Source organism: Biomphalaria glabrata, chromosome 2 (assembly GCF_947242115.1).
Source record: "Biomphalaria glabrata chromosome 2, xgBioGlab47.1, whole genome shotgun sequence".
Classification (NCBI taxonomy): domain Eukaryota; kingdom Metazoa; phylum Mollusca; class Gastropoda; family Planorbidae; genus Biomphalaria; species Biomphalaria glabrata.
The window spans coordinates 18,914,946-18,985,218 of record NC_074712.1 but is presented as its reverse complement, the minus strand read 5'-3'; the positions used below and the strand labels follow the sequence as shown (position 1 = coordinate 18,985,218).

Sequence of the window (70,273 nt, the reverse complement as noted above, 5' to 3'; positions counted from 1 at the left end):
ATGTATGTATATGAACACTGCTTTGATTTTTTTAAAAAATGTTTTAATCGAATCTACTGAATCTGTTGCTAGCACAGTAATATCAGGATGCCAAGCAATAGTTACTGTTTAACAAATGACGTCACTCTTCATGCATAAAATATTATTGAATTCTCACATGTAATTAATGTAAATTTTGTAGAATTGGAAAGTAAATAAGTGGCCATTGAGGTTTCTGAAGAATATGATTTTATTTGATTTTTCTGAAAAAGAAGCTCAAGCCAAGGTGACGGAAATGTTACAATGCGTAAGTCGAATGATATACTTGAATATTTGGGGGAATTTTTCTTCTTGGCTAGTGCCAAGTATGGTTCTGATGCTTCCTAAAGGAACGATTTAGTCACTTAATAAAAAAAAAACTGTATTCTTTGTGCTTTGATCTTTTTTAGCGGCCCCCGTAAGAGGAAAAAGCCGCTATTAGGTTTGTGCAAAATGTCCGTGTGTCCGTCTGTCACACTCAGATCTCGAAAACTAGAAGAGAAATGAAAAATATTATTTCATCATTAAATGCGGCTTGAAAAGTTTAGGTGCAACGGCTACTTTTGGTTTTCTAAAAGCAAACCTTTTAATTTATAAAATTAATTATGCAAGCGATTTTTTCATAAAAATACACCAATTCTAAAACAATTACGTAAATGTAAGGGAGGCAATGTTACAATATGCTAACAAAGATGGACAATATTGGTGTATTTTTAGTATCACTAAGTCAAATATATTTATAAAATGTACAGGAAATGTTTACAACAAATATAAATAATGAAACATTTCTGTTTGTTTATAAAGGCTAATAATGCACTTTGTATGTAAATATCACGCACTTTTTTTTTAAATGGACTTTTTTATGCAGCGACGTTCGTGCAGTAGCGTAACGTCGCAACGTGATGCGGTGCTAAACCAATTCCTTAAACGTTTTAAAAAAATCAGATTTTATTTTTTTTTTGTTTAGTGCCCCCATCCGAATAAAAGAAGATTATTTTTGTGCGTTTTGTCTGTTGGTTGGTCTGTCCGTCACGATTAGATTAACAAATGACACTAGAGGCTAATGTAAATCTGATTTAACCTTTAATTTTTCATTCAGAAATATTGCAATAGTTTTAAGTATCTATAATAGATTGTTCCGGATGTTTTGTGAAAAACAAATCAATGCCAATGAATATTTGTTTTCTCTATTTTATATTAGATTTTATTTCCATGCTTAAACGTTGCAAGAAACACATGATCTTTAATATAATGTTCCGGTTTTTTTATGTAAATAGCATATAAATGCTAAATAAAAATATCTATACTGATTTATATTTCATTAACTATAAATTTGTTCCGGATATTTTTTTATAAAAAATAAATTATGTCAAATAATTGTTAGAAATCGCATAATTGACTAATATTACACTTATATTCTTTGACACTACGTCATAATAGTTTATTTATCAATATCAATTGTTCCGAATTTTTTATTTTAAAAAAATTTATGTCAAATGACTATTTTTTTTTCAAAAATCTCGACAATATTCAGAATTTTAAAATAAGAAAGTAATTTACTAGAAACGATTATTGAAAATCAATTTTTAGACTTATTTTACAGTTAATTTTCTTGCCGAAACATAATAAAAGTTGTTTAATCGGTAAAGAATGTTCCGAATTTTGTTTCGAAAAAGAAATCGACCTACATTACCTTAATTTTCTTAAAAATCGTCGCCAAAAATGATTCGATATGAAAAATCTAATTATATGAAAAATCTAATAACGCTAATAAATGTTTGAAATCCCTTTTCTAATAAATAAAACAAATAATTTTCTCATTTACAAAAATTGGTTGTTCCGGATTTTTAATGAAAAATAGTTTAACTCTATTTATGTAAAATCGCACTTCTCTCTTACACTACATTTAACTTTCTAGCTAAAATGTTAGAAAATCTAATTATAGTTAATATTATGCTCCGATTTTTAAGGAAAACAACTTCCTAACACCAAAGTATGGTTTGAAAAAATCTCCATAAGGCTATAGTGCATCTAATTTTCATAACAGACCAACCCACAAATTTAATTAACGGCATTTGATTAATCTGGAATTCTTATTTTCTCTCACTATAAATATATAAACATCTGGAACAATCTATTATAGAAACTAAAAACTAATGCGATGTTTCGGAAGGGAAATTACATTTTAATCAGATTTTGAATAGCTTTTAGTCTTTTTTTTTTCTTGCTATTAACATGACTGACAGACAAAACAAAACAAAAAGCGTCTTTAATACTTTATATATATATATTAAGTCTAACTAGACCATCAAATGAAATGCTAAAAGAACAAACTCGGTGCACCAATGTCTATGATCCCTCGAGATGCTGCTCGTATAGAAGACATTTTTTAGTCTTACTAGGACGTGTGACGTAATGGAATTTTTTTCCTTTGACGTCATATGGAGTTAATTCTTTAAATGAAATGCTAAAAGATCTCACTCGGTGCAACAATGTCTATGAACCCTCAACAAGCTGCTCGTATAGATGATATATTTTAGTCTAACTAGGCCGTGTGACGTAGTGGATTTTTTTTCCTTTGACGTCATATGGAATAAATTCTTTAAATGCTAAAACAACTCGGTATAGTAATGTTTATTAAACCTCGTAATGTGACTCGCATTTTAAAAAGACATAATAGCTAGATTTAGATCAAATCATGATTTTGTACATTAGATCTAAATTTTTTTTTCTTAAACTGGAACTAGATTTTTAAAACTAGATTTAGATTTAAGTTCTAATTAAAATCATTATAGAATCTAGATCTAGAATTTCTTGGTCTAGTTTAGAATGTTTGTTGTTTTACGTGTTTCGGATGTTCCTTCAGAATTGTAGTCCAAACCTCCCGTAATACGACGGGGGATGGGAGCGGGCAGGGTTTGAATCTTGGACCATCGATGAATCCAAACGACAGTCCAGCGCGCAAACCGCACAACCAAACAGCCAAGATTTAGACTAGATCAAGATCTATAATTTTAATTTCTAGGCTTAAAGTGTAGATTTTTATTTCTAAGGTCTAGATCAGTGATTCCCAAAGTGGTCTATATAGACCCCAGGGGTCTATGAAGACCTCCAAGGGGTCTACGAAAGTGAAAAAACAAATTGGTGGTCTATGAAATGTCCACGGGGGTCTACGATAGTAGATTTCATCTAAGCAGGTCGTGACTTTAATTTTTAAATACCATTAATGTAGTTCTTCACACTAAGATATAATTTGTACCTAAGTTAATTCCTAAAATATCTATCCTGCTATTCAAACGAAAAATTGTTGTATTTAATTTCAATAATTATTTAAATAACTTCATTTTGTCTACATGTAAGTAATGTTAAGCAAATAGAAATGTAAAATGTATAGCGGCTGATTAGTTCAAATTGTTCATTCCTTCTTTGTCAAACTAGCCAATTTCCTTTTGTATGAATATATGAAACTAATTGCGCTGGAGGATCATCTGAGACAAATGTCACACTGATAAAAAGATAAAGATGTGAAACACTTTTGAACATTCAACGATAAAGTTCAAAATCTCTCTTCAACGTCATATAGAGAAGATGATGTTTTGTGGACGTCTTACAATATCTTTTTACTTATAACAAAATAGGGAGCGCGGTGGTAGTGGTTAAGCGCTTGGCTTCCGAACCTGGTTAGACTCTCATTGAATTTTGAATTTCAGGATTTTAAGGGCTACCGAGTCAACCCAACTCTAATGGGAACCTGACTTAAGTTAAGAAAAGTCAAGGCATTTGGTCGTTGTGCTGCCCGCATGACACCCAGCTAGTTAACCGTTGGCCAAAAAAAAAAAAAAAAAAAAACAGATGACCTTAACATCATCACAAGGTGTGAAAGGGAAACTTTACTTTTTTTTAAAAGCAAAATACGGAAAACACCATAGATAGATTTTTACCAGTTGTTGTAGTTTTAAAAACTGTTTTGCACAAACCTACATCTGATATTTTGAAAATAATTTCTTTAAGCAACAATACAGTTCAAGGTCATTTCGGTGGCATGAGTTATCAAATTAAAAGTTTCTAATGTAATTCTTTGCAAACGACACATATACAGTTGGGGATCAGCAAAGCCACAGGCTCTGACAGGGTGTAGTGATGTGTGCTGCAAACTGCATAAGGGTCCTCAGTTTTCCTCAGGGTTGACCAACCTAACATTTCCCATGTTTGAGTATATTTCTAAGGCAGACGAGTTTTGAATTCAGTTTTACTTCTGCTAGGTGGGTAGCCAGCCAAGGCTAATGAGCCCTTCATGTTTGAAGCTTCCTGGTTTAGGCGACAGTTACTCGCGTTTGCCCCTTCTCTTGTTAGTGAGAAAATCTTCGCGGACTCAATATTTGTGCCAGACGTGAAAGATCAAGAAATAAACGAGAAACTGCTCTTTGCAGTGGCGTAGCTACCAATGTGCGGGTGGTGCGGGCCGCACAGGGCACCAAGTGGAGAGGGGCACCAAAATTCCCCCAGTGTGTATTAATTTCCTATTTCCCTGAGCGTTTCAGTAAAAACGACTAATTGTATGGACACGAACAAACATAAACTACTGTATTTTAAATATAACGATTTATAAACTAGTCATGTCGCCATTTTTGTTTCATCTCCTTGACTATTTCTTCAATACAATGTAAGCTATAGAACAGTTTAAATCTAATTTACTAGATTTATTTCGGACACACGGTACATGTTGTTACTACACTGATCAATGCTCTGTAATACAAAAAAGAATAAGATAGGCCATATTTTTTTACTTTATTGTTTAGTCCATTAGTTTAATCTAGATATAGAGTCTAGAGGGTGAAAATCTGTTACATATTGCGCATGCTGTTATTGTGTATGAAATAACTGAACAATTAAAATCAACAAAGAAATATGAGACGGTTATCATTGAATCCAGAAAAAAATGATGAGACCGACATCCTGAATGATGAAAAAGAATACTGCAGGTTCTAGAGACTAAAGGACAGCACACAAGCATGTCTTTAGTAAACTCCTCAAAAATTCATACTGAAGAAGCTGAACCATCAGACAGTGTAAACAATACAGAAAGCAGGATAATAAACTCTAGACTGAACGACATTGGAGATTGGCCTGATGTCATCACAGATAATATCCGCATACACCTTGTCACTCAAGGATCTGAAACAATTCAGCGTATGGACAGTCAATTCAGAGAGGTGTATAGACATCAAGAATCAGCAAATGGAAAGGCTAGAAAGCTTCCAAAGGCTTGTTTTTTTCCGCAAATGTCAAACGGTGAGAAAGTTCTTAGAAAGTGGATGTGTTATTCGCCAAAAAAAGAATCCTTATTTTGCTTCCCCTGCATACTCTTCTCAACAAGATCAAGTACCAAATCTTTATTTAAATCTTTATTTAAATCCAAGGATGAATTCAATGATTGGTGGAGGTTATCCCCGAAAATAGAAAAACATGAGACCAGCAGAGCTCACATTCAGTCATCGCTTGCATGGGGGGAGCTTGAAGTTCACCTGAGAGTAGGGAACAGTATTGACAACAAGGCCCAAGATTTGATTATACAAGAGACGAAAACCTGGAGAGACTACCTGAAGAGAATCTTGGACATCATTCGTTTTCTCTCAAAGCAAAATCTGGAACTTCGTGGGCATCGCGAGCGAGCAGAAGAAGTGTTGGAAGGGCAAAATCAAGGCAATTTCTTGGAGTTAGTAAAATTACTATCAAAGTACGATCCACTCTTGAGGGAGCATGTGCTTCGAACTAAGCTTTGTTCCAGACCGAATACATACATGTCTCCACAAATACAAAATGAATGTATTACAATATTGGAGAATCACGTTAAAAACAAATCATACAGCAAGTAAAACAAGCCAACTATTTCTCTATTATTTTTGACAGTACACCTGACATCTCAAAGCTGGATCAAACTTCCGAATTATTTTACGGTTGTCATGGATAATGACGGGGTGCAGGTTTGTGAGTCTTTTATTGACTTCATCGACACAAAGGACAAGCATGCTGCTGAAATAGCTGAGATGATTCTAGAGAAAATGCGTTCGGATGGCTTAGACATAATGGACTGCAGGGGTCAAGGCTATGATAATGCTGCGGTCATGAAAGGTCAAAACTACGGTGTCCAAAAACGTATTCTAGAAGTCAATCTCAAAGCACTGTTCATTGCCTGCTCAAACCATTCTCTTAATTTAGCAGGAATTCGAGCTGCTGAAGCTGAAGTCAATTCGGTAACATTTTTTGGTACACTGGACCGTTTACACGCCTTTTTCTCAACTTCAACACACTCTGGGATATCCTCATCAAAATAACCGGAACTAGCCTTAAACGTTTAGTTGAGACCCGCTGGTGCGCCAGAGGAGAAGCCGTCAAGATGGTTAGGGATAAATTTTCTAAAATTATAGAAACTCTGGAGACATTAACTAGCAGAGATGAAAATTCATCGGCTAGATCTGAAGCAGGGAGATTATTGGTTGCTATTCAGTCTTTTAATTTTCTCACCTATCTTGGATTTTGGGCTCTTGTATTAACTGAAATTAATGATACGCAAGTCTACCTTCAAAAACAAGGATTGTCTATTCGAGACTGCTCACTCAAACTAAAAACATTAGAGACATTTTTAAGCAGTAATCGAGAGGACATCACTGAAGCCAGCATTACCTTTTCCGAAAGCGTGTGCTCAGATCTGAGAAACAGTACAGAACCTCAAAAACGTATGGGCCATAAGGAAACGATGCCTGGTGAGAAAAGTGACTACTCTGTACTTACACACAAAGAAGAGCTACGAAGGGAAATTTATTCTACCTTGGACAGGATTGTTCAAGAAATAATCACCCGATTCGAGCAACTTCATAATGAAGCAGATAGATATGAATTTTTGTCGCCTTCCCAGCAATTAAATCATCAGGTCAAAATCAATCTCGTTAGTAGGCCTACTCCTAGCGACATTGATAAAAACGAATTTCTGCTGGAGCGAAAGAGGCTTCAACGGTTTGTCACAGTTTCATCAGAAGCCTCCGCACTTCCAAAACAAAGACCTGTTGAGCTTTTGAATTAAAAAAAAAAATATCAGCTAGATGATTCAGTCCCGAATATCGTCATCATGATTCGCATATTTTTTACTATTGCGGTAAGCGTCGCTACATGCAACTTAAACTGATCAAGAATTACTTGCGATCAACGATGACAAATTTACGACTCACTAATTTGGCCATTTTGTCCATTGAACAAGAGCTGGTGGAAAAAATTGATTTCGATATCATTATTGATACTTTTGCTAGCAAGAAAGCGCGTAAAACTCACTAGTAGTATGTTTAAGTAAAAAGTGATGTTTTGAATTAACAATATTTGATTAATGAATACATATTATTTTGAACAAAAAAGTAATGTTATTATTTAGTTATCTTTTTTTTTGGGTGGGGGGGGGGCATCAAGATGAGGTACCGCACCAGGCATCATATACTCTAGCTACGCCACTGGCTCTTTGCAAAAACTTAAACAATGATAATTAAGGCAAATTATTAATTAATTTATATTTAATGTTTGAAGCACTACTTCATAAAGCAACAAATTCCAAAGCAACAATGATAAACCTACAAAAAAAAATTATAGTGTGTTTGAAGATTCCATCAATAAATATTGTTATTTTATTGGCTTAAATTTGAATTTTGTAAATAAAAAAGATAGATCTCTTTAAATGTAGTTTTCAATCACTTTTTCCCTTTTCAACTCAATACAGATAGAATTTGTTTAAATAAAATGTTGATTAATTTGCAAAAATTTGTAAAAAAAATCAGAAGGAAATTCTATCACAAGCAAATGACAGAAGAATGGAGAAAAAAGGTTGACGGATCTTGTGCGATGCCCCAACTGTCCAGCAGACCAAGGGATAGGTGAAAGTGAAGGAGAAGTTCGATGTGAACCTGACCTAACTGATGTCTTATAATGAGTATCTAATTGATCTAATTGTTCTGTAAAGGGTCAATCTCTTATTCAAAGCCTCAGGAAAAAAACAAACATTTCCTTACAAAAAATTATATATATATATAAATTCTCCCCTTCCTTTATTTCAGTGTCCTATTATCGATTCATCACAGTGCAGTGCACGCGATAATATGAAAAATTACTTATTAATGGTTGTTTTAAATGACGTTTTACTTATATGCATACTAAATAGATTTTTTTGTCTTCAAAAATAAAAGTAAACATTTTTTGTTGTAAATCTAGCAGTTAGTTTGTCAGAACTGACATAACTTAGCAATACAATTGTAAAACATGTGTTTAGGACAAGAAATCTAAAACCGGGTTTTAAAAAATGTTCTTTAAGTCTAACGCATTAGTTAAAAGATAAAAATATTCGCTCTATTAGATGTATAGAGGAGGAATAGTTTTAGAAAGCTTATATCAAGTCACTCTGTCTGTCTGTTAGTCTGTCTGTCTGGTAAAACATTTGTACACACTCGATCTTAGATCAAGCTGAATTATTGCAAAATTATTTCTTTTACCAGACAAAAATCCAAATTTTTTTAAAAAACAACAACCATTTAGTTAATTATCTATTTGTAATTAATTATTTATTTAGTATCTCGAACAAGGGAAAGAAAATGTACTTGACTGATAAGGTTGAATTAGTTCTCTGTATACTTTGCTTTGTTTGAAACGAACAATAGATAACTATAGAACATTCTTTTTTCATCTTATGCACTTCCGTGTCTGGTTGGTGTGTCGGCTTGCTGAGGCTATTTTTCTCGTTTTAAAGTTGTTGGTTTTTTATAGTCCAACAATTACGCTGGGCATGACACGTATCCAGTATGTGGAACTAACATATTCTCAAACCAGTCTTTTTTGCTGAATAGTGGTTGGCTTAACTGATGTGTCCCACGGAAACGCTTTGAAGACCATCAAAAGCGCTAACTTGCTTTAACTAACATAAAAGAGAGCACTTGGTTGCAGGTGGCTTCGAAAAGAGACAGCTGGAGATCATTTACAAAGTCTGCGGGCTAAACATTTGAGACAAAAAGAAAACCCACTGCAGAGGACAGACGTAGACGGCGAAAAGAGAATCTAGATCGGTCACAGGCAGACAATGAAAATGTCTGCGCTAGGTAGGTCACAGTTGGGGCTGCGTAGACACGTGAAATACTGCACATCTATTAAATCTTCTGACTAAATACAAGCTTTTTTTAAAAAACTAAATAGGAAAAAGAAAAACTTTGAGTAACACTGATTTAGACACTTTATTATGAAAAACAAAAGTGTTTGGTGGCAATATCGCCCAATATAATTTTTCATTGTAATATACGGTTATCTAATAAGCCTATTTGGTCACTTTCATTTTCATGGTGTCTCTCCTCTGAAACATAAGATTGCCACTCTGTTCGTTCTAATCATGATGGCTGTAACACTTTGGTCTATTTCACTAGAGACGTCCTGCCATTACACGGTCAGTAAAAGAAATAACAGTGAAGATGTGTGCTATTATTTAAACAAATTCTATTACAAGTAAATATATATATATACAAGCTGTTACCCATGCTTTGATACTTGAAAAAAAAGTCGGTTTATGTTTGATTATTTTGTGAGAACATTTCTTTTTTTAAATGCTTAATGTCCTGTCACGATCGAATGCACATCATGGCTACTGAATGTGTATAGCCTGGACAAGTTTAAGGTCAAGCTGTGAATGTTTTGTGGTGTTTTTCAGTTTTCGAAGCGTTATCAAACTATATGTTTTGAAGAGAATTAGGCTTATACACCTATTATATGTCACATGGGCGTAGCCGGGAGGGAGGGGTTCAAATCATCACATGCCTCAGACCTCATTGTCTGATAGATAAACTTTACTTAATTCCCCAGTGCAGCCAACTTAAGCAAACTAAAGTCACCGAATTTCCTAAGCGTAGCCAAAAGGGGGTTTGTGGTTATCCTCCCCATCCAATACAAAAAACAAAAGCAAAACTATATATAGTTACCGTTCTCTACCAGTCGCTGGTCTCCGTTAACTAAGTGCAGTGAATAGTAGATTTGGTTTTTAATTTTTTTTAGTGGAAGAGTAGCAAGCTAATTGCACTGTAGATACATCAGATTATGCATTTTTTAAAGCTGAAAATAACGGAAATAATGCTTGGATCCGGACACAACGCTCCCCCCAGGCTCCCTAGCTGTCCTTGGTGGTATCTACTGTCTTTTCACTAATTAAAAGAAGAACCTGTTCTAGGCTAAAAAAAAACGCCCGAAAGAATGAAAGTTCAGAATGTAATGAAGATTAATTACATACATACATTTCAGAGGGGGTAGCAAAAATCACCCTCCCCCCAACCGAAAAGAATCCTGGATACGCCCATGATATGATATGCCATTCATTTGTGGGCCGGTTCATAAGGTAAATGCCCGGGCCGATTTTGATACCCAGTCCACCCTTGGACATGAGAGCCACAGACATGAACGAAAGTATGAGGGAAGAAATAGCCAAAGACTGTGCGTGCTGGGACGATCCTCGCCGAAACGAAGCGGCCTTAATCAAGAGAAAAAAAAAAGAAAGTTGCCCTGTCAGCTACCCCTGAATCAGATGCATACACAGGCACGAGTTGTGGCAAAGTCTGCCGCTCTAGAATTGGCTTGATTAGCCACACCAGATTCTGATGACGATTATTGTTCACTTGCAAGTCAATGTCATAAAGACAAACTTAACCATTTTCATATTATATTTTTTGTAATTAAATATTACTGTACAATTGATATATGCCAATCATTTTGTTTACTATATTGATCATACCCAGTACACATGAATGTATACAAACTCTCGTAAACTACAGCAAAACTTTTTCAACTGTTGACTTGAATTTTTTTTTTCATGTACTCGTCAATGTAATCGTTGATATATTTTTTGTCTATACTAGTACTACAGTTAATCTTGAATATTTCAAAGCTTGTGTTTACAAACATGAGATACATTTTTTGTCTATACTAGTACTACAGTTAATCTTGAATATTTCAAAGCTTGTGTTTACAAACATGAGATATATTTTTTGTCTATACTAGTACTACAGTTAATCTTGAATATTTCAAAGCTTGTGTTTACAAACATGAGATATATTTTTTTCCTCCCACTACTGTATTACCGAATACTTTTTCATAGTTGTGCTATTAATAACTTGGTAATTTGTAATGTCAACTTTGATATTATTTTTGTTGATATGTCACTATATTTTCACAATGATGATTACACTTTAATCAATCTTGTGATTACTATTTAGTACAAAGATACACAATCATTAGTATTAACAAGAAGATTCATGATACACTTGTAAATAATTATTTGAAATTTTTTGAAGAAATCTGAATTAATATTTCTTTGAACTATATTTGGTTAAGTTCACTCATTGTGTCATATGATTGAATTTTTTCTGCAATTTATATTGATAATGTTATGTTTTCAAATATGTATTTTTTTTTCTCTAAAACTATGATCACTTATGTTATAGGATGTCGAACAGTGTGACTTCAGGAAACATTTTTTTCTTTATTCTCTTCTTGTCAACATTGCATTGCTAATGATGATATACCTCTTGAACACTTCATAATTAAGGTGAACAGTAATGAAACTTATTTTGATTGAAAAGGATTTTAATTATATATTATGATTACTTGATATGACTTGTTATAGGTTATTTGATGTTTTGATACAATGAAGTCTTAATTGGGTGGATATTAGATATAGTCTGCTAAAAGATGACACAGAGACATATCATACGGTATTAAAAAAGATTTTTGCTAAATCTTTTCTTGGGGAAGGGGCGTATGTCACCGCATTGTTTGATAGCCACTGTGACATGCGCTAGTCAAGATTCACTTGGAGTTCTCAATTATCATGTTTCACGTGATAAGCGAAGACTTGCTAGGAATCATGGGCAAGCCTCTTTCTGATCTGGCAACATGGTCAAACGGGCAGTTTTTCTATTCAGTCCTCGGAGAGAACATCTGTCTTGAGGAGTTCTATTTGTATTGAGTGAAGTGTTATTATGTATCATTGGATTATGTGTTTGATATTGCATCATGTAAGTAATTATTGACGTATTGTCTTATGGCTGGATTTGCCAGAGTTTACTACTTTACATTTAATAAATATATTGTCTGCTATATAATGAGTTGATTAGTGAATTCCAATGTCTGTTGTGCTACTGTAGTTATAGTAGACATCCGCAACAAAAGTGCAATAATTCAAGAGAAGACCAGTTTAGTTAATAGACAGCAGACACTTTAATAAGCACCAGAAGAGATGTTACAAGGTTGTCTGCGCATGTGATATGATTGCTCCTCGTTACTACGTTAGCCTACTACTGATACTACGATCATATCTACGATTGCCACTTACACCTGCAGTAGTTATCGTGCACGCGGTAGCCCGCCACCTGCATTACTATGACCCCAGTGACACTTGGATTACTTTAACACAAGCACAGAGTCACCGGCCAACCGCTAGTACAATCTCTAGTAAGATTCATAACAAACGAATATTCACATTTGACTAGAGTAACACCTTTAGTAAAATCACTTCAGGACAGAAGGCTCAAAAGTAAAGTAGCAATCATACATAAAACACTGAGCCATAATCTTCAAATACAAAAACAAAATTTAATAAAATACTCTGAAAGACACAAAGATAAAGGCACATTCCTCGTCCCATATGCTAGGACAAATTTGTACAAATACTCCTTCCCTAGTGATAGTGCTATTAGAGCATGGAATGGGTTGCCTGAGCTAGCCAGGAAAACCAGTGACTTGGCAGAATTTAAATGCATGACGCGTAGGAAGTAATCATCTTTTTTGAAGTAGTGTCTGTATCATATTATTATAGCTTTTATATAGCGCTACTTTCATGCTTATAGCATGCTCAGAGCGCTTTGGTCCAATCTCATTTGTGGACCAGTTGGGGGGGGGGGGGTATCTAGGTGTTGGTTTTCCCGTGCTGCCTTTAGGCGCTCAACTCTTCCCGAGTCGGGTGTCGAACCTTGAGCCCCCTTCTAGGTAGCCAAGACAAGCCACGTTCATTTTAGCCTCTCGACCACGCTTCCCACGATAAGATCTACCGACTAGATTGCTACTCCACCATGTAGCACAGCCAGCTACGACATTAACAGGATCTTCATTTAAAGTCAAAGTGATACACACTCACTCTCTCTATATGTGAAGAGAATGATAACATTTCTCATTAAGAGATATGATACAAAAAGGCTAGAAAGAATGTTAAACATGTTTTAGATATTTTGGGGTTTTTAAAGTACTGTTTTTTTGAAGTGCCTGTCGGAGAGAATTAAGGTCAATCGAATTCTCCCGGGAAACTTCAAAGTGAGAGCATCTACCTACGAAGTGCATCATCACCAGTTCTAACGTAGAACCATTTGTTTCCAATAGGTCTTTAATACTAAAGTTATTTTTATACTAATTATTATCAGACATAGCTAAAATCTCTACTTTTCTAGATCTTGTTTTGAAATGCTATTAATATGCGCGGTTCGCATTATCATCTTAATAATAATTATTATTAGGCCTACCACATTAGGGCCAATTATAATAGGCGGTTCCATCATTACTTTCATGATCTATTTAAGTATGTGACAGTATGTCTAACCTTTTAAACGGACATAGACCTAGATTTGTGGTGTATGGCGTATCTAGGAGGGGTAGCTAGATCTAGATCTACTTAAAAATTTAGATTTCAGATCTAGATCTAGTAGATCTAAATTAGGAATTAAAACTATTAATAATTTGGCCTATCCAGATCTGGCGTAAATATTGACAGAATATATCAATTAAAATTTAGATTTCAGGTCTAGATCCCGATCTAAATATTTTATTAATAAATAATTTTTGTAATTAGTTTCTAGATTATAATTAGTTATTAGTTCTAGGTGTAGATCTGTATAGGCTATCTAAAATAGATTTATACTATAGTCAGTAGAGTAGATTTCTTCATCTAGATTTAGAAATGACCAAAAATGATAAATTGTGCAGTTTACATTTAAACTTTATGTACACATGTTCTAGATTCTATAGATTTTAGTGTCTAATCTTCACATCTGAAAGATCTAGAATCTACTCTAGATCTAGCATATTGACATTATCATCATTATAATTTATCAATTATTTTCTATAGTTTTTTCTAGATCAAGTTCTAGACTTATTAAATTAGACCTTGAATCCCTAGTTTTTTTTTATTTTTGATGTCTATTTTAATATATATATTCTAGATTCTACGTCTATATAATATAGACTACATATTTAGCCAACATTTTTATTTTTTAATTTTCAGCAATGCCAAGTCATAAGAAATTTTGCCAACACAGAGGATAGCATCAAGGAAATACAAGGACAGAAAAAAGAGTGGGAAGAAGGAACTCATACCCAAGCTGAGATTGAGGAGTACATGGCCACAAAGGAAAAAAAAAGGTATCTCGACTTGTAAAATATTTGTAAAAAAAATTTTAATCAGACCTAACTTTGAGACTGTAGTGTAGTAGGTTATATATACTTGCCAGTGGTAATACTTAATCTTATTTATTGATTAAAATATACTGCTTTAACTTACAGGCTGTATGCAAGAGACTATTACTTTAAAAAAAAAGGCATATGCTTCTCGTCAAACACAGAACAGTTTGGTGCCACACCAACCACTTCAAAGCCAGAAAAAAACAAAACTGAAAGAATTTTCGCCAAATGAGCGTTGGAAATATTTTTCCAGTCAGCTATAAGGTACAATCTAAATTTTTAAAATTTATTTGGCCTTAAATTCATTAGTTTTATGTGTAGGCCTACTGTAATAAAATGTATATATATATATTTCCTTCTTATGACCTTTTTTTGGTTGTAAGCAAAAAGAGAGGAAAAGAAAAATGCGCGAGGAAGCTAAGTTGCTTAGGCTGGCTAACAGTCCTGTTAGCACTTGTGATGGGACAAAGCTTCTAAAGTAGTCAACTTACAATTTGAATTATGAAGTAAATATATATTCTCTTTATCCTAGTATAATAAATAATATGATACTTCACCTTAATTCTATTTTACTATTTTTCTTGATGTTCCTTATTTTCAGTTCGAATAAAAAAATAAGCAACTTGGTTTGTCTCCTATGGATTATGCACAGACAACCCTCAATTTACTGAAACCACTAACTCCAGTAAGCAATAGGCAATAAGAGCATTACAAAAAAAAAATAAAACATCCTTGCCGTTCATTTTTAAACACAGAGGAATCAGACAATTTTAATCTGGAGGAAGAACTGGGCATTCAACTTCAGGATGTACTGTTGTATGGACAACAAGAAACAACTGAAGAAGTAGGAAAACCTCTTCACAATAAAGTGCAGGTAATAAAATAATTTTCTCTTTTGTTTTTAAGTATATAATAATTTATCAATGTATTTATACTTTCTTTTCTTATTCACAGCTTTTTTTTTACCAGTGTTTGATATACTACGCATGCACGGTATTCAAACATGCTGAGCAGCACTGGTGATGGTGGTAACCATCAAAAAGGCACATGAAATGTTCTGGGCAAAAAATCCAACAATGCAGATAGACCTGACTTCATTTTAAAACCTGAGATTAGACTTTTGGGGCCAGTTCCTGTGGAAAGCTGCCTGTGCATTTATTGCACAAATGTTTGGTAAATTTAATGCATTTCTTATTCATTGAAAGAAAATCCTCTTGATTTAATAACATGTACTCCCCTAAATACCGTTTTTTTTTAAATTTTCAGTTTAATGATAAATGCCTTCAACAGAAATTTAGGGACATCAGGCCAGCTTCCTGCTGGGACGACTCTTTTGTTGTCTTTACCTATCCCACATTAGAAAAAGAAAAGTTGCCCAACATTAAATGCATTGATTATATCTTTAAATGTTTTTATATGTATCTCATATATATTTATGTATTTTTTTGTCTTTTGTTGGAGCCTGTAAAGTGTGTCTCAACAGAATGAGACCTTTCAATGTCTTCTGTCATGACATTTATGGCTGTCAAGATGTTCTCTGGAAGAAGTGGACCAGAATCGATTGCAAATTTGAACCTATTGAAAGAGAGGTGGCAATAATTTAAGGTGTGTACAGCTTTAATTTGTACACATTATTTATAAATAAATTAAGGTGGCAATAAGGTGTGTACAAATTTACACATTATTTATAAATAAGTTAAAGTTTAAATTAAAGAATTTATATATTTTCTTTATTTTATAATGGAATTACTTATTGATCTTCGAACTTAGGAACCTCTTTATCTAGCAACTTTTTGTGGCATTCTGGCAACAGAGCCCAACAAATCTGGAAGAAAGTAAGTATAAATAATGTTTTAAATGTGCATAGTTGATTAGTGCATTTGATACATACCATATTGTATGCCTCAAGTGTTCTATAGTAAGACTTTTTTTTTTTTCAGATGAGCTTGTTATGGTGCTGGATTTCAAGGAAAATAGGAAGGCTGCCTATGCAGAAGTAAAAAGTGCTCATTTTGGGAAAAACCAAATCAGTCCACTCAGTGGTGCCTTTCTAGAGGTGTGGCAATCAGAGTCTATTATTTCTCTCTGAGGACACTTGCCATGACCATCATGCTGTGAAGTCCTTCACCATACAAGTTCTGGATCTTCTAAAAAAAAAAAAAGACGTCTTTTTCGAAGGTAACAATTTGGAGTGATGGGGCAGCCAGCCAGTACAAGGTAAATTATAATAGTGCAAGATTTCAACTAAATAGTACTTAAACTAGTTATTAGTAATAACTACTATGAATTTGTCTCGACACTTTCTTTCCAACAGGGTAAGGGCACATTCTGTTACCCTAGCAACATGCTGGGTCTGGATGTGCAGTGGTGCTATTTTCGTTAGGAGCATGGCAAGAATGAGTGGGATGGTGAGACATGATTGTCTGTCTAAGCTAAACACAAACCCTCACAGGTAAAGACTGTTTTCACTTCATGTGTACTTTTCATGTTTAGTCTTTAATAAGCAAGTATGATTAATTAAATGCTTGTTTTTCTCTTAAAGCAATACATTGAGAGGGACAATAACAATGACTCACTTGCAGCCGTAAATTGCACCGGTACTAAAGGCTGGCTGCCTATGTCCTAAGAGCTCCACCGGCTGTGCTGTTGTGCCTATAGACAGAACAAATTCAACATGTGTAGTGTATAAATGCTGACATGGTTGGGGAATATGAAGTTCACAAGTTGAAACCAAAGTAGGACGTACATTTTTGTAAGCTTTCTAATTTCAATAGAATTTAGAAATAGTTTCCCATTAACTTGAATATTGTTTTGATTCATATCTTATATTTTCCTTAGCATGAATGTCAGTCTCAACAATGGCTTTTTAGAGGATCCAGATGTTCAGAAGAAAAATTCAGTTTCTGAGCCTGAAAGGTACAAAAATAGAATTGTAGAACAAAACTCTTAATTAATAAAAGTTAGTATGCAGGCAAATATATATATAATCATTTTTTTTTCAGTTCTGTGTATCAGCTAAAAGTTGGAGACAGTCAAAGTGCACTGCAGCATAAATAAAGTCAAGAAGATTTTTTATGCTGTGGTAAGTTCTATTTGTTTGTTTTTTATAACTACAATTTATATTTACCTTGATGGCTTGTCATAGAAAATTAAATTTGTCATTTTTCTTCTTGACCAGGTGATTGTTGCTCCTGAACAAAGTGCTGATATCAGCGTCAAGTTTTTAGAAAAGAGTGGGACATCCTATGTATTCAGTGACCAGTTGGATGTTGGGCTCATTGCTCCTGGCCTTCCTGATTTTTATACATGGGATTTCATTCCACCTGATAAACATTGTATAGATAACCAGGGAAAATTTTTAGTTACATTTTGAAATGAATATTTTGAGACTTGACGTTAACTACATTAAGTGATGGGCTGTGATTAGTGTGAATTGAGAGCTGATCATGTATTGAATTTTTCTGTTTGATCCTTAGTGTATGTAAATGTTAATGAAAAATCAATATTTAATGAATTAATAATTAAAAACAACACAAACTTAAAATAAATTTTGATAAGGAAATATCATCTACTTTTGTTTAATAATTTTGTTTTATTGTTTTTCATCAGATCAGAATTTCCAACTTAGCATTCTTAAAGAAACCTAAAATTTATTTATAGTAATGTCAACACAAAACCATGGTTATAAACTTAGTGAAAGTAAATCTAAGCTAAGCTGGGATCTCTATAAACATTATAGAATACTGGTATAGATTACACAAAATTAAATAATTTTTCATCAAATTGGAGTTTCAATCTTGAGGTCAATAATATTACATGTACTTAAACCAACATAAAACAATAATTAATGAAATAAATAAAAGTATAGTAAATTTTAAAAAACTTTTCATCAGATTAGAAATCCATCTTTATATGTTCTTTAAATTAAGAACTTGTATTTTATACTAATGTGACAACACAAAACACAGTTGTTTCTTTTATCTGGTTTAGTGGAGTACAATTTAAGTGTCTATTTCAGTGATCATTTCCTCTTAGCTGAAAAGCCAGTGTTGTCTCTTTGAAACCTAAGCTTATATTCTTGGTAATTGGAAGTCCGGAAATTTGGATTTTCATATAGGCCTAGTTTCCGAAATGGCGTCCTGGTGGGTGGGATACACCGTCCCGAGCTCCCCAACCTGAACATTGAGTGAATACCAACAGTTGTTCAACCTGAACACTATTAATGATAACATAAGTTAATGTACATTAGTTAACAACAAGATTGTACGTTTATCAATTTAATGAATGTATGAAATATTATGACATGAGTGATGAATAAAGGCCATTAGTATTTAGAAAGGAAACGCAAGGTACCGTATACATATTAGGCAACGAACTATATCACACCTTAAACTCGGTGCCATACTTCAATCATGACACAGCCTACACCCAATGCCTTAGATGCACGGGTCATATCAAACAAAACACTGAATCAGGCATGACTACGACCCTAAATAATAAAAATTAAACATTCCTTGAGATCGCCATTCCCAAGGTCATAGGACCGAGTTTCGAACTACGACATTCAGAAAACAGTAAAATAAACTAACTTACCCAATACTGGGGAAGAAAACATCAACTCAGCAAAGTCAGCACAACCGCAACAAAATAAAAACGTAATGACAAGACGCACCCTTAGGAACAGAAACTCACGAAACCTTATGGTGCTCAAAAGAAAATACCAAGCAAGATGCGCACGACACTGTAGGCAAAACCTTTTTTCTTAGCATGTCATATGTACTTGACAGCACTTTTTAACGTACTTTGTAACTTCTGAAAATGCACGAATAGTTGTCACAAATGACACAAGTCCCTTGTGAATTTTGATGGCTTATGAACATCTTATTTTTTTGACTTATTTAATAATGGTCCACTAAGTGCTTACTTACATTCATTCAAATATCATATCGTATCATGTTATTGCGTAGAAAATCAAAGCGAGGATCGTTGCAACTTATATACAAGTCAGAAGTCATCAATAACACATGCAATTAAAAAAAAAAATTGAATTCTGATAAGTGTAATGTGTTAAACATGGTTTATTTTGGTTTACAAGACACTCAAAACAAGTAGTGATAAAACCTCTAGATCTATATCTTGCTCAGAAGAGTAGGCAGCTGTAGACCTATAGATCTAGACCAGGGGTGGGAAACATGTTTGTGTCGATGGCTGCATTAAAAAAAATGAGAATGGGGGGCCGTATATAGGGCTTGCATATACATTCGAAGAATATTATACTTAATGTGAAGTATTGAACTGTTTACACTCGTGCGTAATGTTGCGGAACTAGCTTACTAGTTGTTGTCCTTGTGACTGCCGTCTGTCACCATCGACCTATGATTACACTTGTCTAGTTTCTACATATGTGTGTGTACACAAATAATGTGAACGTTTAGCAGCACAACTTTGTGGAAGGACAGCTTCTAGCACCCATCAAACTCTCGCGGAAGTACTGAATGGAACTTCTCTTTCAGCTTATAATTTGCTTGGAGTTATATATTATGTCCTCTGGAACTGAATCAGCTTCGGCGCTAAATGGTGAGCTGATGATGAAACTGGCTCATGACATCTTAAACTTTACTTTAATAAATTCCACAATTAAGGAATCTAAATCAGTCTTGTACTTTTAACCAAACCATTTCACTAGAAATTGTTTCATCTTTCAGCAAAGGAAAATGACAAAACCTCTTCAATCGCTTGCCTGGAGAAATGGGAAAGCTTGGTTTGAAAAGATTTTAACATGCACTTACATTTCATGTGCAAACAACCCATTACAATAGTTTTCATCTAGCATGAAAAACATGAAGTCTGTCTTCCACTCTTCATTGTCACAATGTCCTTCAAGGAACATAAACATATACGCCTACATTTCTTCCTTGAGTATTTATATTTTTCTCATTACCATGACACATAAGCCAGCGGATACATTGGAATATTTTGTTTTTAAATCTTGAAGTACTTCTCGGAACTGCCTGTGATTAAGATTCGTAGCTCTAATAAGTTTGATTATTAGAGTAGGCCTATGTGGAATTATAATACGTCGATATTTTATGCAGCTTTGTGCATACTTTCTTGTTAAGAGTTTATGGTAGGGATATTCTTTATTTAAAAAAAAAATGATTTTTTAGCTGATTTTCTCAGTGAAATATCGAGCTCCATCAGTTGTTACACTTGTCATCTTGTTCCAAGTATACGGTGTATACCTAACACTCAATACATTTCTTCAAAGCATTGAATATAGCCTACTGGCCTGAGATTGTATCTTTGACTGAGTGTATTGAAGTATAGCCAATAATAGAATATGCATCCTCCGTTTGGGACCCCTCAACTCAAGAAAACATTAAGAAACTGGAACAGACACAAAATAGAGCAGTGAGATTCATAACAAACAAATATTCACATTTCACTAGAGTAACACCTTTAGTAAAATCACTAAATTTAGAAAGCCTTCAGGACAGAAGGCTCAAAAGTAAAGTAGCAATAATACATAAAACACTGAACCATAATCTTCAAATACAAAACAAAATTTAATAAAATACTCTGAAAGACACAAAGATAAAGGCACATTCCATATATATATGCTAGGACAAATTTGTACAAATACTCCTTCTTCCCTATATAGTGCTATTAGAGCATGGAATGGGTTGCCTGAGCTAGCCAGGAAAACCAGTGACTTGGCAGAATTTAAGTCATTGGTTAATATGCATGACTAAATGCATGACGCGTAGGACGTAATCATCTTCTTTTTTGAAGTAACGTCTGTATTATATAAGATAAGATAGCCAATAAAAAAAAATCTTCGTTTACTTGAACATTTTTATAATGTGAAAGTTTCAATAATTTATTTAGATCTATTTATAATTATTTTTTAAAATAGATTTCCATTTTTATTTGTTTATACTGTGGTCACACCTGATTTATTTTTGTGTCCACGGGCCGCATAAATAATACACTAGCTCCGGCGGGCTGTAATTTGCCCACCCCTTATTCTGACCATGACAAAGACCCATGCTAGAATTAGATTTAGGCTACTTGTCTAGAGATCTAGATCTAAAAAGAATTAAACTAGAAATCTAAAAAAAAAAAAAAAAGTTCGGTATCAGCAACTATACGTAGGTTCAGATACGACGTAGCACTATGAAAAGAGAGGGGATTGAAGTATGAAGTATTCCTCCTTTATTTTGTTGGACGCATTTTTTTTGTACACTTATGAAACCTTTCAATTCATTCAACATTATCAATTATAAAACTACAACTTCCGGATAAGAATAACAGAATTTACTTTCCAAACATAAGAATAGTGAAAGACTAGATCTAGACTACACAGTTTTCTGTAAAGGTCTAGAATACAGTTGACGACAGTTAGATCTATTTAATTCCAGTAATTCCTAGCAGAACTGAACTTATTAAATATATTCTTGATCAAGAGTATTCTAGTCTAATGCACTTTTTATTTAGATTTTAGATTAGAAGTCTAATTCTAATGTCTAATTAAATACTAAAAATAAATAGTATTAAGTCAATTAAGTATAGGACTAGAAGAATGTCATTGTCACTGACTAGTCACTAGATCTAGGTGTAGGAGTACTACTAGGAGGTCTAGATCTAGAAGTTAGAAGCTACTAGAGTTAGAGTCTAGACTTGAGTCTGAGACTTAGTCACTCACATTTAACTCTAGATCTAGACTCTATATTAAATTAATGAAAAAAAATTATTATATATAAATTATAATATATTATAATTATTTACTCATAGATCTAGATCTATAGTACATAATTATAATATATATACTATATTACTATATATTGTATATATATTATATATATATACATAATCATAATTAATATAGATCTACTCATCTAGGATGTCAAAGTACCTTCTCTACTAGATCTATATTAATAATATAGATTATAGTTATAGATTTAATTATTCTAATATAGAGAAATATCTTTTCATGTTAATAATAATTTGCGATGGTAGAGCTTTAGGGTGGAGGTTTATGAGCCTATAGGCATAGCTACTATTGGACCATTGAAAGAAACATCAGATGTGGGTGGTATAATATCTAGATCTACTCTACTCTTTCACGATATTAACTATTGTTGATATGGATATGTCGCTATTTTGAAATTCCTGATCTGTGACTTCACTCCCCCTGGTACAGTTTCCTAATAATTATGGGTCAAGGGTTACTGTGCATAAAATTTAGCACAATCAGACTCTCCCGTAATTTTATTCAAAATAGAGATTGATAGACAATTTTTGTCTGTATTTGCGTGTAATCTTATTGTTAATGTAATGTACCAAATAATAAAAAGAATACGCTTACCTTCAGCTTTGTGGAAATTAAACAAAAATCAGTACAATTTAGCACAATTAGGTCTGAATCTAGCTGGCAGAGTGCTGACGGTACACTATTTAATAAGCTATATATCTTGTTCTAATTATAACTTTACCGCAAACTGAATATATTTTAAAAGAAAAACGAGGCTATTTGGGGTTAAAAGTTGAGCCTAACAATTAATTACCTGTACCAATAAATAAATCTTGGAAACTTATAGAGTCTACGAATTTATTTTTTATGGGAAAAAAAATATGTAGCTTACTTCCATTGTTTTTTTTTTGTTTTTTGTTTGTTTGTTTGTTTTATTGCTTGATATTTATAGTGATAGGCTGCATGGATACTAAGATAACAAAAAGGCCTAATAAAAAAAATGTTATCATACAGAGCTCTCCAAATGAAACTATTTTGCAGTAGAAAACTTAAAGTTGACTGTGCCCTGGGTATGCCCTGTCAAATCGTCTCATCCTGGATCCAGGCCTGTTCAAGCTTTCACATTCACCAGTTCCAGAGAAAACTTTGTGATTGGTTTATATCCTATAATAGAGCATAGTGAGACATAGATCACTGTGTGGAGTAGTGCAGTCCAAACATCAAAAAGCAGCTAGTGGGAAGAAAGGTCCACTATTATTCGCCTTAGTAAAATGCAAATGGAAAGACAGTGGGGTTATTATTACTCTTGTTCATTTCCAAGCCCCAATACCCTGATGCATATATGAGTGACGAGAGAACTGTAGACTTTCAGTTTTGTGGATATGCTGAGTCCTCTCCGTTGCCACACTTGTTCTTGAAGTCTGCCAAAAGCAGCCCTGGCACGAGCAACACGGAAGTCTACCTCGTCATCTAGGTTGGCATTTGCTGATATTGTGCTTCCTGATAGACAAACTTTTTGACCACAGAAGTAGCATAGCAACTTAATGGCATTCAATTCCTGGTATTCACTAGGTATGGATGTTTCTAGATGGGAGCAAGTTGGCATTTTCATTGCACTAGAAGAGATTTTGATCACAGAATTGTAAGCCAGCACATGCGTTGTAGCTGTTTCTAGAACAAGTGCTTTGTAGAATAAGAGATGTCTTTTCCAGTAGCTGTCAAAAAATGTAGTTCTTTACCTTGATATAAGTAGCCTTGGGTGCGTCTATGGCCATCGAATAGGACGATACATCAGTGATGAGCATGTATACCATAGCAGATACAGGATTTTTCAAAAACTTTAGTTTAATATCTTGGTTAATATCCTTGGATCACAGAAAATTCTGAAATGTGTCATACCAATGAGTCCATTTTTCTGAGGCCAGAGGAGCATTTGCATCAGGGTCCAACTCTTTCGGTCTAAGTAATTTATCCATTGTTGATTAAGAATTCCAACACTAATCACCACACATAATCATGTTTAATAAATTGTAATGAAATAACTCTACCGATACTAGAATATTAATATCATGGCTTTATTCAACAAAATTATAGTGAACGAGCACCAACATGTCTCACATGAAATTGTAGAAGTACTATGAACACACACACAATGGACATGACCTTCTGACATGCAGAAAATAACTCCAGTTACACTACAGATACCAAGGAAAATTAATCCTTCAGTATTCACAGATATGGCTAAATATATAGGGTTTTGTCCCCTTAGATAATTGACCATGCTATTTCTCTCACACCCATTCTCAGATCAAGTTAAAATTTAAACACTTATCTATTGTACTTAACAAAATATGAATCAATAAAAAAAGTAACCATTTAGTCAATTAATTATTGGTTATTATTTATTTGTTACGTATACATTATTAATATAGTTGTAAGTGTGAAGTTCTTTCCCTTAGATAAGCTAAAGCTGCTTTTTTTTTAAAAGGATATTGTATATATTTGTATATTTTGCTTGTTTTAAAAGTTGGAAAAACGTAAGTTGTGACTATCTGACATTTTATCCTGTTGAAAATGTGACAGTACTAATATACATAAGAGAGCGTTTTTGATTCTTGCCCACAATTAAACTCATAGCAATGTTCTTAACTTTGATAAGGTGATAATATTATATTATTACTATTACTACTTAGAACTATACTAAACATGTTGAGTCTATAATAAAGTACTCAGAAAGACTCAAAGATAAAGGGGCATTTTTTATTCCTTATATGTTAGGAATAATTTGTACAAGTGCTTCTTCTTCCCTTTGGCCTTTAGAACATGAAATGGGTTGCCTGAATCAACCAGGAAAACCAACAACTTGGCAGAGTTCAAAAGTCTCTAATTAGCATGCATGACTAATTGACACATGAAGATAAGGACATATATCTTGTTCATTTCTACCCACATCAGTTTACACTTTAAGGCACCCAAACCTCACTAGGCCTATGTTGTAGTTGATAACATTCATCTACGTCCAAATTCTTTCAGGTCTGTTTCGCTATATACTCCTTGTCCTCTAGAATTCAGTCAGTGATTTTCTTGATATTATAATCCATTTTGCACATAATATAGGCTAATCAGCTTTAAGGTTGACAGGCTGTCACTGTCCTGAATTCCCCATTTTAAAAGTTGGCAGGGGATATATTTAATAGTTATTTTTTTAAGATCAGATGAAGGCATCTGAAAAGTTTTTTGATCTTACTTGTATTTATTTCCCTATCCCTCACAAGATTCTTATTCAAAATGAAGATTGAAAACTTTTTTTCTTCTCTCCTTTCTTACAAGATTTGTGATACAGTGTTTCTTTCTTTGTATTAAGATAGGGGAGTTTCAATTTATTTTAACAACTTTTTATATAATATATGTATGCTTTTTGAGAGAATCATAGACTATAGAAGGAGTGGCAGAAAAGTAATGAGATTTTTAATTTACTAAAGTGTTTTGTTTTTTTTTCAAACATCAATATTATCCCCTTCTCTTTGGGCAGCCACACACAAATGGAGATGTTGTTTACCTCTTTTGAAAGTCTTCAACTTGTATGGTCTTCAGCTTGTCAGCTATATTCTTTTAGATGTTTTCTAAAGTCCCAAAATGACATGATCCTTTTCAGTTTAGGAAAAAGTCACAGGGGATGAGATGGACAAAGTGGTTGGAACACAGGAATGCCTTTTGAGATTGAAATTTCTGTGAGGTAGAGGACAGTGTGACATGGGGTGTTGTAAGGATGGAGTATCATCCATGTGTCTGCAATGTCTACTAAAATGAAGTCTACTAAGACAAAAACTGTTATTTCACCATGTCACAGAGAAGCTTTTAAACCTAACCTTTACTGATCACTAGCCTATTATTATTAATTCAGAATAAAAAGAACATGTGACATCTGTTTCAGTTGTTCATATAATTATGTTAGCATTGTAATTAGTATTGATCGCCAGCTGCATGTCTCAGTGGTAGCTTGACTAGAGTACAATATAATCTTCATTTTTTTTTCTTCATAATCTCTTTTTTTTTTATTATTAATGATGTTAGCTACTTGACTGTATCTTTATTACTAATAATCCTTTCAGCATCTCTAACTTACAAACATAGTTTATATATTGAGTGAATTTTCTAACTCATTTTTTATTTCATGAAACGTAAAAAAAATAATTTCTTGTGACTTTTCTTTCAGAACTTATGGAAAGTTTTACATTTTCAGAAGATAATCAAGCATAAATTTGAATTCTTAAAATGGATTTTATGATATCAGTGGCATCTTCATTCTTGGATGGAACATGACTTTATCATCAAACCAAACAATGCAGATTCAACAAAGGGAAGCTAAGTCACTTTCAGAAGTCATTAAAAAAAAAGAAGAGCCTAGTGCATTTAAAGAAATGTGAATGCAGCATGTAATGTTGTTACAACCAGAATTTATTATCTGACCTGACAAGTGAATATAGTGCCTGAACATGTTGTTACGCAGGGAAATGTTCAGATGCTATAACTCTGTGACCAGGCTCCTTTCCTGCAAGCGTTGTTCCCTGCTGAGATCATTGGTTCTCATTTTTGCTTTGAGTATAGTCTCTAGTCTTTTCTTCCTTTATCGTGTCATGGACACTGGCCTTCATGTGCCACGTGCAAACCCACCTGTGCCACACATTCGATGTGATTCTCAGCCATATTCCTCCAATCTTAATGTTGATGTTTCAAGTCATCATAGACTGGATGACAGACTTCGAGTAGCTCACAGGGCTCTGCTTATTACGGAGGTGCCAAATTCTAAAAATGGTCAGCGGATAAGATACTTTCTCAATGCACTTCGCATCGAAGTGAAATTTGAAATTAAGTCTAAGGCTATACCAACCCTGACAAATAAAAAATCTGGACGATTTGCTGTGATAATTTTTGAAAACTATAATACATATCTAGATCTGGATACTTGGAGTAGGCAGCTTGTAGATAAGTATTGCCATGACTATCGCATTGGTATACTTAGTTTTGTTCGACCAGTTGATGAGAGCACAGACAGTTTCAGGCATGTGGACAACTACCATATAAGTTTTCACTATAATTTAGCTTTAATGGACTTCAGAATTGGTGAAGCCACCACTCTTTGGAGGATAATGAAGCCTGGTTCTATATGGAAGGGAGCTTTGCCAGATACATGGACAATATTTAAAAGCAATCATTCAACGTATCAACCTTTAGCCTTTTCAAGGATATTGGGGCGTTTCTCAGATGCAGATCCAAAGTCATACAGTTATGTTCCTGCTATTTTTGATGAAGGTAGAATTGATGGGATTCCTAAAGTGCTGCTTGGGAGTGATCTGAACTTTTGGCTGAACTCTATTGTGATGATGGATGCCCTTTCCTATTTGTCTTCTGGTAGGTTGGGGCTACCATTGGACAGATATATACAGGTGGATGTGGATGACATATTTGTGGGCAAAGAAGGCATTCGTATGAAAGTCTCTGATGTAGAGGTAAGCTGTCATTCAGTTTGATGTATTATATATGCAAGTACTATTCACATTTTGTTGAGGCAAGAAGGAACTATATTGGAAAGTGAATTAGATTTAAAGCAATAGACTAGTTTCATAAGACTTGACTTTCTCTGGATGAAACTTTTTTTTTTTTTTTTTTTTTTTTTTTTATCAAAGCTTATATATCAACTCACTTTGTCTTGTTTATCTGTCTGGTAAAAAATTAGAACATGACATGTTTTTTCTCCCATTTCCCATTCTCTGATCAAGTTAAAACTTAGCACAATTATTCATAATACCTGACTAGACATGAATCCATCAAAAAAAAATTAACCAATTAGCTATTTAAGTGTTGGTGATTAATTATGTTTTTGATATTGAGCTAAGGGGAATAAATGCTACTTAATGAGAGATGTGGATGTATATATATTCATCTATGGATTTCATCTTATTATGTTTTGACACGCTATTTCTCCCACTTTCCATTCTCTGATCAAGTTAAAATTTTGCATAATTATTCATAGCTGATGAAAATACATGAATTAATAAAAAAAAATCATTTAGTAGTAATTAATCAATTTTGTTTTATATAGCAGAAAGGGAGCTAGGTGCAATAATTTCAGATAAATTGCAGTAATTAGCAGTTCTTTCCCATAGATAAGTTTTGTTTTTCAAAAAGTATTCTTATTTTTTATTGCTTATTTTGTTTCTCCTCTCTTTAACCAACCAATTTCTACTTTAACAATACCGGTATAGCTATTCTGTTTGTCACTCGGCTTCTCAGCCTAATAATACCTTGGAAAGTCTGTTACTTCAGTTTCAATGATTAAAGACTTGAAAATAAGCCTTATTATTATTATTTTATTATTTTATTGAAGTTTTTCCAGGTAATCTCTTTTGAGATCCATATGGCATGGGATTTAAGTATTCAATGAAGATGAATTCATAGAACTTATTAAATAACTAAATTTGAAAATTGATCAATTTTTTAAAATTCTTACTCCTAGGCCTTAGTAGCTGCACAAGAACGTTTAGAAAAAGAAATAGATGGCTTCCAGTTTAATCTGGGTTATTCAGGTGGATTTTTTCTATTTGGTACTGATGAAGAGGATGATGGTGACAGAAAACTAATTGGTAGGAAGTTTTAATTTTTTTTCTTGGTGTTTTATTTGAGTGAAGAACAAAACGTATTCACAGTGAACTAAATATTTGTTTCAGTTACCTCACAGTTGTCTTATTGTGAGCTTGTCCCATAAAATATGCAGCCATAGCAGTAGCCGGTAGCAATATGCAGCCATAGTGGTAGTGATATGCAGCCATAGCGGTAGCAGTTAGCAGCCATAGCAGTAGCAATATGCAACCATAGCTGTGGCAATATGCAGCCATAGCGGTGGCACTATTCAGCCATAGCAGTGGCACTATGCAGCCATAGCAGTGGCACTATGCAGCCATAGCAGTGGCACTATGCAGCCATAGCAGTGGCACTATGCAGCCATAGCTGTGGCACTATGCAGCCATAGCAGTGGCACTATGCAGCCATAGCAGTGGCACTATGCTGCCATAGCTGTGGCACTATGCAGCCATAGCAGTGGCACTATGCAGCCATAGCAGTGGCACTATGCAGCCATAGCAGTGGCACTATGCAGCCATAGCTGTGGCACTATGCAGCCATAGCAGTAGCACTATGCAGCCATAGCAGTGGCACTATGCAGCCATAGCAGTGGCACTATGCAGCCATAGCAGTGGCACTATGCTGCCATAGCTGTGGCACTATGCAGCCATAGCAGTGGCACTATGCAGCCATAGCTGTGGCACTATGCAGCCATAGCTGTGGCACTATGCAGCCATAGCTGTGGCACTATGCAGCCATAGCTGTGGCACTATGCAGCCATAGCAGTGGCACTATGCAGCCATAGCAGTAGCAATATGCAACCATAGCTGTGGCATTATGCAGCCATAGCGGTGGCACTATGCTGCCATAGCAGTGGCACTATGCAGGGTGCTATGAAAAAATAACAAAGTTTAATGTTCAATTATGATAATAATCCCCTAGTGGCAAAAGAGCGAATGCCATAAACAATCTTTCTCAAACTTTTACTGTTGGCTTTCTCTTAAAATAAAATAATAAATAATAATATTCGCACTTCTGCATTTTCCAGTTGGTTGGAGGCAAAGTGTTTTCCTGCATCGTAAGCTTGGAAATATCATTAACCTTTGGTTTAAAACACACTATTTCTCATAGAATGGGTTGATACTGAATTGTGAGATACATTTGAGATCATAATCGTATTCAGAAAGACATCTTGTAGCGTGCCTAATTGCTTGTGTAAAAATTGTCAACAGACAGTTCTTGTGTAAGAAAGTCTTTTTTAAAACAGATTTATGAATTGATCTTGTGGTAGACGCTTCTTACAAAAACAATAGGAAATGACTTTGCTTAATTTAATAATTTATTTTTGAACATTAGTAATATATTATTTTAACTTGATTTGTAGTCAAATATAGAATTATAACTAAATGCAATTACAAACATTTTTGGTCCTTTTAAAAATTATTTCATGACCCCTTTGTCAGTACCATCTACTAGGGAGCACTTCCCACAGTTTGAGAAACAATGGCCTCAAATTTTGATTAACCAACAAAAAAGGAGAACTTACATTATTCCAAACTGCTATCAGTATAAATTGTAGATGTAGATCTAGCAATTACATTTAAATATTAAATACACTAGAATCAGATTTGTTTATAATAAAAGATGTTTTTTACTAGACCCAATTGTAAGTTTTGATACTCATTGATAAATTGTGATAAACACAGTGCATTTTATCTAGCATGCTGATCACATTCAATATCTAGCATGGTGATCACATCCAAAATAACATATAAGACAAAGTCTCTTGTAGAATTAAAAATAGCATAAATAATGGTAATTTATAACAGTTCAAGAAACAAAATAAGTAATTATGTAAACATCTTTATTAATTACAAATTTATTTTCCCAAAATAGATAGAAAAAAATGAAAATCTCCAGTAAATCCTGTTTGTACACCCTCTCCCCCTCTCCTCATCTCTACGCTTATGTATCTAAGAGTCACTTTTTTTTTCTAAATTAAAAACACATAACACTAAAAAAAATAATTAAAAAAAGTAACAAAAAAAAAGCCTACCTTGCATATCATTCCCCCATTTCTGTATAAATTGTTTTTACATTAGCTCTCCTGCTTTGCTCAATACTTTGTCCTGTAGTAGATTATCAAAGTAATTTTGACACTTTCATCACAAGACTATATTTCTTCAAGCTTTTAATTATTTATAATACTTAGTATCATGAGCTTTGCCGGGGGGAGGGTGTTCCTTGGGGTTTCAACCCCCCCTCCCCCGAAATGAAATCCCCCTTTTATATTAAAAAAAATATGCAAATGAAAATCCCCCAAATTCCAAGAGCATAGCCAAGGGGGATTTTGATTTTTAAACCCCCTCCGAAATTTTTTTTTTTTTTTTCTATAACCCCCCAGCCCCTAACCAAAACCTTCCCTGAAAAAAAATGTAAAGAATGAAGCTTACATTTTTAAAAAGCTTATTTTAACATGAAAAACAAAAAATTTTCTGACATTGTCCAGAGTACAGACATAAGTTCCGCTGGTTTAGTCACATGTTCAGACATGAACAGCCTCACAAGTTCCCTAAAGAATACATCGAGAGTGCCATGAAGCTGAATAAACAATTTGCTGAGGTAAGAACGTCTTCTTAACATCTTAACTAGATCTTTGCAGCTATTGTTTTGGTGATGTTCAGACTTACAGACACACATAAAACTAGATCTTTGCAGCTATTGTTTTGGTGATGTTCAGACTTACAGACACACATAAAACTAGATCTTTGCAGCTATTGTTTTGGTGATGTTCAGACTTACAGACACACATAAAACTAGATCTTTGAGTCTATTGGTGATGTTCAGACTTACAGACACACATAAAACTAGATCTTTGCAGCTATTGTTTTGGTGATGTTCAGACTTACAGACACACATAAAACTAGATCTTTGAGTCTATTGGTGATGTTCAGACTTACAGACACACATAAAACTAGATCTTTGCAGCTATTGTTTTGGTGATGTTCAGACTTACAGACACACATAAAACTAGATCTTTGAGTCTATTGGTGATGTTCAGACTTACAGACACACATAAAACTAGATCTTTGCAGCTATTGTTTTGGTGATGTTCAGACTTACAGACACACATAAAACTAGATCTTTGAGTCTATTGGTGATGTTCAGACTTACAGACACACATAAAACTAGATCTTTGCAGCTATTGTTTTGGTGATGTTCAGACTTACAGACACACATAAAACTAGATCTTTGAGGCTATTGTTTTGGTGATGTTCAGACTTACAGACACACCTAAAACTAGATCTTTGAGTCTATTGTTTTGGTGATGTTCAGACTTACAGACACACATAAAACTAGATCTTTGCAGCTATTGTTTTGGTAATGTTCAGACTTACAGACACACATAAAACTAGATCTTTGCAGCTATTGTTTTGGTGATGTTCAGACTTACAGACACACATAAAACTAGATCTTTGAGTCTATTGGTGATGTTCAGACTTACAGACACACATAAAACTAGATCTTTGCAGCTATTGTTTTGGTGATGTTCAGACTTACAGACACACATAAAACTAGATCTTTGAGTCTATTGGTGATGTTCAGACTTACAGACACACATAAAACTAGATCTTTGAGTCTATTGTTTTGGTGATGTTCAGACTTACAGACACACATAAAACTAGATCTTTGAGTCTATTGGTGATGTTCAGACTTACAGACACACATAAGTACTAGATCTTTGCAGCTATTGTTTTGGTGATGTTCAGACTTACAGACACACATAAAACTAGATCTTTGAGGCTATTGTTTTGGTGATGTTCAGACTTACAGACACACATAAAACTAGATCTTTGCAGCTATTGTTTTGGTGATGTTCAGACTTACAGACACACATAAAACTAGATCTTTGCAGCTATTGTTTTGGTGATGTTCAGACTTACAGACACACATAAAACTAGATCTTTGCAGCTATTGTTTTGGTGATGTTCAGACTTACAGACACATTTAAAACTAGATCTTTGCAGCTATTGTTTTGGTGATGTTCAGACTTACAGACACACATAAAACTAGATCTTTGCAGCTATTGTTTTGGTGATGTTCAGACTTACAGACACACATAAAACTAGATCTTTGAGTCTATTGGTGATGTTCAGACTTACAGACACACATAAAACTAGATCTTTGAGTCTATTGTGTTGACATTGTTTATATGAGTAGCTTGAATGATTCCCCTTGACTAAGGGACTGAATGTTGGGAATGTTATGTGTCATGTGTGTTAACATAGTGTGTAAATAAAGTCACTCATGAATCTGGCGTTATAGTGTTGGCGTTGTTTATTAAGTGTAGCGTTCCATGTTTAACAAATGGTAGCAGAGCTGTAAGTAAAATTATTTACTTTATTGATCCAATTTGGAGTAATAATGGCTACTAGGATAGAGATTCCATCATTTATTAAAGAAAAGCCATACGAATTGTATAAACAAGAGTTACTCGCATGGAATGAAATAACTGACCTGAAAGAAGAGAAAAGAGCTATAGCCATAGCCCTTTCACTACCACAAAGCAGTGCATCTGGGATAAGAGACAAAGTGTTCGAACAATTAGACCTATCAGAGCTCAAGTGTAGGGAAGGCTTTGAGAGACTTTTGCAGTTTCTTGACAAGAACTTGGCCAAAGACGACCTCGCAGATAGCATTCACAAATTTGACGAGTTCGAAGATTTGAAACAGGGGGAAAACCAGTCCATACAGGATTTCATAGCAGAATTTGATACAAAATATAGTAGAATAGAGAAGAAAAAGATGAAACTGCCACCTGAGATTCTGGCCTTCAAGTTACTAAGGAAGGCAAGAATAACTCGAAACGAAAAGATGCTTGTTTTGACTGGAATGAATTTCGCCAAACGAGAGACCTTGTATGAGGAAGCTAAGTCATCTTTGAAAAAGTTTAAGGGAGAAGAAAGTAAGCTGAAGGACCAAGAGGCATGTATCAAACTTGAGCCAAAGTTTTTGGCTGATAATGAAGAAGCTTTATGGGCAGCGGGATACCAAAGACGCGAGAACTTCAGTAGCTTTGGAAGACGAGAAGATCAGACAAAATGTAACTATAAGCCTAAAGTTGGACATCAAGTAAGAGGTGGAGGACAAGGAAGGGGCGGCACCCGAGGTTTTGGATTCCCAAAAACTCAACGAAGTTTGAAAAACATAAACCCAGTTGGTCCCGACGGAAATGTCTTAACATGTAAATCATGTGGATCATACAGACATCTTTTGTCCAAGTGCCCTGACAGTTGGGAAAACATGTCTAAAAGGGTCAATGTTGTAGACCAGGAAGAAGAAGCCTGTTTGTTCACAGGAAATCACAAAGATGAAACTTCCCAATTAGGAGTCGAAGCTTTTAACTGTGCCGTATTGGACAGCGCATGCAGTAGTACAGTGTGTGGAATGACATGGTTGGAGGCATTTTTGGGCTCTTTAGATGAAGAGGACCGCAACAAAGTGAAGTTAAGAGAAGGTCACAGAATGTTTAAGTTTGGTGGTGGGACAATAATAAAATCAAAAGGTGAATATGAGTTACCTGTCACAGTGGCTGGAAAGAAGGTAAAACTTCTGACTGATGCTGTAGAAACAGACATACCATTATTACTCTCCAGATCTGCTATGAAGTCAGCAGGAGTAAAAATTGATTTAGAAAATGATACAGCTGTTATATTTGGGAAAGAAGTTGCCTTAAACTTAACATCATCTGGCCATTATTGTATTCCCATTGACAAGACAGAAACAATTCAAATTGAAAAGGTCAACACAGTAAAAGCATTCGACGAATCCCCAGAAAAACGCAAGGTAACTATTAGAAAACTACATAGGCAGTTAGCTTACCATCCAAGGGATAGATTTATGACTTCACTTCAAGATGCTAACATTCGGGGTGAGGGTTTTGAAGAGGAATTAACAGATATAGAAAGAAGCTGTGAACTGTGCAAAGTAATTGCTAAGACACCATCTCAATCTGTAGTGGCTTTTCCTATGGCCAGAGACTTTAATAAAAAAGTTGCAATGGATCTCAAACAATACAAAGGTCAATGGATACTGCACTTGCTAATGAAACTTGAGACTGAAATTTCAGACGTAGATCTGGAAACTCTATTCTGGGCAAATATTGCTAAAAACTCTTTGCAAATGAGAAAGGGTTATAGTAGCCATCAGCTTGTGTTTGGTAGAAACCCTAATTTACCAAGCATTCTTCACGCAAAACTACCAGCTTTAGAGAGTAGCACAACAAGTGAAGCCTTTTATAAGCAACTGCCCGCTCTCCGCGAGGCACGTAAAGCTTACATTCAATTAGAGTCAAGTGAAAGAATACGAGCCCTGCGTTCTAAAGTTCGAGCATCAGAGCAGGTGTTTCAAAATGGTGACAAAGTTTTTTACAAGCGTGAAGGCAAAGAGAGATGGTTAGGACCCGGAAAGGTGGTATTTCAAGATGGAAAAGTTGTTTTTGTGAGACATGGCGGTGTATTTGTCAGAGTGGCACCTAACAGGCTTTATAAAGCGAGCGTGGATGAGGAAGAGAGTACAGAAGATAATGAGGAGAACACAAAAATGATTCATGACGTCATCAAGAGTGTTGTATGCGAAATATTTGATGGAGATCGTGAACTTATTAGAGATGAAAGTGACACAAGGACAGACATTCATTCTGTAACTTGTTTGAAACCAAATGAACAAATAGAATACAGAATGGCCAAATCAGAACAACGGACCAGTCTCGAAAGAGCAGGCAAAGCCACAGGAAAGTATAAGTATTGGTATAACATAGACAATCATGTGGACAAAGAAACGAATTGAGAGGAAGTATTCAAGGGGAGGCAACAGCGACAATGTATGTTTATCAATGGTTGAATCAAGCAAAGAGATAGATGAAGCCAAACTATTGGAGTTATTGAAATTAAAACAGTTTGAAGCACATGAAGAGGTTGAAGACTGTGGACAAAATGCTATTTCTACACGTTGGGTTATAACAATGAAAAATGGTTCACCAAAAGCATGTCTAGTTGTAAGAGGATTTGAAGAGCAAGACTTAATACCAAAAGATAGTCCAACTGTTGCTAAGGGTTCCATGAGAATTTTTTTGTCAATTGTGTCTAGTAAACAGTGGCTGATTAAAACAACAGACATCAAATCTGCATTTTTACATGGAAAACCCCTGGATAGAGAGGTACATATTATACTTCCAAAAGAGAGTAATACTCCAAGTAATGTTATTTGGAAACTGAAGTATGGACTCAAGGATGGTGCAAGACAGTTTTATTTAAGTGTCAAAGAAGAGCTTATTGAACTTGATTGCAAACAGTCAAGCCTTGATCTAGCACTGTTCACATTAACAACTGATGGAGTTGTATGTGGCATCATTTGTTGCCATGTCGACGATTTTCTTCATGCTGGCAATAACGTTTTTGAGAAGACTATGTGTGTCACTGATTTGTGTCAGGAAAGACAGAAGAGCGAAATTTTTATTACATCGGATTCGACATCAGACAAGTCACAGATGGGATCATGCTGGACCACACAGCGTACATCGAAAAACTTGATCGCCCAAAGCTAGACCCAGCAAGATGTTTGCTAAAGGAGTTGCAGTTGAATGATACAGAACAGTCTTTGTATAGAAAACTCATTGGCCAGTTAAATTGGGTCGTTCAAGGCCCCAGACCTGATATGACTTTTAAGTTAGTTGATCTCAGCACAAAGTTAAACAAAGCTTTGGTTACAGACCTAATGCGAGCAATAAAAGTCATCGGAAAGCTAAAGGACTTAAGACCCTTACAATTGTTCTGCGATGCCGCCTTGGGTAATCTTAGTGGTGGTACAGGAAGTACAAGTTCCCCATATTGTATGGATTAAAGACTAAGACGGGCATTATTGTCCCATTTTTTTTGGCTAGCCTCGAAGATCAAAAGGGTAGTGAGATCTACCATAGCTGCTGAGGCATTAGGCTTGCAATAAGGCCTAGAATCTGCCATCTTTTACAGAACTGTAATAGAAGAACTCTGTGGTATTGAGAAAACAGTCGTTGCCTATCACAGTTTTCATTGAAGCGCTTCAGATCACCAAGCTAGTGGAAGACAAAAGGCAGCGTATTGACATTGCTTCCATCAATGAGACGCACAGGACTGAAAGAATTGAAATTCGCTGGTGTCCAAGAAGAGCACAACTAGCTAATGTGACGACCAAACGAGGCGCATCAGGACTTCTACTTCTGACCATACTGCAAGAAGGAAGACTCCCAGATGAGTTTGTGTAAGCAGCACTATTATTTCATTTTTTTTCCTTACTCACCATATTTTTATTTCTAGTAATGTAAATATACCTTTGTATAAAAAGCCCTGCCGTATTTGTTGTTGTAATATATCATTATTCCTAGTCATGTGAATATGCCTACTATTTCATTTTGTTATTCATCATATGTTGTTTTTGAAAAAAAAAAAGAAAAAAAAAAAAAAGAAAAAATGAAGAAAAAAAAAAAAAAAAAAAGAAAATGAAGAAAAAAAAAAAAAATGAAGGAAAAAAAAAAAAAAAAAAACATGAATAAAACAGATTTTTGTAATTTGTTTGATTTTCGAGTTATTTTGCTTTACACAAACTCTTTTACATTGTACTATTGTCATGTATAAAATACTTGTTAATATAATATGTACTATCCTATTTCTCGGTTGATTTTCCATTCTTTTCTGATTCTGGATTTTTGCCTTTAAAGTTGAAAGTAAGAATGAGTGAGAAAAAGAAAAGAGAAATTGTAATGAATGTTGACATTGTTTATATGAGTAGCTTGAATGATTCCCCTTGACTAAGGGACTGAATGTTGGGAATGTTATGTGTCATGTGTGTTAACATAGTGTGTAAATAAAGTCACTCATGAATCTGGCGTTATAGTGTTGGCGTTGTTTATTAAGTGTAGCGTTCCATGTTTAACATATTGGTGATGTTCAGACTTACAGACACACATAAAACTAGATCTTTGAGGCTATTGTTTTGGTGATGTTCAAACTTACAGACACACATAAAACTAGATCTTTGAGGCTATTGTTTTGGTGATGTTCAGACCTACAGACACACATAAAACTAGATTTTTGCCTTGGCATTTACAAATGCTTTTTATTCACCCCACCTAGCTAAACATGCCCTACTCTCTGTGTCCAAAGTTAAACAATATCTGTGTTGCTATTTTCAATCAGAGGCACAATGGCTGAGAGGTAAAGGGCTTGGCTTCTGAACCGGGGGTACTGGGTTCAAATCCTGGTGAAGATTGGAATATTTAATTTCGGGATCTTAGAGCACCTCTGAGTCCACCCAGCTCTAATGGGTACCTGACATTGGTTGGGGAATAGTAAAGGCGGTTGGTCATTTTGCTGGCTACATGACACCCTCGCTCATAGGCCACAGAAAGGGGAATTTTACTTTACTATTTTCAATTACTACATTTATACAAGGTAGTCTTTTATCAGTTAAATTCTATTAATACTTTTGCATGAAAACTGCTACACAAATATTCCAAATGGTTTAAAGTGAATTCTAAATTGTTATTCATTCCATTGACAATGTAAATTATAAATTGTTACAACTCTGCTTGGTTTGTGTTTCTTTTAGGAGAATGGCATTCAAGTGTATGGGCAGTATGCCGTGGCTCCCCATCACTCTGGTGTGTACCCAGTGTATGAGCCTCTTTACTCCTCATGGAAAGAGGTATGGGGAGTGAAGACTACAAGTACAGAGGAGTATCCCAAACTGTTGCCCTCATGGAAACGTAGAGGATTTATTCACAAAGGAATCATGGTATAAGATCTCTGCTTTAACCTGCATGTTTAGTTACAAACAAAATTTTGTATATAGAATGAACATTGATCAGTATTTTTATTATATGTAACTTCAAATTGAATTTCTAATAATAGAGAAAAAAAGTTGCTATTCTGTAAAGTATACAAACACAGCTTTCTACCATCTAAGTTTGTTGGAACAGCATTACATTATGTGGGTCCCTCGCAACATCAAAAGGGATTAGAGTTAAAGTTAGACAAAAGCACTTTTGTGCAGCATAAGGCAAAAATCACCCTTCAACTCAAATACCCCTCCTCATCCAAAGTTACTAGGAGACATAAACACAGACTGACCCACCACTCAGTCCTGACAGCATGCAAACATGTTTGAACTCTACTCTAGCTGAGAATAGGTTTTAACACATCTGGTGCAGGTGTCATCTAGCTGGAGAAAAGAAAATATCTTAATATTTGCACAAAAATAAATTTTCTGATGATTCTGGGCTAGTAGCCTGTCTCTTGTAAGGCATGCCATTCACTATAATATATTTGTAAATGTGTATTTTGTTTGTTTGTTTGTTTGTTTTTAATACAAAAGTTCTGGGCTAGTAGCCTGTCTCTTGTAAGGCGTACCATTCACTATAATATACTTGTAAATGTGTATTTTGTTTGTTTGTTTGTTTTTAATACAAAAGTTCTGAACTAGTAGCCTGTATCTTGTAAGGCTTACCATTCACTATAATATACTTGTAAATTGTTTTTTGTTTGTTTGATTCTTTTTAACCCAAAAGCTATTTGTATTGAATGTTAAAATGAATAACTTTTGAACTTTTTATCGAAAACATTGTTACAAAACAGTGGAATAACTTGTCAGGACATGACCTAAAATATGCTGATGTGCCAAGTAACAATAAAACAAAGCTGCAGCAGTAAACTGTAAATCACTGTATTTTTCCAATGTAGGTGCTACCACGCCAGACATGTGGTCTGTTCACAACAACTGTGTACAGTTCTGACTTCCGAGGCGGGCTGGCAGGCTTAGACAGTAGCATTCAAGGAGGAGAAATATTTCAAACTGTTTTGACTACACCAGTAAGTTACACATGAAAACTCATTTTTCATCCAATCATTTTCAGATTTTGAAAAAAAAAAAAAACAAGAACCCTACTTTTACCTCTGCCTCTGTTTAGTACTTACACTGAAGAAATGTATATACATTGATATTAAAGCCTGAATGTGTCAATTAGTCTGTTTTGCCACTGGCATTATTTTTATTATATTTTATGGAACTAGTTTGAGTGTTTTTCTTAGTGTAAATTGGAACAATGTGAAGCTTTGTTAAAGTAGAAATAAGTCTTTTATTTCATGTTTTGGTTTTCCTTGAATCAATAGAGAATAAGAATATCTTTGAGGACCTATAAAATTTTGTTTTTCCACTATATAAGCCTGTATAAAATTCCTGAGAACCTAAGACCACAGTTTTATTTTACTCTCTTTAGATCAATATCTTCATGACTCATCTTTCAAACTATGGTAATGATCGCCTTGCGCTGTACATGCTGGAAAGCCTTGTTAAATTCGTAAAGTGCTGGACCAATTTTAAATTACTTTCACTACCACCAGTGGAGCTGGGACTGAAATATTTTGAAATGTACCCAGCAGACAAGGATCCCATTTGGACGGTGAGTACAGAATTTATTTTAACTTGATTTATGTAGGTAGGCATGTATCATCTAATGGCTGGCTTGATTCTTGTTTTGAATGAAGATACTTGTGTTTTGACCATTTGAAAGAACAACAGAAATAAAAACACTCAGTACAACTGCAAGAAGAAAATAGAATTTTGTTTGTTACTTGTCTTTGGATGTTGAATTCCACTTTTGCCCTTATTATTCATGAGCAAAAAAAAAACACTTTTGTTTTGTAAATCAGCTTTATCATTTGGCCAGATTTTTTTTGAAAGCCCCTTATTTACTTGAGTGTAAAAAACTAGTAATAATGTCTGATAAAACTAATTATATTTTACAACAATACTTTTATTGAATATTTTCTTTAAAGTGTGTTTGTGTTTGATTCTTAGAATCCATGTGACTACAACAGACACTTGAGCATTTGGCCAGAGAATAAAACTTGTGACAAACTGCCCAGTTTTATTGTTGTTGGTCCACAAAAGACTGGTAAGGCTTTCATCCCAGTATTTACAGACCTGCTTCCTAGGAGAGTTTTTTTTCTCTTTGAAAGGTGTCTTCTTCATCTTGCCAGCTTTTTGCTGCTGAGCTGTAAACTCTTTTGACTGTGCCAAGGAAAAATAGTTTATAAAAACACTCTTAAATTTTGACATAGGTTGCACCACCACCCTAAAAAAAAAACACCTTTGCATTAACAGTCTTAAAATAATCTCTTTAAATCTCTTTAAAATACTGATAAGTAAACGAAAATTACCCAGATTTAATCATTTATATCTTGTTGTTTCTTAGTTATTGAGAACTTTATTACTTATAACTTTTTGTAATTTATTGTATTGTTATGCTGTGGATTGTCTGTTCTCCAGGTACCACAGCTTTATACTCTTTTCTTTCTCAACACCCAGACATTGTCAGCAATCTGCCAACTCCTAAACATTTTGAAGAAATTCAATTTTTTAATACAAACAATTACTATCTTGGCCTGGATTGGTAAGATATTTAAAGCTTAATAGAAATATTATTGTTTAAGTATTGCTTAAATTAGATAATTTTTTTTCTTAACCATTGTAAAATTTCCATTGGAGACTTAATCTTCTGTATGATGAATAATATTAAAGAGAATATAATTGGCGGGCAATTATATAAACTTTCTTTTGCTTTTTTTTTTTCCAAAACAAATTAGAGGTAACCGTTAGAACTATGTGTTTTTACAATCCTCTTGTGTTTATTCCAGCTTGAATAGGGTTCCAAAACCAAGAATTTACAATTGTGCCACAATATCTCCTTTTTATCTCGACAATGCAAGCTGTTCTTTATGTAGTGTAATCTATTTATATTTTCCTTAGTATGAAAAATGATACACGTTTAACACTTTCTAGGGTTCTTCAGCAATTATATAAAGTATATTTGTCAAATTATTTGTTATGGCATTTGTAAACATTTTGTTTGTGGTGTTGTCTGTGCTAAGTTTATTTCTATCACATGCACATCAAATGACTTTACCTGTCTTGCACTTTCCAGGTACATGGATTTCTTCCCTCAACCTGACAAGCCCAACACCACTCTCTTGTTTGAGAAGAGTGCCAACTACTTTGAAAGTGACTTAGCTCCCAAGAGGGTGGCTGCACTGTTACCCAGGGCAAAAATTATTGTCATATTGATGAACCCTGCAAAAAGAGCTTATTCTTGGTATCAGGTGAGGTGCATTCCTGTAAGATCACACACCAGCATTATTTCAAGTGAAACATTTTATCAACTATTCTTTACATTGATAAGCTAATGGCATCATTATAGAATCGCCTGTTAAACATGATTTATCAAAGTTATTTGACACAACTATTTTACAGTAAAATATCTGACTGTCAATAATATAATGACTATCATTACATTAGTACAAGAAAGATGACACCTATTATAAGCTATCCCAAGAAGATCAACATCTAATCTTTCGTCTGAAAACCTGACACAACAGAATGAGACAACATATGTACTAGAAGCTGAAAATTTTGAACTAGTGAAATCTGGCCATGTGGAGTGTCACCAGAGAATGCTGACCATATCCTTCAAAACTGCATTCTTTATCAAGACGCCCGAACAAGATACTGGCCCCAAAACACACCTGTAGAAAGAAAACTATATGGAGAGCTGCCTGATTAGGAAACCACTGCACAGTTTATCTCATATATTGGTCAAGTCATCTAAACACCCCAACATAAAAATGAGAACAAGGAAAAATAAGAATTATTACAATAATTTTGTAGGATGCTTGTATGCATATCATTTGTACTTAGCAATACAGTCCAAAGGTTAAACTAACAACAGTTACAGGAACTATTTGTGAGCATGGTACAATATGATGTTCATTTACATAAAATAAATCCAACTAGCATGAAGTACAATGTGGTGACTATTTATTTTGCCTGTGACGCAGACTAAACACATTTTTTGAGTTTTTAGTATAGAACATTTTTATTTCAATACTTCAATCTTTTTCTTTCAAGAGCAGATGAAAATAGCTGAATTAATCAAAGTATTATGCTACATACATTTAGTCATAGAGCAAAAAATGACAGCATAATGTAACAGCACATTGTTAGCCCAAGATAACACACTATAACCAGCTCTGATTGACTCAGTAGCCTGCTCCTAAAGGGCAATAACTCTATTTTATTTAATTTTTTTTTTTTTTTTTTAATCCTAAAAGACATTTTAGCTATTTAAACTACAAGCAGTGTATCAATTCATTAATTCCATCTGTTTGTATAATTTCAGTTTAATAATAATAATTTTTTTTTAAAGACAATCTGTCATAAGTAAGCTTGTGCTGTTTAGCACTTTTGGTAGAAATCTTGTGTGATTGAGGTCCTTTGATTTTACAAAATTTTAAACAAATTTTATTATAGCATTTAACTTTTTATTAAAAAAAAACAAAAAAATAAACATTTATAAATATATGAAAATGTGCCTCTTAAAACAACTAATTTCTAAAGATATAGAATGTAGATTCAAGTAATAGATAATATCTTTCTGTGAGACCTTCAGTTTATGTTAGACATTTTCCCCTGAAACCAACTTTATACATTCTTTTTATAGACATTTTCCCTAAAAAAAACAAGTTTTCTAAGTTGACTGAAAATATCCTAATGTCACAGATAACTAGTTATGACAGTAAGAAGTCACAACAGATAGGAGCTAATTCCCTTAGACTCAGTACAACTCTTTTCTCTCTTCATTTGATCAACTGTTTAATTTGTTCTCTCTTTCTGTAGTTTCACCCCCCCCCCCTCTAAAAAAATGCCAAACCTTTTTCTTTTTGAAATAAATATTTCTTGATATATTTTATAAGCATAAGCTGAGGTATTGTTTAAGGTCCAAGAATATTGAAAAGCACATTTGTCTTCATTTTTCATGGATATTCAAGTTTTATTCTCATTTTGTTTTGTCTTGGTAGCATATGCGTAATCACAATGACCCTACTGCATTGAATCACACCTTTTATGAAGTTGTTAGTGCCTCTGACATGGCCTCTCAGAACTTGAGAGCACTGCACAATAGATGTCTGACGCCAGGGCTCTATGCACAGCATTTAGTTCGCTGGCTGGATTTCTTCCCAGCTAAACAGGTAAGGTCTTATCATTGTATGTGCAGGTCACTTTAACAACAACAAGACTGGTTTCTAAGGCCATCAAAATGATTGTTAATAACATTCATGATGACTTGGTACAAAATGTTTTCAGCTCTAGGTTTTTGATGTTTAACTTTTTCTGAAGTTTGTGTGAGTTACCCACTGCGTAGTATTCAATTTGTGTAAAACAATGCATCTTTAGCAATAGCAGACTGTTCTCAACACTGTAGTCAAAATGTTAGTCTTCGCCAAGATACAAACTTGAAGGGTCTTAATGATTTAGTTTAGAAGCCAAGCCAGGTCTCCTAAAAATAACTTTAATAAAGTTGTTAAAAGCTACCAACAGAAGTCATAGACTCTTGTCTTCCTGTAACTCATTGCTGCTAGAGAACAAAAAATCTGACATCATGTTCTTGGGGGTTATGAAATTTTCATTGCCCTTATGATCCATTTGATGAACTTTTTTTGTGGGTGTTATTTTCTCCTTGGTGGGTAAAAACCTCCAAATCCAACCAAAAATCTCACAAGACCTGTCAACAGGCTCAGTGGATGTCAATGTTGTGGAAGAGTTTTCTTCTCTAAAAGAAATATATCAAAGAACAAAATCTGCAGCCAAGATGTATAATTTGTCTTTACAACAGGGAAATATCAAATGTTCATCAATATTTAGTTCAAGAAGGATTTGTTTGACCCATACCATCAAACTGCTTTCAAAATGGACAAATTTGTTCAGAGCCAGTTCATAGAATTCAGACATTTAAAAACATTTAAAAGCTAGTAGACAGTGATTGTAATGAGTGCCTTATAAACATAGAAATGTTCTTAGGATGAGTTTTGATATTTCATCACCTTGTCAGCTTCAGGAGCATTTTATTACATTATAACAAAATGGTCATCGTTTCTGAGAAGTATAGGAGTCAAAGTTTATTGTATCAGCACAGGCTTTTAAATTTGAGAAAAATAAACAACCCTAATATACTGCTCAAGCTTTGCTTACTTGTAACACTGATTTCTTGGATGGGTTAAGACTTTTTATAATAATCATACAATTTTACAAGAAGAAATGAATACTTTATAAAATATCTATTGTGTTTAGATTCACCTAGTTGATAGTGATGAACTGAGGAATGATCCAGTTAATGTCATGCACCTCATACAGAAGTTCCTACATGTCCAAAACTACATGGATTACAGCCAGCATCTCAGGTAATTATTTACACATTGCTACACTCATCTCCCTTAGTTTGTGTTGGCTAGTGTCCCTACCAAGTTATTATTTTTTTTTATCTTTGTGATGTATCTTATGAAACCTTTTTTTAATGAGTTGTCATCTTGTTTAATCTTAAAGTTGACATTCTGCATCCCTGATGTCAACTCTTCTTGTATTTTTTTTTAAACAAGCAAAAACCTATTAGAAATGTAGCAACAACAAATGATATAACTCATTAGATTCTTTGCACTATGTAGTCAAATTACCCAAAAATGTTCTTTTATTCACAAAGTCAAATTCTAATTGCATTTTGATGAACTTTATTTTTCCTCAGTGTGGTCATGCATTCTCTCATTTCCTTCATAAGGCTTCAAATAATTACGTCACATGAAAAATATTTAAATCATTTTGAAAAGAAAATATTTACTTCACTAGTGCAACTCCCCCCCCCCCCTCCCCCTTTATCTTGATTTTTAAATTTTAACATACTCAACAATCTTTGACAAGAGCTGATTTTATCATCTTTAATTATCAGCATTTATCATTCAACAACACTGCATATGGTGAACAAATGTGTTCACATATATAAAGTGAACAAATGTGTACACTCTCAAACCACTGTAGTGTTTTCAGTTATACCTTAATTAGTGCTACTTTACTTTGAAATTGCATTTCTATTGGGCTATTAATGATATTGTCTTATATTTTGTTTTCTGGGCTGTCTTTTGTAAATAGCACTGCATTTCTGCTGAGCTATGATTTAGTTTTGACAATACATTTCTGCTGGTCTATGAATTTCTTCATTACTAAAACATCCTCATAGAGCTTTATAACATTTTTGATTTGAAGGTATGATCCAGCCAAAGGTTTCTTCTGTCAAGTTCTGAGCAACAAGCAAAACAAATGCCTGGGGAAGAGCAAGGGACACAAGTACCCGTCCATGGACCACAGGTCAGAGCAACACCTGCATTCCTTCTACAGGAAGCACAACATCAATCTCTCCAAACTTCTCTCCAGCTTTGAGACACAGCTGCCAGAGTGGCTAACCACAGAGCTGAAAGACATTGAGACTCCCAAAACTTAGTGGACAAGGAGTTCATTCTACTTTATGTACTTAAATAACTTACATCTCAAATGATCTGACTGCACATACTATAAATAGTATAAATATATTGGCTGAGCGATTGTTTCTTATCAAAGTTGTTTTGAATTCAATCATTTTGTTTTCCCATTTCTGTGATGTCTTCTGTTCTGTTTATAATTTATTTCAAAATCTCAGATATATTACTTAGATCCTTTATTTTCATTTTGAAATTTAACCATTGCCTTTGGTTGACTGTCAACTATTGTGATGCCTAATGGAACACATTTTATAAAGGTAGTTAAACATTATATATATATATATATATTTCTAAACAATTATTTCTTTTATTTGTTTAGTATATAGCCCACCTGTGTTTCCTAGCTTTTGGCACCCTATTAGTCCATGCACCTATTATACACTCAGAGATTGACTATGTATTGTTGTGTCCTCTGGTGTTACTTGTACTCAAGTTGTAGATGTTGCAATTAGATACTTACTTCTGTTTGGTTTTTGGTTCCACATTTCACTGTACTTCTTGTCAAACCAGCTTAGCAAACTGGTAAGACCACAATGAAAGAAAAAATTGAATACATTTGGTTTCCTTTGTTGGATGATGACATTCTGTTCTCAGCATTGTCTGTTACTTTCTCTCTGTATCTTTGTGTGAATTTTGTTTGTTGGTTAATGAATCATTGACTAGAACTACACATTCCTGTATGAAACAAACTGTAAGGCTCATGTCTAACTAAGCAGGGCCTTGAGTTCTTGGTTTTATCAATTTAAAAAAAAAATATTTATTAGTAGGTGGTTAGACTTTAAAAACTAATTGTGACAAAAGCAATTAGCTTATGCAATGTATATTTGTACGATTATAAACAAAATTGATTTAGTGGTCCTAATAAATGTGGCATCCTCTAAAAGGGGAACAACTGGTATATTGTTGAAATTGTCTAGGTAATCAAGCATTTTTGTTTTGTAAAGATGTCAATTGTATTTATTTATACTTTGTATATAAAAGATGATAATGTGCTGGCTACATGTTCAGTCCAATTTTGTTGTAGCCATGTTCATTGTCACTCTAAGAATATTCATTATAACGAGCTTTGATTGTTAGGCTGCTTGAATCTAATGAGATCGTTATTGATTCAAAGATCTCAGTATGTTTATGATAAACTAATAGTAGAGCGTGTCTTTTAGTTCAATAATAATGCAAGCTTTGAGATTGTAACTCGTCAGACCTCATAATTACTATTTGATTTTATGTTGTTATTTTTTTTATTTGACAAAATTTGAGTTCAATACCTCAATGACTGTGCTGCTTTGTTGATACAATCATTCTGAATGTTTAAGTTATAAACTAGCTGTTACTGTTGCTGTACTAATAATAGCATGGAGTTGTATACATTTTGTTGAAGAAAAACAAATTGAGTCTCTGCTAGTGTTGACCAGAAAAAAAAATGGACTTGAGTGTCTGCTAGTGTTGACCAGAAAAAAAAAATGGACTTGAGTGTCTGGTAGTGTTGATGAGACAATTTATTTATTGGTTGTATGAATAACATTAGATGTTGATGGTGTTATTTCCAAGCCCGTTAAGTTATTCTGGTGAATTATTAATTAAGCATTATCTTCATATGAGCTTGTTGTTTACATTATGAATTTCAATGTGAAAGTTTGTGTGCAAAAATGAAAAGGGAATAATTTCTGCCCAATTCATTTCAGAATAGATTTGTATTCTCCCCAACAAGTGTCAATTCCAAAATGTATGTTACAAGATCCTGGTCTGTCAATTGTAGATTGTGTTGTAAAGAAGATTGTTGTAAATGGGGTAGGGGGCAGCATAAGAATTAATGAAATACTCAACAAAGTTAAGCTCTCTTCCTAGATTAGAGGCCAGAGAAGTTTTCTCCAAATCACAATGACTAATTTTGTTTTGTTCTTTAAGTGATGTGCATTGTTGACTTATCTAAAGCAAAAGAATTGACCATTGTGACCAGGGTTTTTAACTGGAGGCCTCTAGCTGACATCATTGTGCTTTACTACACAGCCACCATCTCCCATTTATTCATATTTTAATCATTTCATGCAATAAATTATTTGTAGTCATAGAAATGCCTGAATTCAGTTTGGATTGAATAGTTGAGTGATTTTCTAGACAGGTTGTTCTAAATCTTCTATGATTGTTTCTTGTAGTTGGATTTTTTTTAATGCTGAGATGTTTGGTTCTTTTGCTGTCTGTTCCATGGTAAACTTTAACTGCTCTGCACTGCCATACAAGATGTTGACTAGAATCAGTCATTTACTTGATTATATTTAATATATATGTTTAGTGCATGTTGACTATTCTAGAACATATAACTAAATCATAACAATGGATTCCTTGATTAGTTGACAAATACTTACAGCAGCCATCATGTAATGGTGTTCATTTCTTGTACTCACTATTTTGGTACCAACATTTTTTTTTACTTCATCATTGTTAGTTTGAGTCAAACATTATTTTCATAACTGCAAACTGTAAACTGTTTCATCTATAAAATTCAGAAACAGTTTTTAATAGATGAACTTTTACAAAAGACAGTGGGCAACTTATTTTTATTTGCTTAAGAGTAAATTTTGTTGTTATATTTGTTTTAAAATGTTTAAAGTGGCATGCAGTTTCATTCTCAATATTTGAAAGAATACATTGCAAGATGTGTTGTAATGATAATAATATGTCAGCTTATTGTCAGAATGTTGCTTTTAAAGAACTCTGAAGAAAGCTGTCAACAAATATTTTGTAATTCATCTAATAATTTTGGTTGCTTGAAAACAGCTACATTGTTAGAACATTGAGATGATGTCATCAAGAAGTTTCCAGGGTGTCAGCTTCCTGTCCCATACACTTACTGTCTGTCGATGCAAAACTTGGGCATAATCTTTCACTCATTGGCCTACATAACTTGCAGAGCTTTTAGTTAGTATGTCTAAACATTCTGTTAGAAACTTATTATTTGAGTCTATCATAATGTTGCAGCTTCACATATTTTCTCAGCCAATGATGAACCTTTTAAAAAATATGTAATGAAAATTAATTTCTAAGCATTCAGCTCCAAACATTATCAAATCAAAACCAAGTCAACATTTCAAACATGAGTGGCATATCCTAGTATTCATCAGTTATCAAAATTCTTCTATTACAGTTGTGACTTGATTTATTAGAGATTTTCAATAGGCTTTCTTTTGATAGTTTTATCATATTTGAAATGTAAAAAAAAATTGTCAAAAGATTATTTGGCAATGGTATCTAATAGATCTGATAGGTATTTGCATTGTTATTTCAATATTACATAGATCACCTATTTTAAGTCACTTATTTTGTGACAAAATATGGTTACAGATCATAGAACATATGCATATTTCATTATTGCAATAAACATTTATTGTCTTCTCACATAAGCTATTCATGTTGGTTGACAGTTAACCATCATGAACTTTTGTGGTCTATCTGAGCTCTTTAGTGCGCCAGTGGCTAATACCTGATTATTTTTGTGTTCTCTTCCTTGGGGCATCAATATACTATCCTTGCTGTATTTTACCTTTGAATACCTTTGAATTGTGAGAGTTAGGAATCTATAAACTAGTGTCATGGGAGGTAATTAAGAAAAGATTTTGAAATATTGGGTACTCAGCTTCTGCTGGCAATGAAGATCATTTTCTGATAGGATGCCCGATTCTAGAGACATATCTTTCAGACCAGCATGCAGATGGAGACTCTGAGAACATGCTGTGTCTTGTGATTTTGTTTTCATTGTTTCTTGAGTCTGTACTTTGGAGTTTATTTCCACCTCATGTTTTTGTTGTACATTTACATTGACGCTTTTCATTTCAACTCTGTTTGTCTTTCAATTCAAATGTACATTGAATGGTTAGGTTTACATGGATCACTGTGTTGTCCATAATGGTGATCATTGGTGGTCAGTGGACTTTGTTGTGTCATTAGATCTGAGGGATAGTCCAATGTTCTATTTGAACTGCATTTTGTCATTAGTTTCTCTATTCTGCTTCTTTTGCTTGCTGGATGTAACTTTTGATTTTAATACATGTTTAGCTTTTGTTTATCTGGCTTGATGTAGACTGAAGAAATCATTTTTAAATGTATTCAAGTCCTACTGCTGGAATTTTGCCAGTATCTGCATCCATCTGTACATACTAGAAATTGACAAGAATATACTATCACTGAAAAATCAAAAATTTGAATTGAATAGATCACACCAAAAATATTTATAGTTTAATCATCAGAAGTTACCTGAGCACATTTTCATCTTTTTTCTAATGTTCCTTTGGCCATAGCAAAAAAACTTTTTTCTTTCTGGCCCAACACACAGACACACTACTAACCTTAAACTTTAGGGTCATTTAAAGGTCATTTGCCATTTCTTTGTTCACTAAGTCAGGAGGCTTGGGATGATTTAGTGACAGATAGTGTTTTTCGTTTTTGCTTTCTTAGATTGCTTTTAGTCATAAGGCCTTGAACAGTTTTGTGACCTCCTAAAGGTGTATGCACATTTACTTTTGTAAATCTTAGTAATGCCTTTTAAGTTTTGGAGACACTTATAAATTACAAGAAAGCTTTTTGTTTTTGTACCCCCAACCTGGGCATATATTTATAATTTTCATAATATGATCACAGTAGTTTCTTGGTGTTTTTTTAATATTCACCTTTTAATTCAAATATGGACCTCAGTTGTCTTTCTTGAGGCTTCATTAGTCTAGCTTAGCACAAGACTCGACCACCCAGTAGGATTTTATATGTTAGACTTACTCTTATTTCATTATTTTCAAAGATCTAAAATCTTGCAATTCTAAATTCATCTATCCTGTTTGTTTGTCTTTAACCGTGTTGAAGAATTCATTTCAAATGCTTGAGAAAAAAAAACAACCACAACACATTTTTTTTTTCAACTTAGGAAAATTTCATTTCAATTAAAATGTTGATGAATTCTTCTTATAATATTGTGAACTTTGTTTTTTATGACCAAATTCTGTGACACTTTTCTGAACATATAGCTGATTTCTAGAAGCTTTTAATGTCATGGAGGTAATACCTTGAATTGACATAGAAAAACACAAAAGTACTACTTCATGGATTCCCTTGTTTTACTTCTCTCATCTAAAGAACTTCAAGAACTCATGTGTGTTGGGTGACCGACTGACTCATGTGTGTTGCATGACTGGCTGACTCATGTGTGTTTGGTGACTGACTGACTCATGTGTGTTGGATGACTGGCTGACTCATGTGTTGTGTAATGCATTTTCAGTGAGTGACTGACTCTTGTGTTGAATGACTGACTGGTGTATTGGGTGACTGACTCATGCATGTTGAATGACTGACTGGTGTATTGAGTGACTGACTCATGTTAAGGGACTGACTCATGTATGTTGTGAGTACAACCATGTTATATTCTGTTAAGGATTTTTCTGGATCTTGCTGTTGTGGCTCTAAACATTTATTGATCTTTAACGATGAGGATCTAAACTTTGAATGGTCTCGGTCTTAGGGATTTATATGTATACTTATATTTCTTTATCTTTAAACTTTTTACATTTTACTGATATAGGTGTTAAAAATCTTAACTTTTCTTGATCTTGGTGCTAAAAGTGTTGCAGTACATCACTCAAACTTCAGTTGTGTCTGATTGTGTGCTGCACTTGTGGCAGTGACTCTGGGCAGGAGGGTGGGTGTAACCTTTTCTTTACAGTAGACTAGTTGTGTCTGATTGTGTGCTGCACTTGTGGCAGTGACTCTGGGCAGGAGGGGGTGGGTGTAACCTTTTCTTTACAGTAGACTAGTTGTGTCTGATTGTGTGCTGCACTTGTGGCAGTGACTCTAGGCAGGAGGGTGGGTGTAACCTTTTCTTTACAGTAGACTAGTTGTGTCTGATTGTGTGCTGCACTTGTGGCAGTGACTCTAGGCAGGAGGGTGGGTGTAACCTTTTCTTTACAATAGACTAGTTGTGTCTGATTGTGTGCTGCACTTGTGGCAGTGACTCTGGGCAGGAGGGGGTGGGTGTAGACTACAGAGTCATTTCTGTCCACAACTGTTATTGCTTTTACAGGAAACAGGAAAAAATAATGTTAGCATTTATCACTAATTTCTGTTTGTTATATAATCCTGTTTACTAAATATATGTATGTTTTAATTATACATATAAATATAAAGATGTTTTATAATTATAGACTTAAAAAAATACAGTCCTACCATTGTTGAATACATTCATGCTAGTTCCATTTCAAATAGGAAAGCAAGTTGTGTGTATCTCTTTGAACATCCAGTTATGTTAGTTCCAGTTCAGATTGGACAGTTTGTTGTGCAGTACATATGTATGTCATCTGGTCTGGTTGGCATGAATGTTTACAGCTGTCACTAACACTTGAGTGTTGTGGGAATGGTTGAAATCAACACTATGGTTTTGTGAACTCGACTGTTTAATGCTTTATGTTATTATACTGGAGCAGTGATTGTATTAATTGCCTTCTCTTGTAGGACTAACATGCTTTTCACTGCAACAGTTACCAGTTGTCTAGCAAGTCTGCCATTAGGCAGTGCATAGTTTAAAGGACTGTTTGCAATGGGATAAAATTATCTCTTGAAGAATTAGTGACATAATTTACATATATGCAATAGCAGAGGAACCTTCCAACTACAGAGGAAGGGAAATCATTGAATTATATATGTATGTGACTAGCTTTCAAAAATCAAAATATTTGTTTGTTCTTCTTTGTTTGATGCCATGAAGATAATGTTCTCTCTTGTTTTCAGTTAATTTTCCCAGTTGTCATCACTAGAGCAGTTTTTGATGTGTTCTGGGGATTAGTTCCTGTTTTTAAAACCTGAAACTTGATTATTTTGAAATAAATACAGTTACATCCCCTCCACTTCCTGTAAAAAAAAAATGACTTCATCTTACTTCATCAAACACTTTCATACGATTTTCAAATTATGTGACTATCCTTAGCACAACTCCCTAGAAACTGACAATCAATAAGAAGGCATCTGGACGCCTTAAGAATAATTTTTCACATAATTTATGAAAAGATTCTTTGATATTGCAAGGCCTGAGATTAATGGTGTGTTTATTCATCGTCTTGCCCATGTAGTTAGTTAGTGGACACACATTACATTATAATTGGGGGTTAGTTCTTGGTACTGGGAATGTATACTATAGTACTGTAGCTTTATCTCAATAGTACTGGCTCAATGGTTTTAGTGTTTGTATACAAGGACTGGTAACAGTATTTTATTGTTTGGTCTGAATGGTGTACCATTACTATGATAAAGTTTGATTCTCAACACATCATTCATGCAATTGATTTGTTTCATATGATCACTCCAGGAAGCCTCATCACATCTTCAGAATGAAATTTTATTGTAATATGTATATATATATATATATATATATTAGGAAGGGTTCTTCCAATTTTGTACTCTATATAAATATCTACATACATTGACATGATATAAACATGTTAGACTTGATCAGAGAAATACACATTGGAGAAATAAAATCAAAAGTTGCCATATGTCATCTATGCCTTGTGTTTGTTTTTCATGACATCAGAGCCTTGTGTTTTGTCATGTGTTAACTGTTACTTGTGTGGTTTTTTTAATGTCATCACACCCATGTGTTTATCATGTGTCATCTGTTTCTTGTGCTTATCATGTCATCTACCTTGTTTTCCATGAGATCCTTCTGTGTTTTGTGTGTGTCCATGCTAGAAATTCCTTGTATTTTCATGTATACTCTTTGCCTTGTGACTCTCAGTGAATGTGTACTTTTGCTTGATATAGCTGAAATGATCAAGTCTTTTCACTTTTTCCATTCACTTTGCTTCTTTTTGTTTTGATAAGTTTGCTTTACATCTCTATCCTCTCTAGTACCCATGTTTCACTGAACACCAAATTGCCCACATGAGCAAAAGTCAAGCCCTTGGACCAAGTTCATGTCCTCTAGCCAACTTGAGAAATGAATGTTGTTGCATTCTAGTGACTCAGTGAAAGTGTTTACTCTTTGATGACATCATCAGGACACTTAGTAGTAATTGAAACCAAATAGACCTAAATAGGGCCTATAGTATTATTGTTTTTAATAGTAGTATGTATGTCAGTAGTTTCTGTATAATTACTTAAGATTTATACTGTGAAAGGGGCAGAGAGAGAGAGATATATTTCTAGTACTATCTTAGCTAATTGTTGGTCTCCATTGAGCGACCAAGGTTCATAGAGATATGAGAATGAAAGCCTGGCTATGATCGGAACAATGTCACACGCAGTTGTCATCCTCACTCCAATCAGCCGATGTATTCAAAAGATTGGCTGGTACCCGATACAGTTTGAGATCAGTTAATACACGACATCGACATTAAAGCTTGGTCTTCTAGACAGCATCGCTTATTATTTCCACAAGTACGTCACTGAAATGACTGCGTACCACTCGTGGGATCAGTCTGGTCACATGGACTTTGAATGTTTCGACTTGCAACTTTGAATTGAAAACATGAAAAACAAAATGAAATCATCGCAAACAAGATTAGACCGTCACTCTTTTCAACGTCAACTCGTAAGCCCCCCCCCCCCACCTCCCCTATTATACTGTCCCTGGATGTTGGAAATGTTCCTAAGTATCGCCAATAGATTTCACCATTTTCAATTTTCAGAATTTAATTTTCAAAACTTTCTTGACTGTACTTTTATTTCCGTACAATCATTCTCCCGCTTTATTTTTTTAACCGATATCATCTAAACCATTTGCCTCTGTTAGTTAAGGGGGAATAAAAGTGATGGGTCGGACTTGTAGGTTAAAAAACATTTTCCCATCCAGTCCATATTTAATCAAAATTTGAGTCCGTGAACATTCTCCCGGGAAACCTCTGGGACTAGGTTCGTGACTAAAAGACACTGCTATAAATAGAACATTTTCCTTGAAATTTCTCTGGAGAGTTCAAGCTGTTGGTTCTAGGGACATTGCTGTAAGTGTTAGTGGAAACTTGGAATGTTTCCATCACTCCAGAGACGACAGTTCAACTACTAATGTATTTTTGTCACTTCCTGGCTGTGGCCTACTGTGACGTGCACAGGTTACTGACATGAAAAACAAACAAGAAAAATAAAAAATACATTAAAAAAAAAAACACTTCAATTTAAGCGTAGTTGTATCAGTTATTTAGGGTAAGTCATGTAATAAAATTTGTAATAGATCTAGACTAACAATAATCTTAACTGTTAGTAATCTGTGCGATTACAAATATTTTGCCAATTGTTTTTGTTTAGCGCAATTTCATACTTTTAGCTTTCTTAATGCGCTATGATCCTATCACTGGTCTGGACCAGTTGGGAAAGTGGTGGGAGGAGCAAGAAGGGGGGGGGGAAGGTACCTGTTTGAAGGTTATCGTGATCGCTTTTTAAATGCATTTATTTTAAAAAGTTGGAACAATCTCAATTTAAACTCGAGGGCTCAATCCTATTTAAGCCTCCTCAAGCAAATAGCCTACATTAAACCATTGTGCCAGTGAAGTGCTTAGGAAAGTAAAAGGGATTTTGAATTTCGGGATTTATACGGCACAATTGAGTCCAATTTATAGGGCACCATTGAGTCCAATTTATAGGGCACCATTGAGTCCACCCAACTCTAATGGGTGCCCGACTTTAGTTGGGGAAAGTTAAGGCGGTTGGTCGTTGTGCTGGCCACATGACACCGTGGTCATTAAACGCTGGCCAAAAGAAACAGATGACCTCAACATAGTTTCCCTATAGATCGCAATGTCTGAAAGGGGAACATTTAATTATACAATAATACACAGGGCTTTTTTGTGACGGTACGCACCGGTACGGCGTACCGGAACCTTTTTGAAAAAAATATTGATTTTCTTGTATTTTAACGTATGTTATTAATTTTTAGTAGTTAAAAGTTAGGCAATCAACTACTGAGTACCGGCACCTATTTATTTTTTACAATAAAAGCACTCAGTGCTTTTTATTTTGTGACGGTACGCACCTTTTTTAATGTGGGGAAAAATTATTACTCTTCGTGTATTTTAACGTTTATTAATAATTTATTAGTAGTTAAAAGTTAGGCAATCCATCACTGAGTACCAGTACCTATATTTATAGTCAACAGAAATGTTAATATAAATAGCAATTGGCAGACAATTTGGAGCCTCTAATTACATATTGTATAAATCGTTGTGATATTGTTGTAACTCCGCTCCCGCGCCACACTTATGGTGCGCATCAGAGCACTATTAAACACAGGCAGTGGAGAAGACATGTTTATTCGACAGGAAGAAGGACTGTAGTGGATTTGGCTGAAGTTATGGGAGTCTGAACAGTCTGGGGCCTAAGTGCTGTCCTGTGTGATACTAGAGAACTGTTTGGAAGACCTGGAGTGATACTGGAAATGTGTCGGTGGTCTGTTCTGCTGTTCTGGTATTAAGTAGGACTCTTAGAACTTAAGGCATTACTCCCTGTGGCTTTATAGTGGAAGTCCAAGTCTAACTATTTGTTGATGCTTCTAATAAATCCATCGTTTATGATTACCTCCTACCTTTCGTTGAGTTGTCTGCCTTACAGTTGCAACAATACTAATGTTGTTGTTTTTTCTGGTACAATATATGAAAAATTTACAGAGAAATACATTGATTTCGGGGAAATTGAATATTTTCATGATGCAGTTATCGTGGAGAGCCTGTAAATTCCCATCTGTAACACCTCTTCCGGTGTCTGCTTTCTACTAACTAAACATGTCTCCTCTTCAATTTGAATTTGTTGCACTTCGCGGATGTCTACTATAATTAGAGTAGCACAACAGACATTGAAATTCATAGCTTAACTCATCGAATAGCAGACTATTCACGTTTTGTAACATAGAATAAAAGACACACCCTAACCTCATAGGCATAAATGATGATGAACAAATCAGAACCACTTGTAAAATATTACATCCAACATAGACAGTATGGATCTTACTTCCTTACACCAAAGTAAAAACTCATGTCTGACCATGTGGTTAGATCTCAAAACGAGGCTTACCCATAATTCCCAACTAGATTTCACTTTTCACGTGAAACAGGATAATTAAGAACTCCAAGTGAATCTTGTTTACCGCATGTCACAGCAGCTGCCAAACAACGCTGTGACTCCATCTACCTACAAACTGAAATCTATGCCAATAAGCGATGACATTATCATAATTCTATGCCTCACGCTTCTGGAGAAATTACTTTTTGTTCTCTCAAGAAGAGTTCAATGCTCTAAGATTAGAGAGAAATTAAGTTTTGAAATTGAGAATATGTCAAGAAAACCAGGCCCCAACCAACAACAATGTCAATCATGTGGGTCAAAGAAAGACGCGTGTCCCAACATCTGCGTTTAGACTGACATGGCAAATAGGTTCCCTCTCGAATAGCACGTGGCTCACAGTACACAAACAAAAGACATTTAAAAAAAAAGTGTTGTTTTTTTAAGACAATCCCTCCTTTATGAAGCTAATTACTTTTGGTTAGAGCTATTATTTTGTTCTTAATAACTAATAAATGTTAAATTTAAAATAAAAGAATATTTCTGATCCCGACCCATTCCCTTACACTACCCCGAAAAAGGGTTAGTATATACATCCCCGGTCATTTCATCTCTGGTCACTTCATCCCCGGTCATTTCATCCCCCGGTCATTTCATCCCCAAAGAAATATTTTTCTTTTTCATTGTTTAATTGTGCTGTTAAGGTTTTGACTTTTAAGTCCTATTTCATCTAATATATAAATATGATTATGTAGAATGCTTTTTGACACTTTTTGACATGTTACTAATGCGTTTATAGTATTATATTTTGACATGTTACTAATGCGTTTATAGTATTATATTTTGACATGTTACTAATGCGTTTATAGTGTTTCCTCTTCCACTTTGCATTCTTGATGAGAAATCTTATACTATATAGTAAATCTGAGTGCGTACTTAGCTATAGCGCTTCTATTGGATGTGGGGGATGTAATATTATAATATTATCCTGCGCATGACGTAATGATCAAAGGCCGAGGTTTGGTGAAAGTAGTGAAAATCATTTGAGAGATAGAAGTGCGATTAGAATAATTATGACCATGCCGCTGATAACCTATCATCAAAGGCCAAGGTGTGGTGCAAGTAGTGGAAATCTTTTGAGAGATGGAAGTACGATTAAAATAATTATGACCGTAACGGGATGCTATTTTCACCTCTTTCTTGCTGTATTACGTAAAGTCAATGAATTGGGCATGTAAAGTGACTTTAAGTGACTATGACCGTTGTAAAGAGTTACGTGGCATGGTTAGATGTCTTTCCTCTTTGGCCAATGTACATGAAGAAACACATGAGTGATTCCTATGAATTACTCGCCGAATCCATGTCACAAGACGATCTGATGCCGGAACTGTTCTCCTACTTAGAGCATATATATATATATATATATATATATATACGTGGTCGCAGACAGCGGGGGGATAACTCTGCTTCAACTTTATTCCCTCCAGGTACATGGAATAAATATCTGGACATACTCAGCGGTGATGCGCGAACGAACAACGCTGTGGAGGTTTGGCATCACGCCCTCCTCTATTTTCATGCCACCATCCAACTATGTGGACATTTCTAGATGGTCTACGTAAGGGTAGTCAGTTAGTTGCACAAGGCATCAGTTTTTACAGGCTAGAGCCGGCACTGAAGTGCGTCCAAGGAAGAAATATGCAACACTGGCTAAGAGAATAACAAACATTGTTCCGCAATATGAATCGATGGATCGTCTTCTGTACTTGCAATCGATAGCTCATTTATCTTGCTGATGTAGATGTACACATATTCACTTTTTTTTTACATTACCTATATATTTATACATGTTACATTGTTATAGTTTTTAATGACATTTAATTTTAATTTTATTCTTATCTAATGTGTTACACTTTTTGTCATTTAAATAAAAAAATGAATATATTAAATATTGCTAATTTCATGATTTTTATAATTACTATTTGTTAGATAAAATGATCAGATGATGAAAACAACAAGGGATGAAGTGACGGGGATGAAATGGCCAGGGGATGAAGTGATCGAGCACCTATAAAGTCTAGTTTGGTGATACAGATCCAGACTTGGTAACAACAAGACAGTCATCTCTATTAGACTCTACTGGGTCTAGAGAAATGGTCTAGAACGTTCCAGTTTGGTGCTAGAGGCCTAAGAGAGATTCAGAATGAAGTTACAAAAAAAAATTCTAATAAGACGCTTTACTTGAACGTCTTGCTTTGTCTGTAACTCTTGAATGAAGTCACGTGACCCGATGACGTAGGTGTGCTCAAGAAACAGAATGTCTAGACCTCCAGACCAAATTTAATGGTAAAGATTATTATCTTTTAGAAAAATCATAATGGGCCAATTATCTATTTTTTTAAATTATTTCCAAAGATATAAATAAACTGTCAAATTTCTAGGAAAATCGTTAGAGCCGTTTTCTAGATCCGTGTCTATACAGGTTCCAGATTCTACAAATGAAGAATTAGCAAGTTGATAAAATGAATTGTAAACGAACTGGATGTAAACTTGAAGCTCCCAGGATGGCTGCCTGCTCGTGCGGCATGCACTGGACTGTCGTTCGGATGTTTCGATGGTCCCGGGTTCATACCCTGCCCGCTGCTATCCTCCGTCGTCCTGCGAGAGATTTGGACTAGGAGGTAAATTATCTTCAACTCTGAAGGAACATCCAAAACATGTAAAGCATTTTACAAATGAATTTTAAACTCAAGATGATAACAATGTATCGTGCAATGATACATAGAATTGATTCATATTTGTATCTGGGCCCAAGAAGTGATTGCAATTATATCATCTCACAGTATCTGCAGCAGTGCCGCTGTCTGAGCACAATCAATAATCATCTTAGTCATATTCAGGGCTGCAAAGATGTCTGTAAGGTCCTGCTTAAAAAAAAGGTTGACCAAAGGTTGAGACCAATGTTGAAATTACACAGCGACAATCGCATGGCTGAAGGGTGCCAGACAGAAAGTCAGGCAAGAAACTTACACAAGCTAGAGATTAGATTTAAGAGAGGTAGGCAATGAAAGGACACATCTCTAACTCTATTTGGAGAGAGGTAGGCAATGAAGGGACACATCTCGAACTCTATTTGGAGAGAGAAAAACTTTTAATTTTGTTTTGAAAAGAAAACCTTCACCTTGGAAATAAAACCAATACGCAAATAGAGTTGTAGGATCAAAACTTAAATTTTGTTTTAAAAAAATAGGATTTGTTCAATGCAAAGCTTTCATGTGTGTCCCAACCTTAAACTTGACTAATTTTTTGTATCGAGTAATTATTTTTTTATCTGAACTTGAAGTTAGGAAACAGCTTTAGGAAGCCAAATTAAAAAACAGCTTTAGGAAGACAAAATAAAAAACAGCTTTAGGAAGACAAAATAAAAAACAGCTTTAGGAAGACAAAATAAAATAGATTCCTCTTCTGAGTGTTGAACATTGTTTCAGCTTCTTTGAAGTCAGTAAAATGGTTTTGTGCTCTTCTCATTCTGTTGAGAAGTTGATCTGATCTTATATTTACTACACTTGATCTTATTTGAAAGTATGTGATCACATAGCACAGCATCTACGCTCTTCTGAAACACAGAAGATGACTACACTTCTACATTTAATCTCACTTTCCTTTTTTTTGAAATGTTTGATATGCATATTTGAGTTTTGAAAAAAAGCGTTAGTGTTTACATGTGTGGAGGGTAAAGCCCTCGGTAGATGCACTGCCGTAAGTCCGGAGCTGTACCGGTTTTTATAAACATATGCTGAGCAGGCTAGAACTAGAAGCGGGCATTCACGACGTTGTTGCCTCCCGACGTAAGATTTAAAGTGCTAGCGGTAAAAATGAGGGGAACAAATACTTAAAATTATCTGACCGGCCAAAAATCGCTAAAACATTTTTCTCTTTTATCGAGGCCGATTTCTTGTGAACACCCCGAATTCTACCTTCCCCTCCCTTAAATCCGGCCCTGATAAAACCATTTCAATTAGACTGTACTCCTGCAACACGAAAACCAGTCAAAGAAACTCCACTCGTCAAACTGACCTTCTATTGCCTTGAATGTCAAAGAAACTCCACTCGTCAAACTGACCTTCTATTGCCTTGAATGTCCAAGAAACTCCACTCGTCAAACTGACCTTCTATTGCCTTGAATGTCCAAGAAACTCCACTCGTCAAACTGACCTTCTATTGCCTTGAATGTCCAAGAAACTCCACTCGTCAAACTGACCTTCTATTGCCTTGAATGTCCAAGAAACTCCACTCGTCAAACTGACCTTCTATTGCCTTGAATGTCCAAGAAACTCCACTCGTCAAACTGACCTTCTATTGCCTTGAATGTCCAAGAAACTCCACTCGTCAAACTGACCTTCTATTGCCTTGAATGTCCAAGAAACTCCACTCGTCAAACTGACCTTCTATTGCCTTGAATGTCCAAGAAACTCCACTCGTCAAACTGACCTTCTATTGCCTTGAATGTCCAAGAAACTCCACTCGTCAAACTGACCTTCTATTGCCTTGAATGTCCAAAAAACTCCACTCGTCAAACTGACCTTCTATTGCCTTGAATGTCCAAGAAACTCCACTCGTCAAACTGACCTTCTATTGCCTTGAATGTCCAAGAAACTCCACTCGTCAAACTGACCTTCTATTGCCTTGAATGTCCAAGAAACTCCACTCGTCAAACTGACCTTCTATTGCCTCGAATGTCCAAGTCGTATTGACTCACTAGAACTAACCCTAAGAACATTTTGTCTTACTTGGTGAATGAAAAATATTTTTAAAACATGTTTTGTTTTACAAAGAAAACATTGTATTTTAGAATCGCAAAATAACTGATTATTGTTATATATATATATATATATATATAAAGAAATTATAGGAAGCTTTCAAAAACTTCTCAGTGACTGAGATAGAAAAAACCTGGACGCTCATACGTGATACTATGTGCCAAACATCATCACTGGTCTTTGGTAACAAAACAAAGAAAAATGAAGACTGGTTTGAAGCAAGTCTGCAAGAAATGGAAACTGCCACTAGAAGCAAGAGAGTGGCCATGCTAAACTACAAGAAGGAGCCCACCCCTAGCAACCTACAAGCTCTGAGATCTACTCGAAACGATGCCCAAAGAATAGCAGGACAGTGTGCCCCACTTAAGTCAAAAGATGGCTCAATCATCACTGATCGTGCACTGTAAATGGAACGATGGGTAGAACACTATGCAGAACTTTACCAGATTGAAAATGTCATCTCGACAACTGCTTTGTCTAACTTCCCACCACTTTCAGTTTTGAGCGAATTAGACGAAACACCCTCTGTAAAGGAACTGAGCACAGCCATTGACGTACTTGCACATGGGAAAGCACCCGGAGGAGATGGTATTCCTGCTGAAGTCATTCAGGCTGGAAAGCATGCCCTAATCAAGCCACTCCATGAACTGCTAAGTTTGTGCTGGGAGCAAGGAATAGTCCACCAAGAATTGAAGGATGCCAACATAGTAACGATTTGTAACAGCTATAGGGGCATTTCACTACTTAGCATAGTTGGGAAGGCTTATGCCAGAGTAATACTGAAGCGACTACAGATCTTGGCAGAACGAGTTTACCCAGAATCGCAGTGTAGCTTTAGGGCCGGTAGATCCACAACAGATATGATCTTCTCCCTGCGACAGCTACAGGAGAAAAGCAGAGAACAAAGGCAGCCCCTCTTTATAGCTTTTATTGACTTGACCAAGGCGTTTGACCTTGTCAGCAGAACCGGCTTGTTTGCCGTATTAGTGAGAATCAGCTGTCCAAACAAGCTACGGAAACAAGTGTCAAATTGACCACAGCAACAAAAATCCTTGTCTACAATGCCTGCATTCTGAGCACACTTCTCTATGGCAGTGAGAGCTGGGCAACTTACATGCGTCAAGAACACAGATTAAATAGCTTCCACCTACGCTGCCTGCGACGCATAATGAGCATCTCCTGGAGGGATCGTGTCACCAACCAGGAAGTTTTGACACGGGCCAACATGCACAGCATCTATGCTCTCCTTCAACAGAGAAGACTACGCTGGCTCGGTCATGTCACTCGCATGCCAGATGGAAGAATCCCTAAAGACATCCTGTACGCTGAGCTAGCAGAGGGAGCCAGACCCAAGGGCCGCCCAAGACTAACTTACAGAGATGTCTGCAAGCGAGACATGAGAGCCATGGGCATCGACCAAAGTATGTGGGAGGAGATAGCACAAGACCGGACAGCATGGAGACAGAGTGTATGTGCTGGTACGTACTTTGCTGAATGCAAAAGAAATGAAGCTGCTTCGGTCAAGAGAAAGAAAAAGAAAGCTGCTCTGTCAGTGAGCCCTAGGACAGATGAATATAAATGCTCGAACTGTGGCAAACTCTTCCGATCCAGAATTGGCTTGATCAGCCACTCCAGATTCTGCCCCGTCTCAAGATAGAGTAGTAACATGATAAAGAAGTAACATGATAGAGCAGTGACATGATAGAGCAGTAACATGGTAGAGCAGTAACATTATAGAGCAGTGACATGATAGAGCAGTGACATAATAGAGCAGTGACATGATATTGCAGTGATATCATAGTGCAGGGACATAATAGAGCAGTTACATGATAGAGCAGTGACATGATAGAGCAGTGACATGATAGAGCAGTGACATGATAGTGAAGTGACATGATAGAGCAGTGACATGATAGAGCAGTAACATGATAGTGCAGTAACATGATAGTGCAGTAACCTGATAGAGCAGTAACATGATAGAGCAGTCACATACCAGAGCAGTGACATGATAGAGCAGTGATATGATAGAGCAGTAACATAATAGAGCAGTGATATGATAGAGCAGTAACATGATAGAGCAGTAACCTGATAGAGCAGTAACATGATAGAGCAGTCACATACCAGAGCAGTGACATGATAGAGCAGTGATATGATAGAGCAGTAACCTGATAGAGCAGTACCTGATAGAGAAGTAACATGATAGAGCAGTGACACGATAGAGCAGTAACATGATAGAGCAGTGATATGATAGAGCAGTAACATGATAGAGCAGTAACCTGATAGAGCAGTGATATGATAGAGCAGTAACATTATAGAGCAGTGATATGATAGAGCAGTAACCTGATAGAGCAGTAACATGATAGAGCAGTAACATTATAGAGCAGTGATATGATAGAGCAGTAACATGATAGAGCAGTAACCTGATAGAGCAGTAACATGATAGAGCAGTAACATGATAGAGCAGTAACCTGATAGAGCAGTAATCTGATAGAGCAGTAACATGATAGAGCAGTAACATTATAGAGCAGTGATATGATAGAGCAGTAACATGATAGAGCAGTAACCTGATAGAGCAGTGATATGATAGAGCAGTAACATGATAGAGCAATAACATGATAGAGCAGTAACATGATAGAGCAGTGATATGATAGAGCAGTAACATGATAGAGCAGTAACCTGATAGAGCAGTAACATGATAGAGCAGTCACATGATAGAGCAGTAACCTGATAGAGCAGTAACCTGATAGAGCAGTAACATGATAGAGCAGTAACATTATAGAGCAGTGATATGATAGAGCAGTAACATGATAGAGCAGTAACCTGATAGAGCAGTAACATGATAGAGCAGTAACATGATAGAGCAGTAATCTGATAGAGCAGTAACATGATAGAGCAATAACATGATAGAGCAGTAACATGATAGAGCAGTAACATTATAGAGCAGTGATATGATAGAGCAGTAACATGATAGAGCAGTAACCTGATAGAGCAGTAACATGATAGAGCAGTAACATGATAGAGCAGTAACATGATAGAGCAGTGATATGATAGAGCAGTAACATGATAGAGCAATAACATGATAGAGCAGTAACATGATAGAGCAGTGATATGATAGAGCAGTAACATTATAGAGCAGTGATATGATAGAGCAGTAACATGATAGAGCAGTAACATGATAGAGCAGTAACCTGATAGAGCAGTAACCTGATAGAGCAGTAACATGATAGAGCAGTAACATTATAGAGCAGTGATATGATAGAGCAGTAACATGATAGAGCAGTAACCTGATAGAGCAGTAACATGATAGAGCAGTAACATGATAGAGCAGTAACATGATAGAGCAGTAATCTGATAGAGCAGTAACATGATAGAGCAATAACATGATAGAGCAGTAACATGATAGAGCAGTCACATACCAGAGCAGTGACATGATAGAGCAGTGATATGATAGAGCAGTAACATGATAGAGCAGTGATATGATAGAGCAGTAACATGATAGAGCAGTAACATTATAGAGCAGTGACATGATAGAGCAGTGATATCATAGTGCAGGGACATAATAGAGCAGTTACATGATAGAGCAGTGACATGATAGAGCAGTGACATGATAGAGCAGTGACATGATAGTGAAGTGACATGATAGAGCAGTGACATGATAGAGCAGTAACATGATAGTGCAGTAACATGATAGTGCAGTAACCTGATAGAGCAGTAACATGATAGAGCAGTCACATACCAGAGCAGTGACATGATAGAGCAGTGATATGATAGAGCAGTAACATGATAGAGCAGTGATATGATAGAGCAGTAACATGATAGAGCAGTCACATACCAGAGCAGTGACATGATAGAGCAGTGATATGATAGAGCAGTAACCTGATAGAGCAGTACCTGATAGAGAAGTAACATGATAGAGCAGTGACACGATAGAGCAGTAACATGATAGAGCAGTGATATGATAGAGCAGTAACATGATAGAGCAGTAACCTGATAGAGCAGTGATATGATAGAGCAGTAACATTATAGAGCAGTGATATGATAGAGCAGTAACCTGATAGAGCAGTAACATGATAGAGCAGTAACATTATAGAGCAGTGATATGATAGAGCAGTAACATGATAGAGCAGTAACCTGATAGAGCAGTAACATGATAGAGCAGTAACATGACAGAGCAGTAACCTGATAGAGCAGTAATCTGATAGAGCAGTAACATGATAGAGCAGTAACATTATAGAGCAGTGATATGATAGAGCATTAACATGATAGAGCAGTAACCTGATAGAGCAGTGATATGATAGAGCAGTAACATGATAGAGCAATAACATGATAGAGCAGTAACATGATAGAGCAGTGATATGATAGAGCAGTAACATGATAGAGCAGTAACCTGATAGAGCAGTAACATGATAGAGCAGTCACATGATAGAGCAGTAACCTGATAGAGCAGTAACCTGATAGAGCAGTAACATGATAGAGCAGTAACATTATAGAGCAGTGATATGATAGAGCAGTAACATGATAGAGCAGTAACCTGATAGATCAGTAACATGATAGAGCAGTAACATGATAGAGCAGTAACATGATAGAGCAGTAATCTAATAGAGCAGTAACATGATAGAGCAATAACATGATAGAGCAGTAACATGATAGAGCAGTAACATTATAGAGCAGTGATATGATAGAGCAGTAACATGATAGAGCAGTAACCTGATAGAGCAGTAACATGATAGAGCAGTAACATGATAGAGCAGTAACATGATAGAGCAGTGATATGATAGAGCAGTAACATGATAGAGCAATAACATGATAGAGCAGTAACATGATAGAGCAGTGATATGATAGAGCAGTAACATTATAGAGCAGTGATATGATAGAGCAGTAACATGATAGAGCAGTAACATGATAGAGCAGTAACCTGATAGAGCAGTAACCTGATAGAGCAGTAACATGATAGAGCAGTAACATTATAGAGCAGTGATATGATAGAGCAGTAACATGATAGAGCAGTAACATGATAGAGCAGTAACATGATAGAGCAGTAATCTGATAGAGCAGTAACATGATAAAGCAGTAACCTGATAGAGCAGTAACCTGATAGAGAAGTAACATGATAGAGCAGTAACATGATAGAGCAGTAACATTATAGAGCAGTGATATGATAGAGCAGTAACATTATAGAGCAGTAACCTGATAGAGCAGTGATATGATGGAGCAGTAACATGATAGAGCAGTAACATGATAGAGCAGTAACATGATAGTGCAGTAACATTATAGAGCAGTGATATGATAGAGCAGTAACATGATAGAGCAGTAACCTGATAGAGCAGTGATATGATAGAGCAGTAACATGATAGAGCAATAACATGATAGAGCAGTAACATGATAGAGCAGTAACCTGATAGAGCAGTAACCTGATAGAGAAGTAACATGATAGAGCAGTAACATGATAGAGCAGTAACATTATAGAGCAGTGATATGATAGAGCAGTAACATTATAGAGCAGTAACCTGATAGAGCAGTGATATGATAGAGCAGTAACATGATAGAGCAGTAACATGATAGAGCAGTAACATGATAGAGCAGTAACATTATAGAGCAGTGATATGATAGAGCAGTAACATGATAGAGCAGTAACCTGATAGAGCAGTGATATGATAGAGCAGTAACATGATAGAGCAATAACATGATAGAGCAGTAACATGATAGAGCAGTAACCTGATAGAGCAGTAACCTGATAGAGAATTAACATGATAGAGCAGTAACATGATAGAGCAGTAACATTATAGAGCAGTGATATGATAGAGCAGTAACATGATAGAGCAGTAACCTGATAAAGCAGTGATATGATAGAGCAGTAACATGATAGAGCAGTAACATGATAGAGCAGTAACCTGATAGAGAAGTAACATGATAGAGCAGTAACATGATAGAGCAGTAACATGATAGAGCAGTAATCTGATAGAGCAGTAACATGATAGAGCAATAACATGATAGAGCAGTAACATGATAGAGCAGTCACATACCAGAGCAGTGACATGATAGAGCAGTGATATGATAGAGCAGTAACATGATTGAGCAGTGATATGATAGAGCAGTAACATGATAGAGCAGTAACATTATAGAGCAGTGACATGATAGAGCAGTGACATGATAGAGCAGTGATATCATAGTGCAGGGACATAATAAAGCAGTTACATGATAGAGCAGTGACATGATAGAGCAGTGACATGATAGAGCAGTGACATGATAGTGAAGTGACATGATAGAGCAGTGACATGATAGAGCAGTAACATGATAGTGCAGTAACATGATAGTGCAGTAACCTGATAGAGCAGTAACATGATAGAGCAGTCACATACCAGAGCAGTGACATGATAGAGCAGTGATATGATAGAGCAGTAACATGATAGAGCAGTTATATGATAGAGCAGTAACATGATAGAGCAGTAACCTGATAGAGCAGTAACATGATAGAGCAGTCACATACCAGAGCAGTGACATGATAAAGCAGTGATATGATAGAGCAGTAACATGATAGAGCAGTAACCTGATAGAGCAGTGATATGATAGAGCAGTAACATGATAGAGCAATAACATGATAGAGCAGTAACATGATAGAGCAGTAACCTGATAGAGCAGTAACCTGATAGAGAATTAACATGATAGAGCAGTAACATGATAGAGCAGTAACATTATAGAGCAGTGATATGATAGAGCAGTAACATGATAGAGCAGTAACCTGATAAAGCAGTGATATGATAGAGCAGTAACATGATAGAGCAGTAACATGATAGAGCAGTAACCTGATAGAGAAGTAACATGATAGAGCAGTAACATGATAGAGCAGTAACATGATAGAGCAGTAATCTGATAGAGCAGTAACATGATAGAGCAATAACATGATAGAGCAGTAACATGATAGAGCAGTCACATACCAGAGCAGTGACATGATAGAGCAGTGATATGATAGAGCAGTAACATGATAGAGCAGTGATATGATAGAGCAGTAACATGATAGAGCAGTAACATTATAGAGCAGTGACATGATAGAGCAGTGACATGATAGAGCAGTGATATCATAGTGCAGGGACATAATAAAGCAGTTACATGATAGAGCAGTGACATGATAGAGCAGTGACATGATAGAGCAGTGACATGATAGTGAAGTGACATGATAGAGCAGTGACATGATAGAGCAGTAACATGATAGTGCAGTAACATGATAGTGCAGTAACCTGATAGAGCAGTAACATGATAGAGCAGTCACATACCAGAGCAGTGACATGATAGAGCAGTGATATGATAGAGCAGTAACATGATAGAGCAGTGATATGATAGAGCAGTAACATGATAGAGCAGTAACCTGATAGAGCAGTAACATGATAGAGCAGTCACATACCAGAGCAGTGACATGATAGAGCAGTGATATGATAGAGCAGTAACCTGATAGAGCAGTACCTGATAGAGAAGTAACATGATAGAGCAGTGACACGATAGAGCAGTAACATGATAGAGCAGTGATATGATAGAGCAGTAACATGATAGAGCAGTAACCTGATAGAGCAGTGATATGATAGAGCAGTAACATTATAGAGCAGTGATATGATAGAGCAGTAACCTGATAGAGCAGTAAAATGATAGAGCAGTAACATTATAGAGCAGTGATATGATAGAGCAGTAACATGATAGAGCAGTAACCTGATAGAGCAGTAACATGATAGAGCAGTAACATGATAGAGCAGTAACCTGATAGAGCAGTAATCTGATAGAGCAGTAACATGATAGAGCAGTAACATTATAGAGCAGTGATATGATAGAGCAGTAACATGATAGAGCAGTAACCTTATAGAGCAGTGATATGATAGAGCAGTAACATGATAGAGCAATAACATGATAGAGCAGTAACATGATAGAGCAGTGATATGATAGAGCAGTAACATGATAGAGCAGTAACCTGATAGAGCAGTAACATGATAGAGCAGTCACATGATAGAGCAGTAACCTGATAGAGCAGTAACCTGATAGAGCAGTAACATGATAGAGCAGTAACATTATAGAGCAGTGATATGATAGAGCAGTAACAT

At 35.2% G+C, this 70,273-nt stretch overlaps 2 protein-coding genes and 2 long non-coding RNA genes across 7 annotated transcripts; 3 read left to right on the top strand and 1 right to left on the bottom strand.

Annotated features, from left to right (window-relative positions):
• Positions 1-11,858: 11,858 nt before the first annotated feature.
• LOC129924514 (uncharacterized) lies at positions 11,859-15,110 on the top strand. The gene is made up of 3 exons (XM_056019564.1): positions 11,859-12,098; positions 14,354-14,490; positions 14,632-15,110. Exons 1-3 carry the CDS (start codon positions 12,063-12,065, stop codon positions 14,759-14,761), a joined length of 303 nt encoding a protein of 100 aa, XP_055875539.1. The 5' UTR covers positions 11,859-12,062; the 3' UTR covers positions 14,762-15,110.
• Positions 15,111-15,901: 791 nt separating this feature from the next.
• LOC106064228 (uncharacterized) lies at positions 15,902-19,262 on the bottom strand. Its single transcript, XR_008776463.1, has 6 exons — positions 19,123-19,262; positions 17,657-17,852; positions 17,276-17,438; positions 17,106-17,181; positions 16,421-16,676; positions 15,902-16,104 (listed from the first exon to the last, which is right to left on the bottom strand). It is a non-coding gene; the product is annotated as an uncharacterized LOC106064228 (long non-coding RNA).
• LOC106064229 (uncharacterized) lies at positions 16,296-17,842 on the top strand. Its single transcript, XR_008776464.1, has 7 exons — positions 16,296-16,364; positions 16,470-16,746; positions 16,844-16,981; positions 17,072-17,264; positions 17,368-17,445; positions 17,532-17,611; positions 17,708-17,842. It is a non-coding gene; the product is annotated as an uncharacterized LOC106064229 (long non-coding RNA).
• Positions 19,263-21,815: 2,553 nt separating the features above from the next.
• On the top strand, positions 21,816-53,888 carry LOC106064227 (bifunctional heparan sulfate N-deacetylase/N-sulfotransferase 3-like). Of its 4 annotated transcripts, none has more exons than XM_056019556.1 (13): positions 21,816-21,949; positions 26,499-27,792; positions 28,800-28,926; positions 31,413-31,525; positions 38,549-38,734; positions 39,679-39,807; positions 40,215-40,397; positions 40,796-40,892; positions 41,267-41,390; positions 41,922-42,096; positions 43,852-44,022; positions 45,122-45,231; positions 46,085-53,888. In XM_056019556.1, exons 2-13 carry the CDS (start codon positions 26,779-26,781, stop codon positions 46,317-46,319), a joined length of 2,664 nt encoding a protein of 887 aa, XP_055875531.1. In that variant the 5' UTR covers positions 21,816-21,949; positions 26,499-26,778; the 3' UTR covers positions 46,320-53,888. The 4 variants fall into 4 exon arrangements, with proteins under 4 accessions (XP_055875531.1, XP_055875532.1, XP_055875534.1 ...); XM_056019557.1 differs by having other exon boundaries at positions 21,819-21,907; XM_056019559.1 differs by having other exon boundaries at positions 21,838-21,929.
• The last annotated feature ends 16,385 nt before the right edge of the window (positions 53,889-70,273 follow it).

Coding starts and splice junctions, on each gene's coding strand:
- LOC106064227 (XM_056019556.1), top strand. CDS start 26,779: ATGTTGTTACGCAGGGAAATGTTCAGATGCTATAACTCTGTGACCAGG. Junction 28,927..31,412: donor TGGTGACAGAAAACTAATTG/GTAGGAAGTTTT, acceptor GACATTGTCCAG/AGTACAGACATAAGTTCCGC. Junction 40,398..40,795: donor ACAAGGATCCCATTTGGACG/GTGAGTACAGAA, acceptor TTTGATTCTTAG/AATCCATGTGACTACAACAG.
- LOC129924514 (XM_056019564.1), top strand. CDS start 12,063: ATGTATCATTGGATTATGTGTTTGATATTGCATCAT. Junction 12,099..14,353: donor TGTGTTTGATATTGCATCAT/GTAAGTAATTAT, acceptor TTTAATTTTCAG/CAATGCCAAGTCATAAGAAA. Junction 14,491..14,631: donor GCCACAAAGGAAAAAAAAAG/GTATCTCGACTT, acceptor TTTAACTTACAG/GCTGTATGCAAGAGACTATT.